This window comes from Lissotriton vulgaris, chromosome 2_1 (assembly GCF_964263255.1).
Source record: "Lissotriton vulgaris chromosome 2_1, aLisVul1.2, whole genome shotgun sequence".
Lineage (NCBI taxonomy): Eukaryota > Metazoa > Chordata > Amphibia > Caudata > Salamandridae > Lissotriton > Lissotriton vulgaris.
The window spans coordinates 1,474,763,905-1,474,835,993 of record NC_141687.1 but is presented as its reverse complement, the minus strand read 5'-3'; the positions used below and the strand labels follow the sequence as shown (position 1 = coordinate 1,474,835,993).

General features: G+C 45.0%; 1 protein-coding gene across 1 annotated transcript; it reads right to left on the bottom strand.

Moving 5' to 3' along the window:
- Nucleotides 1-40,891: 40,891 nt before the first annotated feature.
- EN1 (engrailed homeobox 1) lies at nt 40,892-47,307 on the bottom strand. The gene is made up of 2 exons (XM_086958862.1): nt 46,415-47,307; nt 40,892-41,519 (listed from the first exon to the last, which is right to left on the bottom strand). Exons 1-2 carry the CDS (start codon nt 46,974-46,976, stop codon nt 41,203-41,205), a joined length of 879 nt encoding a protein of 292 aa, XP_086814988.1. The 5' UTR covers nt 46,977-47,307; the 3' UTR covers nt 40,892-41,202.
- Nucleotides 47,308-72,089: the final 24,782 nt, after the last annotated feature.

Here is a 72,089-nt window from a genome sequence, read left to right as displayed (position 1 = left end):
TTTAATTACCACAAATGTTTACCAGCATTAGCTCAATTTTCCTAACCAAAGATTGTTTTGCGAAAGGTTGTGATCTGCGAATGTAGGCCACTTTTTATGGTTGCCGGGCATAATTGTTAAACAAATGTAAAGAATGATGTAGTGAAAATGCATATGAGATGAATTTCCTAAGTTAGATAGAAGTGTGTTTTACTAATGTTTGTTAGGCCACATTTTAGCACAAAATGCCATCTTGATCAAGATTAAAGTCCTATGGAAGTCCTCCCTGTCACTCATCTTGTCTTTTGCTTCCCCGGCACACATGCTGTAACTTCTAACATGTTGCAAAGTCTTCTAGATGTTCACTGAGACCTTCTCATTCACATAACATGCTATTGGTAATGTATCTTGATCTGTTCAAGCATCTCCAGATGACTCTAGCATAGAGAGCTGTCTCGCCTCGCCCTCAAAAATAATAATACCACTCCCACACGATGGCCCAAGCATGACGAAGCAGGATACATAAAACACAAAAACACCTAGAAAGGGGTTTCACTTTATAAAATTAAACACATCAAAGAGTCTTCTTTTAGAATAAGGCATGGGGTTTTATTTATGCAATGCTGTCTAACAAAGAGGATTTCCCAGATGTCAGATGAATAGCATTCAAATGTATATAGAGATATATATATATAAGAGATATATATTTATAAGCAAGCAATATTAACACACTTGACAAATGTAACAGTTAAATGCATGAATAATAATAATGAATAAACAAGCATAAAATAATACTGGACGTCCTCAAGAAATCAGAAAGATGTATACACTAAATACATCAAATAATTACTTTGGATGTGCACTCTGACTCACTCACACATCACAAAAAAAACACCTCAGCTGATTATAGCCACTGGCCACGCATCACAATGGCACAAAGCAAAAACAAATCACTTCACCTATTGCAAACACTAAATCTTAGCCCACGCCAGACTGGGGATTTACAGCCGAGGTTAAAAGCCTCAGCATCCAGGGTTCCGCTGTACCAAAGTAGACGAGTCCATCCCCATTTGGATTCTAAAATTACAGTTTCTAAGTCAACAACTCTCAGCTTTTAGTCTCAAAACACACTAGACGGTTCGAGAGTCTTTCATCCGCGCCAAATGAAACTTACTGGAATTTGCCACCTTCCATGCAAGCATTCCAGGGCAAAGGGAGTTCACACATTCCCTCTGCATTCTCACATGTCTCAGCCTTTATCTTAATGAACCTTACGAAAGCCTTTGGTGCATTAAACAATCTCTCCAAAAACAAAACAACCTTGAACGTAATTAACCCAAACAACTTTCAAACTCTCTGGGGGCCTGTCTGTGCACACAAAAGAGCTCAAGCAAGGCAGAGTCAGAATTCAGGATGACATGAGGCCATGTCAAAGCCAATAGTAAGAACTTCATAATACTTCCCAATGTACAACACAATGCACATTTGTGAACCACTGCCTATAGCATCACAAACTTAATCTCTCAATGTACAACACAATGCACATGTGTGCACCACTGCTCATAACACTGCACTTTGAGACTAAAAAGTACATTTCACATCTCTCTCTCTCATGCTTTAAAATGAACATCCCACACATTCTGTTCTTGACAATCTGTTCTACTCTATCAGTTCCCACTTTAAGACTGCAAGATTACATGAAACAAACCATCAAGGAAAAAAAGGCATATGCAGGATGTCGTACATGCATGCTAGGGTAAAGTAAAACACCAAAATACAATTAAAATGACGGTAGCCAAAGGTCATCACATGGTTTCAAACCATAAGAGTGCCTCTAGCACTACAAGGGCGCTGAATGGTTATTCATGTAGTGGGTTAATGCTAAAGAGTAAAGGTAACATGGTGCCCCCCATAGAGACTTAGAATATTTTCATATTCTTATATATTCTGTATAACTCTGCATTTCAGAGCCATTATGGCATTGACTCTGTACCCCTTAGTTTTTTAACTCTGAATTAAACCCCTTTAACTTTTTGTTGATCTAGAACTCAATTATTGAATGGGTCTAATTAATTAATTTACTGTATTTTTTTTATGTTGATGTTTTGGAACATGCCTTTATACTGGGACACATTGCCTCATGAAATTGAGGTTTCACACCATCTTTGATTTTTTTTTTTTTAAATATATTTTTATTGCAGGAATTAGTAAATCGTTACAGTATCGACCAGCTTTGTATCATAGGCAGTATCAACAGTATAAGATCCATTGGCCCCCCACCTTCAATCCCGAACACAGCCATCCGGCCCACAACCCTGGGGTCGGGCGGCGAAATACAGAGGGGGATCAGTAGGATGCTTGAGCTGGTCCGGATGATACACTGTCCGTCATCTGCTTTTCTAAACAAGCCTATAAACCCAAAAGAAAGAAAAGAAAACCCCCACCCACAAAGAACTACTAAGCAAAGAAACCCCACCCCACCCCACCACCAGCGCCAGGGAGTCACCTATACAGGATCTGCCTTGGGACCCACGGGGAAAGCAATAGGACCATCAGTACAAACGTTTACCGGGACTCGGGGCGAGTTGCTTCTTCACTTTCAGAGTCGCTGGGGGCACAATAATCCCTGAGGGCCTGAACCAACATTTCCCATTCCAACGCGGCCTCCTGCGCCTTCTCATTACGCTGCCTCCAAGCTAGTTGATATCTCAGCGCGCTCTCCCCCGCCGCCCATTTCAAAAGCTCACTGTGCCATCTGCTGCCTGTTGGACCAACCCGTGCCTTCCAGTTCCTGGTCACCTCTCGCTTAGCCAGGAGGAGCCCCAGGTCGATACATTTACTAGAAATTTTATTTCTGGGGGTATGGGGGAACCAGTGCAGGAGCCCCACCGCCGCATCGAATGATAAGGCTCTCCCCGTCACCTCCTCCAGGGTCGTCTCTACGTCCCTCCAGTAAGACGACAGACCTGGACAGGCCCATAACATATGTAGGAGGTCCGCTTCCGGAGCCGGACACCTAGGGCATGCCGCCGAATTCGTGGCAAAATATCGCCTGATCTTCACCGGGGTCAGGTACGCTCTATGGAGAACGTAATAGTGTACCAACTGGAAACGGGCGTTGCGTGTGCCCTTCCAGGCTCGTCTCACCAGCTGGGACCAAGTCGTCTCCGGGATCTCCCTACCAATGTCCTCCTCCCAACGGTTTCTGAGAGTGGTGAGAGGAGCTAACCCTTCGTTAATCAACCTGCCGTAGAGGCAAGTGACCGCCTTCACCGTGCCCGCCGACATCATCACGTACTGGCACACCTGAGATAAGGGGGGTTCCTCCTGCCCGTTTTTCCAGTGTGCCTGGATCGCTCTCACAATGGCCGAGTGTAGCAGAAAGTCACCACGGAGGATCTCGAAGCGGTCAATAAGATCCTGAAAGGACAAGAGCGCTCCGTCCTCGTACAGATCCCCAACCAGCTGTAAACCGGCATCCTCCCAGGCCGCCAAGCGTGACCAATCCCCTCCGTGGGGGACGGCCGTCAACATCCCCAACGGTATTTCAGGCGCGTATGGGATCCTCAGTTGGCCCCGGGCGTGAGCCCGGTTCCAACACAGGCGGATAGTCCGCTCCTCCATCGACAAGTCCCGAAGGGCCAATCGCTGTCGCAGCGCTATATAGGATAGAACATGCCTGGCCATGCCCGTTCCCCTCCCGTCCCCCGGGCCCCGAAATTCCTTGGCGACCTCCTGGGTGAAGGTCTGGAGCTGCGCCGCCAGATAATACTTTTCAAAGTCCGGCACCGCGAGCCCCCCCTCGTCTTTCGGTCTCACCAGGGTCTTGAGGGCCACCCGCCGGCGGCCCGATCCCCAGAGGAATCCGACCACCATGGAGCGTAACAGTCGAAATGTGGCCGGTGGGACCCAGATCGGTAGAGTCCGGAAATAGTACAATAGCCGGGGAAGCGCCACCATTTTAAGCAGGGCGATCCGTCCCGCCACCGAAAGCGGCAGCGTGGCCCAAAAGGCCATGCAGCCTCGGAGTGCCCGAATGCTGCGGGCAATGTTCCCATCTAGGAGGTCAGGTTGGTCGTGATAAACAAATACCCCGAGGTACTTAAAGCAGTCGGGTTCCCACCTAATCTCCCTACTCAGGGCAGGGGCAGGAGTGCCCCTGCGTACCGGAAAAAGACAGGTCTTGGGCCAATTCACACGGAGACCCGAGACCTCCCCGAACTCTGTAAGCGCCCCCGCCGCTCCACGTAAAGCGTCGATCGGGTCCTCCAGGAAGAGCAACAGGTCGTCCGCATATAGTGAAACATAATGCGGGCCCGCAGGCGTCCACAAGCCCGTATAATGGGCTCCCGATCGAAGGTGCAGCGCGAGTGGCTCCACCGCCAGCGCAAAGAGAAGTGGGGACAGTGAACACCCCTGCCGCGTGCCTCGTTCTACCGGATACCGCGAGGAGATCAGCGGTCCCGCCCGGACCCTGGCCGACGCGGAGGCATATAGAACCGTGGTCCACCTGATAAAGCCCTCCCCGAGGCCGAATCTCCGCAGTACCGTGCAGAGGTAGTCCCACTCCAGGCTATCAAAAGCCTTCTCTAAGTCCACCGACAGGACGACCGGGGACGGGGCATCCACGAATGGTTCCCCTAGCAAACGGAACAACCTGCGGATATTCATAGTCGTGTTCCGTCGTGGGATGAAACCAGCTTGGTCCACATGCACCAGGGAACTCATGTGTCCCAGCAGCCTCGAGGCCAAGATGCTGCTCAGTATTTTATAGTCCACCGTCAGCATCGATAGGGGACGGTAAGACGCCGGGTCAGACGAGTCGCGGCCTGGTTTAAGGAGAGGAACCACCAACGCCTCACACATCGAGCTCGGGAGTCGCCCCAGCCTCTTCGCCTCCCTGTAGACCACCAATAGTCGAGGGGCCAGGAGGTCAGCGTAAGCTGCATAAAACTCCACCGGCAGGCCATCTAGGCCAGGGGTCTTGTTTCTCGCCATCCGTTTGATGGCCCCACGGATCTCCCCCAGCTCAATGTCGGATCCCAGGGCTTTCGCCACCTCCTGCTCCACCGTGCGGAGCTCCAGTGGACGTAAATAATCCTCAAGTCGGTCAGGGTCTCGTGCGGAGCGACTACGGTATAAACATTCATAATAATGCCGGAAGCAGCTAAGAATCTCCGGTTGGGTGTGTACCTCGGTGCCGTCTGCCTGTCGCATACTTGTCGTCGATTGGGATTGGCGCGTTGGGTTCGCCAACCACGCTAACAACGCGCTCGATCTGTCCCCCTCTGCGATGAATCGGACCGTGTAGGCCTTATAGTCAAAACAGCGGAGCCGTTCGACCTCTGCCGCCACCTTTTCCCTCGCCTCCGCCGTTGGTACTTGCAATTCCGGGTGCCCGGGGCGCCGAAGTTCAAGCTCGCGGAGTGTCCGATCTGCTGCATCTAAGTCAGCTAGGATAACACGCCTCATGCCCACCTTCTTAGAGATACAGTAACCCCTCACCACTACCTTAAAAGCATCCCACTCCAACGCTCTGGTACTCGCGGTGCCGCCGTTGGACGCAAAAAATTCCACCACCTTGTCCCCCAGGTCCGCCCTGAAAACACTGTCCTCCAGGGTCTCGGGTTGCAGCTTCCAGGTGGGCACCGCCGGCCTCCCGGGGAACCAGCGAAGGTCCAGCAGGAGGGGGTTATGGTCCGATATGGTCCTGGATAGGTACTCGGATCGGACCGCCGCCGAGACCAATTCGGGCGACCCTAAAAAGCCATCTAGTCTGACATGTAACTCATGAAGGCTCGAGAAATATGAGTAATCCCGAGCCGCAGGGTGATGCGCTCTCCAGATGTCCGTCAAACACCAGCGAGTCTGCCAATCCTGACGACCCTTAGCTGTGCGACGAACCGGAGAATCGGGAAGCGGTGGATGCGAGCGATCAATGTCTACGTCCACTACGGAATTGAAGTCTCCGCCAAGCAGAAGGGGCCCGGAGAAGAAGTGGGCCAACGAGCCCGACAACCTGGAAAGGAAGGCAGTCTGGTCCATGTTAGGAGCATACACACAGCAAACGTTCAAGTCCCTCCCTCCCAGTGTTCCCGAGATAGCCACGTATCGCCCTTCCGGATCTACCACTGTTCTCGTGACCTGGAAGGGGACCCCCGCCCTGATCCATATTAGCGCCCCTCTGGCATAAGCGGAGTACGAGGTGGAAAAGACCTGCCCCCGCCATCTACGCTGTAGCTCCGCCCCTTCCGCCTTGTTCAGATGAGTTTCCTGCAGCAGCGCCATTTGCACTCCCCTACGCACTAAATAAGCGTGGACCTTGTGGCGCCGGGACATAGTATGGAGCCCCCTTACGTTCCAAGTGACACATTTCAAATTAGCAACATCAGCCATTGTCCCATAACGTTCTCGCACAATCTCCCCATTCGGGTCCCCACAAAAAAAAGACATCATTCCTCCCAGCACTGATGGCGGCCATTTCCCCCAACCAAAACCAAACCACCCAAGAACGAACCAAACCCTCACCCACCCACCCCAGAACAGGACCCAAACTATACCATCTAGATCCCATCCAAACCTCGCCTTCCATCAACCCAATAACCCCAACTAATCCCACGGTCGCCACTGTGAGAAGGCCTTAAGGGCCAGGTGCGGGCCGGGCGGAGGCGTTGGGCCCTCGACGCTTAGGCCACCAGGACCATTGCAAGCCCTAAGCAGTGTCGACAACCTCTCCCGGGGCAGAAACAGGGGCACCCCCCCACCCCCCTCGTTGTCAGCAGCTTATGGACGGCAACCGCCTCCCCCCTGCCGGGCCCCCACCCAAAATAAGGCAACACACCCCGTTACCCTTGTCCGTCCAAAAGGTCCTCCACCGATTTCGTTGTGATCACCGGTGTATGGGCACTATCAGTCACTGAGTCCTCTGAGTCCGATGGTGCCACTTCTTCACCAAGGTTTTCCTCCTCCTCGATGGCCTCGTCCCGTGCACCCGACAACTCCGACAACACTTCCAGAACTCCCCTCCGCTCCGACGACATCTCTGCAGTGGAGGGCCCTCCCGTGCGGCCGCGGCGATTCCTGATCCTCCTGGATCGCCGCCTCTGTTCCGGCTCATCTACCTGTTGGACGAGGAGCCGAAACCATCTTTCCCTGCCCTATAGAGCTCGAGCCAGGCACAGACATCCTCCGGGGTGTCGAAGAACTGAGTTTTGTCGTCGACTATGATGCGGAGCCTTGCAGGGTAGAGAAGCGAGTACTGGATGCCCTCGCTCCTGAGCTCGCGCTTGACCGCCAGGAAGGAGAAACGCTTGCGTTGAGTCTCGTAGGTGTAATCCGGAAAGATGTTCACCTGACTGTTCGCTACTTTGAATGGACCAGTACGCCTGGCGGCGTTGAGGATTAAATCCCTGTCCCTAAAGTGCAATAATCGCGCCACCACTGGCCTCGGGGGGCGTCCCTGTTGCGGCGGCCGCGCCGGGACTCTGTGGGCACGCTCCAAAGTGTAGAAGGAGGATAGCCAGGCCTCCAAGTATGTCACCATGTCGCCATCTTCGATTTTTTCCGGGAGGCCCACGACACGAATGTTGTTCTGCCTGTTGCGGCCTTCCGCATCCTCCGCCCTCTGCTCCAGGGACGCAATTCGGGACAGGGCATCCTTCATCGTCGCAGCCAAGGTTCGCTGCGCCGGCTCCAAGGTTTTCACCGAGCTCTCCACTTCTTTGACCCGGTCCGAAAGTTTGCCATGGTCCGCTCTGAGGAGACCTAGGCTCGTTGCCACCTGGGCAATGTCTTGTTGGAGGGCCGATCTCGTGGTCGTTATCGCCTCTAGGACGCGGTCGAACTGCCGTTGCATCGACGCGCCATCAGAACTCTTTAGGTCCCCAAGCTCCTCTTTGTCCTGGGCTTCCGAGTCCGAGGCGGTCGGGGTGGGCCCCTTGGCTCCTCTAGGTTTCCCCATGTCGCCGGGGGCACTCCGTGAAGGTCCCGGAGTAGGCGTCTCCGGGCGCAGGTGTCGACCACGACCCTCCCGGCTACTGGTCCTCAGATCGAGTACAGGAGACCTCCGTCTCCAGGGCCTGTGGAGACTTCTCCGCTTCGACTCACGCCACCGCCATGGCGTCCGAGGGCACCGATGAGGGGGCGGAGACAACCGTCGCCGTGCCAGGCAGGCCCGCACACCCGCTAGAGATCCAGGGTGAGGGTCTCCAACTCCACTGGACGATGTGTAGCGCCAAGGTGTCGCGCCTCCCATGGAAGTGGGCTGGCCGGGAAGACTTAGTTAGGTGCGGAGTCGCGAGACGGGCCACCGCCCGGATCACGGGGCGTCCGCTCCCGGGGACTCCTAAAACGTGGGCATCCGCCCGGCCACCCAACCGAGTGCAAACTCGTCGTGAGAGATCCGATCCAATAGACAGCCAGTGCACAAAGCAGTCGGGGATGGCAAAGTCGGGCGCAAGTCGCCGCTCGCGGCGCTCCTCCAAGTCAGTGGGTCCGGCCAGGGGGACAAAGAAGTCCGGGCGCCATGTTGGGTCGCACTCCGCGACTCCGCAAACTTCGGTTGCACTCCGGAGCAACCCTCGTCCGAGCCCCACCAAGGGCCCCGGCAGGTTTCCGTTGGTCCGCTCAGCCGAATGCGGGGTCTGGGGTGCCCCGCAGCCTCCGATTTACAGGATAAATCCGGGCTCAGTCCCGGAGCCGAGCTCTCAGGCGACCATCGCCATCGGCGCCCAAGCCACGCCCCCCTTTCACACCATCTTTGATCCTGTAATTTGTGGAGATTCCCATTAAGGGTAAGTTTTGGGTGTCTAAAGTTTGGAGAACCTTTCGTGCCCACAAATGTTGGTAGTAAGGGCGGTGGCTAGTTAAAGAGTGCCTCTTTTTGCTATAGGGGCCACCTCTTCTTGCCTAGTCTATAGAGATAATGGATTTTCCAGCGTGGATGATTATGTCAAGAAACCTGTCTTGCAGTGCTGTTCCTGAGTGGCTTCGATTGTAAGTGTTAATAGGATGGAATAATGCTGGTGATTTGTGGGTGAGTTTGATGTGTTTCTGATTCACAGCTGAGATTTTGAGTTTTGTGCTAAAAATGGATTGATCTGCTGCATGTGAAGGGTTTGGTTAAGCGATGTTGATTTTTGGTACAATTGATAGCTTGACCACTATTGATTTAAAGTGTTATTCTTATTTGTGATTCATATTGAAGTGTTTTTGTTTCATTACCGGTTAGTTTTGATTATTGGATTCATCTAAATCCATGATCTCGAGATGTTGTGGTTTTACCTGTTTGCATAAGGTAATGTGTTTTGCAAGGCACATCTTGTACACAGATAGGATTTTATGAATTAAGAAGCTTTTCTTTCCAGAAGATTACATGTCTAATTTGGGTTGGTGTATTTATTCCTAAGTGCACAGGAGTAGGTTCATCAATCAAGGTAGATTGCCACTGTCAGTCAGTCAATCAAAAGAATGTTTATTTAGACCATAGGTCCTTAAACATGTATAAACATATAAACATAAAATCTTGATTTAAAAAAAAATCTTAGGCAAAGAGCTTTACAATACATGTATAAAACACCTAATCCAATATAAGAATTTTCTTAATCATAAAAATATATTCTACATAACAATTTTTTAAAATCCAGATAGCATTTATAAAACTGGAATACAATTCATTAACACAATACCCGTAATAAAACATCCGTTCTACACGATTTTAAAAACTTGTTAACTACAAGCTTGAACTTCCCTACTACACATGCTACATCTAATGAGTGCATTTCAGTTAACATGTCTATTGCCTGAGTACAATTCTTAACCTCATATTTTCGGAAGATTGGTCGTAGCCTCAGTTTCTGTGCATCAAGAACATTTAGACAATCTAATAAGATATGCAGACTATCGCATTTTGTGCCAGGTTACAGGTACATTTCCCTTCCTAGTCAATCATGGCCCTTTTAATCCTATCATTCTCATAACATGGATTTATCCCATTCCCTATTTTTAGTAGTTCTCTCCTTCGCCAACGATTGGGAATTATATCCATGTATGGGAACTGTTGACCATTTTGCCAGGATTTTATCATAAAACATACAGACCTTTTCCCGTTCAAGTATTGCCTGTTCTGGTCCTGTGATATATATTTTCCTATTGTCCTAAGTTCCTTCTTACGTATGGTAGCATGAAGGTTCTGCTGGCCTGCATCAGCCCTCAAATCCCTAAACACCATAGCAACCATTTCACTGACCTCTTTTGCCCACTTCATTTCAATCTGTAGGATCTCAGGTTTACACCAAGAAGACACTTTTTGCTCCTCTTCACCGCCCAGGCATTGTCAAAATCTTAATAGTGCCATTCTAGCCATTTTCTCCCAAGAAATCATTCTGGTTTCTAGTCTTATTGCCTGGAACATTTGGTATCATGGGAAGGACAATAACTTTTTTTACACGTTTCCCTTCTTCCCCAACCCACTTCCTCTTACCTTTTAGGAATAGCAATTCAGCCCCATATAGTAACTGAGGTGGTACCATGGCCGTGTAAGCCTTCAGAACTGGTCTATCCATCATTTCGCTATATGTATTATTGAATTTCACAGGCCACTAACCGAGGATAGGGCCTGAGGTTATAATCCATCCAAATGTACTTTCCACCTCATAGATTTGTCAAACCAAATTATTTTATGGAGCCAAGGACCCAGTTGAAAATCTTCCTTTTTTTACCAAAGCACAAAATCTTTGTTTTTTCCAGGTTTCCTGTTAATCTCTTCTGACTACAGTACTCACCAAACACTTTAAGCTTTCTTTGCAGACCTATCTCAGTTTGGTCCACAAAGACCAAATTGTCTGCCTAAAGTAGGCATGCACATGTTTCCCATCTATTTTTGGACTGGCACCCCGCACCATTCTCAGAGATGCTGGCAGATCCGCTATAAATAAGGAATAAGTAAGGGGGCCAAGACACACTCTTGCCTTAACCCATTTTCAATCAGTTTCTTCTGTGAAAGTGTTCCCTCTGCATCCAAAGCAATCTGGACCCAATTCTGAGTATGTAACCTTTGCAATATAGACAGAAGACCCTGAGAAATAGCCAAGTCACCTAACAGTTCCCATAGTCTTTCTTGGTCTACCAGGTGAAATGCTGGCCAGAAGTCTACGAAACAGTAGAACAGATTACTCACCTGTTCCATCAACTTCCGACCCATTGCCCATAACACAAAGCAGTTGTGGTTTACACAATGTGGAGAAAGTACTACTATTGTTTCTATTGTTTATGAGCTTTGTCTAATTCTAACTTGCTGATTTCTACATATTTAAGTTGAGAAGACATGATTTACTTTGTTTTATTTAGTGTAAGTTCATTGAAAAAGGATTTCCAATTGCTTTTGTCATTCACGAAGAGATCATGCTGTGATTGGTTAGTCAGACGAGGAACCACACTGGGAGCAGTAAGACATCACCATAGCGCTGCCCTGTCATTGGATGGTTGCTGATAGGGGTGGGCGGAAATTGAGTAATCGCGTTATGCAAATCTCTGCGAAACGGTAAAAAATCTCCCCGAACAAGCAGAAAGTCCGCAAACACACAGAATTGCTTGTTTGCAATGCTTTTTTACTGTTTTGCAATCGCTGTTTGCGTGCTCGATGGGAAATATCTTGCGAACACGCATTTTGAGAATGTGAACAAGCAAAAATTTCACAAAGTCGCGGAACGCAGAATTTTGGGCAATTTCGTGTTTTCCGCAGAATGCGAAATTACGCAAATTACGCAGATTCCGCGAACGGAACGGAATTTACCGCCCAGGCCTAGTTGCCTATAGAGCCGTGCTGTGCAGGTTGACCTTTGACAGAGCTGTGCTGGGATTGGTTGTTGTCCGCTTGTCTGTTCTGTGGGATTCTTAGAAGATTTCTTAGCAAAAATAATGGGTGCTTTGTTGAAAAAGCCTAAACTTTCTGCCGAGGTATTATTTGCATACCAAATAATGATGGGCATTGGGTTTTATAAGTGTACCGGAATTTCTGAATGGCATGAATATAATGCTTCTGATAAAGACTTGTAGGAAGCTAGACTTTACTCCCTCTCTAGACCCACTCCTGTCTCCCTAAGTCTCCCCCAAGGATCCATCCTCTCTCCTGCCCTTTTCAACCTCTTTATGGAACCCCTTACCCATATACTTAAACAAGCTAAAATCAACTACTACTTGTACGCTGACGACACCCAACTGTACTATAAATTAAAATCCCATGTCATATCCCACACCTTAACACTGCACTAACCAAGATCCAAACCTGGTTCCAAAACAACCGTCTTAAACTTAACCATAACAAAACTGAGATCATCCTCTTCTCTCCTAAGAACAACTCTCTTCCCATTCAAACATGGATCGATGACCTTAATGCCCTAAACTGCTCTCTTTCCTTCGCCGAATCTGTGAATTCTCTTGGCATTACCATCAACAATAAACTCACACTCAACACCCATGTAAAAAACACAGCACAAAGTGTACTTTTCACACTCTGGCATCTCAAAAAAATCAAACCTTTTATCCCAGCTGAAAATTTCAAAATACTTATACAATCGCTGGTCCTTTCCAAAATCGACTACAGAAATGACCTTCTCTCTGGTACTCCCAAAATCCACCTTGACCCCATCCAATCCGTCCTCAACCTCGTAGCTAGGCTAACAACAAACTGTAAATGTTTTGACTGTATCTCCCCTGCCCTCAAGACCCTCAAATGGCTCCCCATCGAAGGCAGATCCTCCTATAAAATTGCATGTATTAAGCACAAAGCCCTCTATCAGAACACTCCAACCAACCTCACAACTAAACTAAAAAAAAGCGTGCTGCGTTCGAACACTGAGAAGCACCAACACTCTTCTTCTCATACCCCGTCTAAAAAAAAATGCCTCGAAATCCCGCTCCTTCTCTGGCAAGGCCCCAACCATCTGGAACGCCCTCCCCAAAGACCTTGGATGCAACCCCTCATATGACAGCCTAAAAAAAACCTTAAAATTCACTTTCCCTCCACATTTTGGGGCAATTAAACCCCTATTCTCCTCTCTGAATACACTCCCCCCTACTTTAGACAGCCCTGCCTACCCCTATCACCCTCTCACCCCACTCCCGACACCCTTCACACCCCTCCTCCCCCTCACCATAGCCTCCCTCTCACTACTATGTCCACAAAGTCCTCCTTGGCATACTGTAAAAATTTTATGTACAACTTGTTGGGTTCTTTCAGTAGGTTTCCTGTTTATCTTATATGCACTCTGTTCAATATGTTATCTTAATTATTCCTTTTATTTATGTATGAGCATTTGTTTAACTTGTTTCTTCTACTGCTGTTGTGGTTTTTCTTGTTCATTACTGCTGTTGATGTAAAGCGCTCTGATACTCACGGGTGGAGCTAGCGCTATATAAAACCCTTCAAATAAATAAATAAATAAATAAAGAAAAATAAATAAAAAAAGATAGACCTATACAGTTTGAGGCATTGAACAAATGGGATTGCAAGGCCACAGACAGGTGAAGAAAGACAATGTTGAAGCAGTTGAAGGGTTAATTTAAACAATGCTTTGAGAGCAAGTGAGATCGACTGCAAAGATCGTGGAGAGGAGATATGATAGAGGGAGTGAGAGTTTTCCCCGCAATAGTCCAAGAAATGACAGATAAAAAGAAAACTGATGAGGAAAAGAGAGAAAAACAAAATCAAGATTCAGATGATGAGGATACTTTCTTAAATGAAATTTCAATTCCAGACCTCCTCCATATATTGATGAGGTACAGAGAGAGGGACACTGGTCTGTAATAGATCCAGATATATGTGCAGCAGGAGATAGTACAGGTGTACAAGTATAGGGATCAACTGCATCTGTCGTTCTGAGCACAATAGCAAGTGTCCCATCTGAGATTGAAATGACAAGATTGCTAGCCACTAGTAGAGATACCGCAGCTGTTTCTCAAATTTAAATTGATCTACCTACCACTACAGCTGTTGTTGAAGAGATTCCTACGGAGAGAATTATTATTGTTGGTCTTTTAGAAATTGAATTTAGTGAAATTTTGCAGGGGATAATTGATCCGAATAGACTGTTGTGAAACAATGTTGACAAAATGCAATTTTTGATCAAGGAAGCTGTTAGATGTAGAAATAAGGCACACAACAAACTAGAGAAATTAGATGATGAGTGAGAAAAATTGCAAAATGGATTTGACTAATGATGAAGTAAAGGAATTGAGTTCAATTAATTTAACAGTTTATCTCTAAGATTTAGTTAAAAAGGTAAGAGAATGAAGTGGTCTAAAGAAATACAGAGAAAGATGGAAGAGAGGAACAACAAGTATTAAGAAAGCAACAGGGGTGAAAGGGTCCAGCATTGTTTCAGAAAAGACAGTTACAGAATTCCCATTAATGAAGGTATGTAAAGAGAATTATGTGCATATTCCCTGGTCAACACCTGATCTTTATGCTTTATGACAAATATTACAAATTTGCAAGAGGAACATGAAAAGTGGTACAAGGAAGTTCACAGTTTGGTCATCATTTCAAAAACACTTTGGACTGATTTGAATGTGTTATTTGAGAGTGTAATTCTTAGTGATCTATGGTCTGAGTGTAAAGTTGTTGTTGCTTGGCCAACTGAAAAAACAGCTAAGGTTGCTTCTTATAATACTCCTTCTGATAAAAAAAAGCCAACAAAAACAAGCAGATAATAGAGCATTTGAAAAAGAGTGGGCAAGGGAGAGATACTATTTGGGAAAAGATTGTGAGGACTTCAAAAGAGCCAAAAGAATCAGTGCATTCTTATTATGAGAGACTCATGCAGATTTTTAAGAAGCACAGTAGAGTTCAAGAAAGATGGTGTTAGTTGTTTCATCTATGCTTTTGCCATATGAGCTTAGTAGTCACATACAGCAAATTGATGGGTTAACAAACAAAAAGTCTAGATGACATTTTGAAACCTGCCAAATACAGAAGTGATTGATTTGATGTAACGCAGATTACCATTAAAGAGAGGCTGATAGTTGCCATACAAAGCAGTTTGAGAGGAGAGCTAGAATGGTTTGGCTTTGTGTTATGTTCAATATGCAAATACTGGAGATAATGGGATGCCCTCATTGAAGACGTGAAACTGGAAAATGGAACAATTTAAATGCAAGATCGTGGAAGAGGGATGGTGAATAATTCTGGAATGAATGCAAATATAGAAGTGTTGTAGAAGAACACTGCTTGTCATTTTTGTGGTAAAATTGGTTACTGGAAATGGGAATGTCAAATAAATCCACATCAAATTCAGAATTAATATGTTCCCCAAACGGAGAGAAACATGCAGTCAATGGACCCACTTCAACCAATTTCTGTGCAGGGTATGCATGATCAAAAACTGTTTCTCAGCATGAATATGCATACAGCTCCAGAGTTGCAGCAAACATTAAAAACAAGATGGCATATAATCCAGGGTATCAACGAAAACCATTGATTATGAGTAATAATTTGCCTCAGTTTTCTCTAGGAAACAATTCCCCATGACGGTGATTGAGAGGGGAGGAATATTGCCTCCTTGAAGCAGCCCTAAAGGTACATCAAAGTGGCCCATACATTGACAGTGAAGTCAATGGCCAGCCCATTTCTTTCTTAATAGATATGGGAGATGACAGTTCTACAGTTTGTTCTGTGGAAGTCCCAAACCTAACACACTCAGAAAGAGAAGTCCAAGTTGAAGGAATCAGAAACAAACAAATTGTTAATCATGGCACTGCTGATGTCCCAGTTAAAATAGGAAGCACAATAAGATGATTGACAGAGTGCATTTTCAAATGCTCACCTCCAGTCACAATTCTGGGTTGAATCCACCATTGTTCTTCTGCTTACTAAGCCACTCCAGTTTGGACCCAGCCATATGCAAATCAGTCTTGACACTGCTCCTCATGGGAACAGTCCAGCCCCAACTACCAGGCCAGATCCTCCCTGGACCAGAAAAAAGCATCCTGGGATAGGTTTTAAGGTAGCACCCCTCATACGCCAGGCTAGCTTGAATCCAGTGGCAAAGTGAGCAACTGACCCACATCTGGGCATACCGTGGCCACTTAGGGCGAAAATAGCAAACACAATAAGATGATGAATGGAGTGCTGAAACTTTTAAGATGCTCTTCCCCAGTCACAGATCTGGGTTCAATCCATCATTGTTCTTCTTCTCACTAAGCCACCCCAGTTGAGATCCAGCCATATGCCAATCAATCGTGGCCCTGCTCCTCATGTGAACAGTCCATCCTTAACTGCCAGGCCAGGTCCTTCCTCCCAGTCAAAGTAAGTCCAATGGAGAATAATCATCAGTTCATTTGATGTGATTTGGTCCTGTAAATGTATTGGGTAGAAACTTGCTGTGCAGGATTAACTATGTGATGTATTGCACCCCAAATGGTTTGCAATTAAAACCCAAAATGAAGACTCAGTATTTAAAATTAAATCACAGGACTAAAGAGTTAAATTTTTCCGAGCCCTAACTAAAGATAATTTACCTCTGGATTAAGGACATGCTGTCATTGAAGTGGTGTAAGATTTCTCTGGCAACTTGTAAATATTCATTTAAACTCAAATGCTGTCTTTACCAGAAGTAAACAATATAGAATTTCAAGAGAAGCAGAAGAAGGAATGAAACCTGTAATTGAAAAAATTACTGAGCACAGTATTTTTCAGTAAGTGCTTGATAGTACTCTATCGTGATGTGAATTAAGATACTGAGTGGTAAATGGAAAATAGTGCAGGATTTAAGAAAAATAAATAAAATATTGATCCCATGCTGTCTAGTGGTACTGAATCCAGCAGTAATCGTGTTCCAAATTCCATCAGATGCAGAATGGTATAGAGTCATTGACTTATGCCAAGTGTTCTTCTCCATATCTCTCCATGAGGTGAGTCAATTTTAATTTCCATTTAAATTTCAAGATAAAGCTCTCATTTGGTGTACCACCTGGGTATACTGAAAGTCTTTTCATTTTTAGGCTCATCCTGGAAAGATTAAGATTGCCCTGAAACTCAGTCTTGGTGCAGTAATTCATGACCCACTGGTTGCGCCCAAGACCAAAGAATATTGTAAACTAGCCCCAATTCTGAAAACATAATCTCCCTACCACCCAGAGGGAGGTGAGGATATTCTTAGGATATGATGGTTACTGTCATCAGCAGATTCCAAACTTTTCCTTGATTGCAAAACCTTTAGATAGGTTGACATTTAGGGCCATATGTAGGTAAATGGCATTTACCGAATCGTAAATACCGAATTTTACCGATTCGGTATTTACAAATCGGTAAATGCCATGTAGGTAATTATTCGATATCAATTACCGAATCGTTATGATTCGGTAATTACCGAATCGGTATTTACCAATTCGGTAATTGCCATTGATTCCTATGGGCCTTGAGGCCCATAGGAATCAATGGCAATTACCGAATCGGTAAATACTGATTCGGTAATCTTACCGAATTGTCACGGGGGAAAGGGTGTCACTTTGACACCCTTTTGCATCCCTGATTCTGGCTTGTGTGCCATGTGACACACATACATGCCCTTAGGGCATGTATGTGTGCCACATGGCACAGGTGTACATGCACAGATGTGCATGTACACAGAAATTCGTTATTTACCATGCCATTGTATTTCATGGTAAATAACGAATTCCTAAGGGCCTGTGGCACTGTCTCCAGTGCCACCTACATCCCATATTACCGATTCTGTACATTTACTGATTCGGTAATTTACAGATTCGGTAAATTTTCCGATTCGGTAAATATACAGAATCAGTAATTTTCTGGCCCCCTACATCAGAAACTACAAATACCGGTCGGTAACGGCCGAAATCGGCCGTTACCGACCGGTATTTGGCCACCTACATATGGCCCATAGTGACATAAAAGATCCAGTACTGTTTGATGAAGAATATTAGAGAGGCCTTCTTGAGTGAACGTTTATGTAATGCACCCACCCTTGCAATGTCAGATTACAATTTAAACATTTGCCTTTATTATCATTAGAAAGGTGTGGGTGGGCTTTCAAAACTGAAACAAAAACATGGACTGATAATGAGACTTGTAGCCTTTCTTTCAGCTGTACTGGATCAACTAGCTGTAAGTCTTCCTTGTTGTTTGAAATTGGTTGCAGCTGTGTGCAATCAAATTGAAAAAAAGTGAAGGGATTGTAATGGGGCATATTTTAATTGTGCTTGTTCCACATTCTGTTGAGATTTTGATAACACATACATGAAATCATCAAATGACAAACAGTCCCCTGACCAGTTATGAACAACTCATACTGGTTGATGAAAACATCTCGATCAGAAGGTGTAATTCATTATATCAGCAACATTGCTTCCTATTTCAAACGAATGTTGTGAAGACAAAGACAGAGATGATAATGATCGTGAAAATGAATCTAAGCATGACTGCATCAGTGTTACAGAAGTATGTACCAATCCAAGACCACAAATTAAAGAATTTCCTCTTGAAATGGCTGATCTGATGTTGTTTGTTGATGGCTCTTGTTTAAAAAAACTAATATGTGGAATTGAAGGCTGCCTATGCTGTATCCTCAGTATCTGAAATTGTTGAAGCACACGTCGGCAGAATGTAACTTTAGCACAAGTGGTAGAGTTGTTTGCATTAACAAGAGCTTGTTGCTTGTCAGAAAATGTAAATGTGACAGCTGTACAGACAGCCGGTATGATTTTGGAGTGCCCCAGGATTTTGTACAACTGTGGTCACATGAAGGATTTATGACACCCTCTGGACATCACATCAGGAGAAGTCTCAATATACATGACCCTCTGGAAGCAATACAGCAACCAAAAGAAATTGCTGTAGTCAACTGAGCTTCTCAAAAGGCTGGAAAAGATATGGTCACCCTTGGAAATAGATTTGCTGATCCGGTGGCCAGATACTCTGAATATGAGAGTGAAACAGTAATTAAAAAAATAAACAAAATGAGTTAAAAATTGATTCCATGCAAAATACAGAAAAATCAATTGTTTCTTGTCAAGTTCAATTCAAACTTATTTCAGTTGATTAAGAGATCTTCAAGAAAAAGCTACAGAAGATGATAAAACAAAACGGGGAAGATTGGGTTACAAAAAGAATAATAAGGATTTGTTTTGTTAAACCGGAACATAAAAATATTCTACCCAACTATGTGCTGTCTCCAATCATTCGGTATATGCCGAACCTGTTGCCCCCTAGGGACGGATGCAATGATCAAAAATTTTGGAAAATATAGGGAGAACAAAAGTTTTAAAAATGTTACAGAAGAATAGTGTACATGTTGTCTAGTATGCAAAAAGAAAAGTCAGGGAAAGAGAACCAATAGTGTGGTGAGTCACATTGGCAAATCAGAGAGCCCATTTTCAAGATTCCAGGCAGATTTTATTGAAATCTCTCTTTACAATAGCCTGAAGCTTATCCCACCCGGGGATCAGCTAGTCTGATAGTTGCCACATTTTTGTTTAGCGAATTAATACGTAGATTTGTCTTCCTAACATCTATTGATACAGATCATGCTTTTCATCATAAAATGAAACTTTACAATTGATTTGTATTGCTCTCCAAATTGATGAGAGGATCCATTGTAGCTATTGCCCTCAGTCTTCTGGAGTGGTTGAAAGAATGAATGAAACCCTCAAGTACAAAGTGGCAAGGTGTGAGCTTTTACTGGTATGAAATGACCAGGTGATCCTCCCCTTGTTTTGATGAGCATGGGATGTACTGCGGGCAAAGAAAATGATATTTCACCCAATGAGGTGCTGAAGGGTACAGGAATAAGATTGCCTTATACTCCTTCTGCAACACTTATTTCAATTACTGATGACATAGTTTTAGATTACTGCAAACGTATGGCTGATATAGTAAAATATCTTTCTTATTAGTTGAATTTGGTAACAGTAGAAACAAAAAAGTACAGTGCCACAACCTAAGCCGTGATGACTAGGTAGTTGTCAGAAGACACACCAACAGTATTTGTCTTGAGGAGAGGTGGAGAGGCCCTCACAGAGAAATATTATCAACAAACACTGCTGTAAATTCTGCCAGAATTCCTAAGTTGTTTTCTGGCATTCGTGCCATAAGAGTGATGGCAATGAATGAAGAAGTGGTGAAAACGGGCACTGATTCACAGAGTCAAGTTCATGTTCGCAGCATGGATGAAGGGAGGAGTGAACATGTTCTTAGTGAAACTGGTAAAGACAACTAAGTTATAGAAGTTCACATCGATGAAAGGAAAGAACCTGGTGAAGGTACCAGGTAAAGATTAGAGTGAAGAGCTGTTGCAATGTCAAAGTCAAAGGCGTGAGTGACAACAGGAAGATGTAGTCTCTGATCCAAACAACAAAAGAATCCAGATAGAAATTTAAGTAACAAGAACTCCCAGAGGAAGAAAGAAGTTCACAGTAAATCATGCTGCTGAAACCGATCAGTGATCAAGTCCATCAGTGGGTCAAGAATATTCAACAGTAGTTACTGATGCAGAAGAAAGGGCTGAAGAAAATAAGTCACTTAAAAAGAACCTGTAAATGGAAGCACTGGAAACAAAAAGAAAAACAATGACATAGGTGAAGTACTTGAATTGGATTCAGAAAACAGTGAGAGTGAATCACCAGTAGCTAAAAGACTAGCAAGAATAAAAACTACCAGGAGAAAGTATACATCGCCTGAAAGGGTATATCTAGCAACAGTAACTGAGGAAGAACAAGATTCAGAACCAGAGATCTAAAGTCCAGTAAACCATTGCCAATACACCTTTGAAAGTAAATCTGAAGAATGAGAGGAAAAGAAAAAACACCTTGAAAGTTTTGAAAAGATTGTTAACAACAAAACTAAATTGTGAAAATAGTCTACTAAAATGTCAATAAACAGAATTTTTTGGAGAGCATGAACTGAAGAAATAAAGAAGACTTTTGGAGTTTTCTTTTAATTATTGTTTTCAAAGAAAGAACAAGCAAAAGAAGAAGAGTCTATTATTGATTTAAACAATTGTTTGTTAATATTTAGAGATTCATGATAATTTTTGTTTTTAGTGTCAATAGAAAATGGCATACAATAAATGCTGTGGAATTATTAGTTTGATTGTCTTATTATTGATACTAATAACTTTTAATTAATCTGCTATTGTGCCTAAATTCTCTGGTAGGATATGTCTCCACAAAGGTGACATTAACCAGAGTAAATAATGAATTGAAACACAACACTCTGACATGTAGGGAAACTTTAATTAGAGGATTTCATGATAATATTTATGCTAAAATATTGAATGAATATATTGAGGTAATGATTGTTAAAACTTATTATGTGTCCACTTTTCTTCCCTCATCTGCAACTGAAGGTGCTACCTATTTACAGCTTCCGCTCTGATACAGTTTATCCTGTAATGTGTTTTTAGTATAAGAATACGTTCTTGTCTCATCTCTCAGATTTTAACATCTTGATGGAAGAGCTACCTAATTCTGAAGATATTAATAATGGTCCTAACATGGTAAGTTTCTGAGAATGATTGCACAAATTGAGCATTACATTAAATTTACTAACCTGGGTATATGTGTAGCTTGAGTAAACCAGAACATGAATTTGTTAAAGAATACAATGAAAGGAGAGTGAAGATTGAGTGTGGTTGGAGGGATGAAAGAAAGATAAGACAGCAGATTAAAGCTGAAGAATAATTTAGATTGTCAAATCTACATCCAAGATTGAGAATGGAACTTGACAAGAAGGGTAAGATGTGTATGATTCGTTATGAACCTATGAAAATTGAAGAAGTTTAATATGTGGGGAAAAGTGAGTATGAAAGAAGTTATATTATAAATGGTGAGTTTCTGATTGGTGAAGAACCAATTCTGAGAAGGACTTATTTTGTGTGGTAAGACGCTTATTTCAGTTTGCTGCAGAATTGGGTTGGGTCAGCTTATCTTGCTTTGGTGTTTCCTAGGGTCTGCCATAGTAAAGGAATGGATGCTGCAGTTAGAAAGTGCAATGCGAATTTGGGCAGGTAGTATTAGATATATTATGAGCTATTATTCCTCCTACTGGTGTGACTATAAATTATGTGAAAATTAGACATTTATCTACGCTTGTGGATAGGCTTGCTGCTAATACTGCTGGAGCTCTAGCTCAAATGTATTTTGAGTTAATCTCAATGCAGGCAATAGTTATGCAAAACCACTTAGCAACTGAAATAAATCTTGCAAAGGAAGGCAGTGTTTTTAATATTTAATTATTTATTTAGTTAACGTATTTATAAAGTGTACCAACATCCTCTAGGGCATAACAAAGCACTGGACAAAAACACCAACTATGCATACTCAATACCACTAAAGAAAAAATAATCAGTGCTTCTAAGGTTTCCAAAGCACGAGGAGGTCCACCGTGAGATGAATTTTCAGGGGTAAAAAATTCCAGTGGAGTATTTCTAGATGATTAAAGGAGCGCCACCCAGTCTGGTATTCTTAATTCATTTGCTGCAACCAAGGCTTGACTACAAGATCGAAGCACTCTTGTGGGTTTGTAAAAAGCCATTCTGCCACGCAATATGACTGTCCCTGAATCATGGAGTAACGTATGGACATAGCAAAGTAACTGAAACTTGCCTCTTTTCCACACTGAGAGGCAGTGCAACAAACTGAGGCAGGCCGAGCTTCTTCTGGAACTAATACAGATCAGTCTAGTTGACTTGTTCTGTTTGAGTTGCAGGCGATTAAACAAATAGTCAGCCATTCTTAAATACAAGACATTGCCGTAATCTAGTCTGCTCATAATCAATGACTGGAAGAGATTCCTAAACTATGCTGATAGGATCCAGTGATACAGCTTTCTCAGCATTCATAGGAGTCCATCATATCTCCCACATACCAAATTCACCTGGTCTCACATTGAGAGAGAGGAATCTAGCAGAAAACCCAAGTAAGTTTTTAGTCACTCTTTTTGGCATGAGAGTGGTACCTATGGAGGCTGGCCACCATGTGCCATTCCACACTTTATTATAAGCTCTAACCCGCATTTTTCAGTTATATCTGCATTCAATTTCAACCAGCGTGTCTGTGTCCAACTAGCCACATCCGCTAGACAGCCCAACAGGTTAAGAGATGACAAAATGGGTGTCTTCAGCATACAAGAGAATCTCGAAGCCCCAGGACATAACATGTTTGCCAGAGGGGCGACATGGATGTTAAACAGTGAAGGCATAAGAGGCGACCCTTGAGGAACCCCATAGTTGACCAAGCGGGTAGTGGATTTGAAAGGGGCCAGTTGAACAAAATGGGAACTATTAGACAAAAAGCTGCAAACTACTGCAGAGTGGTGGAATGCAGACCGACTTCATGCAAACTATGCATTAATTGAGAGTGAGAAACCATATTGGAAGCCTCAGACAGATCAAATAGGATTAAGGAGACTGCCTTACCTTGATCTGCCTCTGATCTGATTCTATCCACTGCCGCCAGCAGGGTACATTCCTTGCAATTGTTAACTCTAAATCCTGTTTTGGTGACATCCAAAGCATTATTATTCAACAGAAACTGAGAGAGTTGATCATTAGCTAACATTTCCAGCACTTTAGCCATGAATGGCAAAAGAGATAAGGGGTGATATTTAGAAAGGACATCAACATCCATTTCGGCTTTCTTTATCAAAGGCAGCACCAGGTCATATTTCCAAATAGATGGGTAATCTGCGTTTTCCAACAACAGGTTGAACAGCCAGGTGAATTCTGGACTTAAAAATGAGGCCGGCCATGAGAAAATAAAATGAGGGCAAGGGCCCAGTGGTAAGCTAGATTTTACCTCTTTCATAGGTCTTTCGACCATTTATGGTGTAAGATATTGAAGGTAAAAGAGTGCTACAACTTCATACTTGATAACAGCAGGGTCATTAGTGCACATATTAAACATGTTATTAATATCTCTTGTGAAATTCAAGCTTTAGAAGAACATGGCATTGTAGTTTTCTGGGTTAATGAGACAGGTAAGGGTTTTAACAAGGTTGGTGAATGGATTGATAGCTTGGGAGGGGGAACTGTAAAATTAATCCTAGTATCTGTAACAATTTTAGTCATATGTTCAATTGCATAGTTTCTTTTAAAAATCATTAAAACAAAAGAAAGAAAGGGAAATGGAAAATGTCAAAGATTGTGTTTATAACCAGCTAAAGATGATGGCGGAGAAAATTGGAAAGAAGCCTAGTGTGATTCAGACTGTGTTTTAATTCGGTGATTGATAAATTCTTATTCATTGTATTTTTGGTGATTAACTAACCAGAGTGGGCCTGTGTAACAAAGGCATATGAGAAATGCTACTAGTGGGCTTAGGCATTTATTGTGCTACTTACTAAAGTAGCACTGTGAAACATGTCTAAGGCCTGGCACTGCAGCCTATAGTGCCAATTCGACCTGGGGAAAAACACTTTTTGTCAGGCCTAAACCTTCCTTTTTAATTCTGATAAGTCATCCCTAAAGCAGGTTCTGAAGGCTCATAAGGCAGGGTGCAAGGTATTTAAAAATGAGGACGTGTTTTCTTAAATGATATTGGTCCGGACAGTGAAAATCTCTGTAAGTCGTTTTTCACTGTTGAAACATTTCCCATGCACTAACACTGGGCTACCTTATCACACTTAATAAGTGATATTTTTAGTTTAGTAGCGAATAAAGGAATATTTCTTCCACTCATTTGAATTGTAATTTAATATCTTCTTTGATTGTAAAGTTGGATTTTAAGAAACTATTCTGAAAACTCCACTTTTAGAAAATAGGCATTTTTGCTGCCTGAACCAAATGTTTCTTTCTGTCAATGTCCCGGGTCACATGACTCTAATAGCTCTCCTGTAGTGTGATGTGTATCCTTCCAGACAGGAGACAAAAGAAGGGGAAGGTTGTTCCTTTGCTATGCAGAATGGCCTGGAAGGCCAAAGTGCAGCCTGAAGGCTGTGCCCATCCCCTTTCTAACTTATGAAGCTGCCTTTCCTGTCACTAGCAAATGCAACTGACACCTGGGCCTGCCTGCCCTTTCTTACCCTAAACAGTTTACAGCAAAGCCCTTGGGAAGGGGCAGAACTGACTAGAGCCGCTTTAAGGGTAGAAAAAGAGAGGAACCCCACACACACATACTGGCACTGGAGATAATATTGACAAGCTCAGAACCTCTCATTAGAACACTCTGGACCTGTCGAAGAATCAGAAGAATGACTGCCCTGCTGTTTGAAGAAGGGCTGGACCTGCTTGCCTTGAACCAAGGAAATCAGAAATTACTCCAAGGTTCTACTGGATGATCTGTCTGGGCTACAAGGACATAACAAGCTTCTACATGCTTTCCCAGCAAATGATCAGCTGACCAGCACCAACTGAAGCTGCCTGAGTCATGCTGCTGGAGCACGTTCTGGCCCTCAAGAGGTGCCTCCCCAGGCCTTAGAACATTGGCTTGTGTCACAGTGTACTCTTCCTACTTCAAAACTGCACAAATTGGACTCCATGTGAAAATCCAGAAGATTGGAGCTCCTCGCAATTTTAAAAGAGTATCTGTGTCTCCCACATAATGCGAAGATCTGACAGTGACCTACTTTTTTGCATCAGCAACAACCACCTGCATTTCCTGCCAACAAGGAGCTAAAACGGTGGCCTGCTCTTTGCGCTGACAATGTTTTTCTCATGGCCCCTGTTAATGCAAAGCTCCAGTTGGGGCTCCTCACCTGAATCTGAACTTTGTAATAAGGTAAACACTCCCCTGACAAGAACCTGGCCCCTGTATCTGACCTGTGCTCCATTGCAGTCAGCCTGAACTTGTGACTTAGACCCGGTCCAGTATGACTATAACTGCAAGTGACGCTTTTGTGCTTCTTGATGCTATTATTAACTCAAACTAAACTGGGGCAGCATGGTGAGCAAAAGGATGATGGATTTAACCCAGATCTCTTGATTGGGGGTGAATATTTTGATTTGTTCTGCATTCCGTCCATCAATTGTGTGTCTTTTGCTTTTTCGCTCTAAGTGCACCAGGTATGCCCAGACATAGGTCCTCGACTAACTGTGCCACTAGAATAAAGCTATCCTGGCTGAAGAGGGGTGAAACCCCAAAACTGGTCCTAGGATACTTGTTTCCGGTCCAGGGAGGATATGGCTTGGCAGTACGGGCTGGACTGTTCCCCTGAGGCACAGGTTCAAGATTGATTTGCATATGGCCGGGTCTAAACTGGGATAACATGGTGAGCAAAACAATGTTGGATTTAACCTAGATCTCTTGACTGGGGCTGAATGTTTTGATTTGTTCAGCATTCCTTCCATCAATTGTGTGTCTTTTGCTTTCTGGCCCTAAGTGTGCCAGGCATGCCCAGACGTGGGTCCTGGGCTCACTGTGCCACTGGAATCAAGCTATCCTGGTTGAAGAGGGGTGAACCCCAAAGCCAGTCATAGGATGCTTGTTTCCGGTACAGGGAGGACCTGGCTTGGCAGTTCGAGCTGGACTGTTCCCACGAGGCACATGGTAAATCCTCATTTGCATATGGCCAGGTCCAAACTGGGGTAGCATGGTGAGCAAAAGAATAATGGATTTAAACCAGATCTCTTGACTGGGAGTGAATGTTTTGATTTGTTCTGCATTCCATCCATCAATTTGTGTCTTATGCGCTAGGATAAGCCTGACTGCTTTTGTGCCAAGCTACCAGAGGGTTAAGTTCAGGTTAATTCAGTTACTTTTCTGGTTCAACCTGACAAAGATTGTGTTTTTACTTGAGGGGGACTCTCAGTCTCACCCCTCTCAAGTAAGAACAAATTGTTTTAATCCTCATTTCACATTCCACAACACAAATCACTTCTATTTTTGATCTGCAATCAGCGGAGAGTGGCATTTAGTCCAGTTTTTATTTGGACTCAATTTTTCTAGGGCTTTCTACAAATATCTTAGTTGCCTGTGGTTTTGTCTTGTGTATGGGAATGACTAGTGGATACTGTTTTTTAAATGCTCCTTCGCAAATGGATTACTTCATTAAGGCATTGAATTTAAGCCCTGGTAATTTAGGCACAATGGACACTTACTAGGCTTGGATGTTACCAACATATACTCTGTGCTAAATAAGTTTACAATTGTTGCTGATGTAGTGCATGTTGATTCCCCAAAAATGTTGTGTTATGATGCTGGTCTGTAACATTAGTGGGTTTCGGACTGAAACATCAACATTTTTGTTGGTTTCAAGTTTTGATTAGATATATGAAACCGTAAAATCTATCATATTGTTTCTTTAATTAGTAGCTTTTATGACTAATAACTGGTATTCGTATTCCTTTACAAACACACCATTATAGAAATTAGTTTCGTGAACAATCTTGCTTCGAAATCTTTTTGGATTTTTCTTGTTTTTCACATAATTTATGTGCTATCAACTGTATTGGAATTATTTTTAAGGTAATTGCTTTTTTCGCTCAATTGTTTATTCTGCATAATTAATAAAATCAGTGTAATTGTACTCAAACAAAAAAGTTAGGCTAGGGTAATCCCTTGTGTATTTAAAAGAGCAGCTATAAAACCTTCCATGATCTAAGGTAAGTTTTTTTAGATAAGATAATGCTAAACAGTGATGGGTGGTCAAAAGATGTTACTGGCCTAAAAACAATGAGGGAACTGACCAATTTGAGTTAATCTAAAAAGTCATCTTTTCTTAATGTGGCATGTCACAGGTGACACCGGTCATACTTTGGAGTGGCTAACTCTGAGCGCGGGGTTCACGGTTCTATCCCCGGCGGCAGCTCAGCTCCGCATCCTGTGATTCTGGGCAATAACTCACTTAATCTCCCCAACCCCCTTGCCCCCAATCTACCCCCAACCCCCCCTCCTCCCCCCTCCAGCTTGGATAATCTTAGGGGTGATAAATTCAAGCTTTACAAATGTGAAATTATTATAATTATATATTGGCTGGGCCCGAAAAAAAAACACAAGAACAACATCACCATTATGCATGGTTGACTTCTTGGAATTTACTAAGGTGCATAAATGGTTGGTGTTAATCGCAGTAAACTCTAAACAAGATGTCTTGATTATGACAGAGGAGTACCTGGAGACTATGGCACTGATCTGGGATATGCTCCTATCCCTCTGTATATGTTTATAGGAGAAAGAGTGTGTGGTGAGTGTGATTGTGTGTATGTTAAAAAGCTCTCTTGACTTTGACAATGTGCATTGTGTTTAGAGTATGTGGTGGAAGGGAATCAATATGTGTTTGTGGTGAGTGTGTGGGTGTGAGAGAGAGTGAACGTGTGATCAGAAAATGTGCCTGTGAGCAAGGGCATAAAAAGATTTTGTGTGTTTGGTAGTGTGTGCCTGTCTAGAAGAGAGTTTCTGTTCATGAGTGTGAGGGACTCCACAAGTGGTTGTCTGCGAGGGTGTGTATGTCTATTTGCCTCTACGATGGTTATCTAGTAGATGGAACTCTGCTGGTAGTGATAAATGCGTATTTTGCCCAGAATTTATTGAAACCATCGATCATTTCCTATTTGTCTGCCCTGTGTACCATCAACCAAGGCGTACTTGCTTAAAACCTGTATGCTCGCTTATGGGAACAAGATCAGCGATGGTGGCAAGTAGAATATTGAAAACTGATACCTCCAACACAGTTTTAATCGGAGTAGCAAAGTTTTTGAGCTGGGCATGGGTTCTTCGGAATAAAAAAGGGGGGGTTTAATGGTCATCAATGACTCAAGCCGCGGCTATTGGAAGTACGGGCTGGTGTTGGGAACTACAATTGGATTGGCGAGTCATTATTTTAGCTTTTTATATTATAGAACTATTAAGTATATTGCTTGTTTACATATTTAATACTTTTTAGGATTGTTTTATATGTGAAATTAGGTGTATTTATTTAATGATGGATCTTAGAAACAGGTTTCAGAATTTTGAATATGACGAACTTTATTTGTATTGAATTTGTATTAACTAGTTCATACTGTCTTTTATGATGAAGAATCGCAATAAAGACTTAATGACTGACTGACTGTATGTCTATTTTTAATTTGTGTTGTGTGTTTGGGGATGTATGGTGAATGCGTGGTGTATTAATGAAAGGTAAGGGAATATTTTGCAGGTATGTGTGTGCATGTAAAAGGCCATAATAAAAGTGGCTGTATCGTTAACAAGCATGTGTGTGTGTTGAGAGAGTGCTTGGCCCTGAGTGGTGTGCATGAGAGGAGAGAGTATGGCTCAGGTTTGCTGAAGTCAGGCAGCACAGCTCCCTTTGTAAATCAGCAGTGCTGCTTTTTGAGATCAGTAAAAAAAATGTAAAACCTTTTTTACAAAGTGTCACACACACTGATTTTTGGGGAGCTTTGTATAACGCAAACTCTACCCGAAGGCATCAGAGCGCTTTACAAGAGCACCGGTTGCATTACAGAAGGACACATTCATTTTCGGTAGGCACGGGGAGATTAAGTGATCTACTCAGAATCACAGGATGTTGAGCGTCCTTGCCGAGACTCCAACCCGTTCCCCATCTTCGCAGTGGACCTTTCTAGCCATTAGGCCACATGATCTCATTAACAATTATTCCACAAGTAATGCCATTTTAGTGTGAAACTAAGCGTCATGCCAGAGATCAAATGTTGCTCAATGGGCTTTTGCATGACATTTGTAGCTGAGGTTCACCATCCTCTACAAATGTCTATATATGAGACCCGCTCAACAGGGTAAGGCCAGGGCTTTAAGTGGGCCGGGTCTCACTAGTGCTGAGCACCCGCAGTTTTTTAAAGGGGCCCTCGAAACGGGTCTCTATTGTGCTCTGTTTTGTGCCCTGGCACAGTTGGTCCGTTTTTTTCCGGACTGCAGTGACAGCAGGCACGTCGATGTGCGCTTGCTCACACTGCTCACTTCTCAATAGTGGAGAAGTTACGGGATGACGTCATACCAGGTAAGCTTTGTAGGGGAAGGGAAATCCTTTAAAGATAGTCATTTTATCTCTGGATTTCCCTTCTCTTTTTGAAACTCAGGAGCAGCAACATTGTCGTTGTGTCACCAGGGCTTTAACCCGTTTACCGTGGCACGAATTTCGTCGCAGTGCGGGTGAAATAAAGGGTGGGAGTGGTTCGGACGGCCCCCGGCCGTCCTCCTCACACGCCCACCGTGATGTCGGACGGCCAGGGGCAGTCCAACCGAAAGGGTTAAGTGGAAGCGTTTTCAACATTATAAACAAGCCATAGTTGCTGCTTATTTATCTTATGCAACTAACAGCCATTGACAAAGCCAATAGTCCTGACTTGTTGTAGGTATGATGCTACTTGTTGTATCATATATCTGGGTGCACTGACAGAAACAGCAAAATACAAGTCGGGCTGCACACTATGCTAAGCACAGATTTGTAGCTTATGTGTTTATAAGCCACGCCCTTAATTACATTACCCACGCCCCTTTGAGAGACCCCCCAGTTTTTTCATCACACTTAAAGCCCAAGGTAAGGCTCATAAAATATGTAATTCAAGAAATTCCTGATGTTACGCCTATGAATATCTTGTGATATCATGCTTGCCAGTTGTTTGCCTCCGGTTTCATTTGTGGCTAGGATTTAATGTATACACAGCCCAGGCTACTTAGTGCATTTGTGTTTGGGTGAAATCATAAGGATGTTGGCCCCATTCCCAGTCCATTGTACCGCCCTCGCATTCATTATTAGGGAGCTGGTGCTGTGCTGCACAAACCCATTGACTCCTCCCCCCGCCCCTGTCCATTTTCAAAACATTGATTTTGCACAGGAAGGTTGATAGACGCTTCGGTTTGCTCTGCCTTACGTCATCTAGAGCCGCATTGTGTCACACGTGCCCTCAAAAACGTACAGAAGATCTGGGCCTATGTGTTTACATGTTGGAGAGAATATCGTATGAATGTGTGTGCATGTGTGTTTGTAAGAAGGAACCATCATAGTGGCACTGAGTTTATGTGCGTGCGCGTGTGGCCGCGCGTGAGTTTCAATAGTGGGAACTTTTTTCATTTTCTATAGGGTCGGCTTGCCAAGGGTGGGATTGCCAAACTGGTCCAGGCAAACCTATAGACCTGAGGATATACCGATTACCGACCCTTGTAACGCTACGTTGTAATGTGGTTTAAGTATATCATATTGTGCGGTACACACGTTTTAGTGCTTAAACATTTTCTTTCATCCAAGGTGTGCTTTTGTGGTGATGCAAGTGGACATAGGGTCTAGAATACTAAATAATACACGTTTTATGGTAGTTAAATGTAAGCCCCCTGGTGGCAGATGACCTCAATATTCAATGTACACGTCAGCAGACTCTTTTCATTTGTTTATGTAATGTACTTACCATTCCACTATTTCCAGGTGTGTATAACATAACAGACCCTGTCAAAGAATGGTAGTAACAACGAATATCTAGGCACAGTTCGCATCAGTTCCCACTTCCGGTACACTGTTGAGTTCCAGTCATGTTGTTTCTGGGTGCTGAATGACCCTGTAATCGTTTTAAATTCTGTACTTCCCAAACTCTGGCAGTTTATTCGTCGCTCGAGCACGGCCTGACAGGCAGTGCTCCTTATACCTGCGCTGAGCTGTCAGGTTTACATTGCTTCAAGGATACTGGTGCCAACAGGCGCACCCGCCGACTGTACGTGTGCCCGTGGGCACGTCTGCTCCTGGTTTAGAGAGCGTCCCGTCCATGGTGTCCCCACCTGGACCACACAGTGTCCGCATGTGTGAAGGTATTCCCTGAGAGCTCTCTAGCCGTGATTTATACTAGAAAGGGTTAATCTCAGTGGAACCGGGCACACACCGACAGCAGTCCCAGAAGGCTTTCATGAAACAGCCGATCAACCGCGAAAACCATGCACCTCCAGTGTTACACCACAACATCACTTTGTCTTGTCTGGTTGGAGTTGCCAAACTCCCGGACATTGTTTAGTAAACGGTGAGTACACTAAATATATTTTTATTTGTGGGTATATTAAAAACATCTCACAATTTTTATTGTACATTCGTAATGTTGTTTGGGAAAAGAACGAAACTATGCAACGCGTATAAAACTGTGGTGTGTCTAAGTTTAGTTTATTAAAAACAGATGTTTATTTCTTTTAAGCTCCGGTTTAATTCAGTTTAGGTTTAATGTTTCGATGCACTTCTTTAATTAATTGAACACAAGCCAGATTGTATGTTAATTTCAAAGAACTTTTACACAATTCTGTTTATAAAAAACAATGGAAATGAATGTTCATTTCCCTTTTCTACCTTTATTCTGCTAATATCATGTCGTAAATTATCATGCATAATTGGGGATTGGGTGAAAAAGCCTCGGATACCACCCTACGACCGTGAAAGCTACGGCACAAGCACATCAGCGGAAATAACTCCCTGAAATCGAAAAAGGTGCATAAGACGTACCCTTTCGATTCGTAAATTCTGGCGTTGGAAGAAACAGCATAGATGTGAGAGAACAGCAACTCTAGTTTGCGACTGCAAACTTTCAAACCGCAGAGTTTGTTTGGTTTCAGTTTGTGGAATGACCATGACACCTGTTTCGCTTTTCTTTATCCTCCTGAGTTTTCCAGGTTTTCGTGAGCTGCCACCTCCTCTGCTGCTGAGCCGCCAGAGAACAGCCCCCGTGGGGCAAACACTAGGCCACAGTAATGCCCTCAGCAGCAGCGCGTAGCTCAAGGGAGACGAGCAGAAAGGGAGCTGCCCAGGCGGCCGAGGAAGGCTGGGCCTGTGCGTGAACCCTGACACTGATCACAGCCACATCGATGGAGAGAGAGAGAGAGAAAGGCACACAAAGAGAGACAAAATGAAAGGTAGAAAACGAGAGACTTACATATAGATCACCAGGTCCGATAGGCAAGCTAGATAGATAGGCAGGCAGGTAGGTGCGGATGGATAGATAGATAGATAGATAGATAGATAGATAGATAGATAGATAGATAGATAGATAGATAGATAGATAGATAGATAGATAGATAGATAGATAGATAACCCCGAACCAAGCACTTCGGCAACAGGTAAGCGCCTCCCAGCTGCAGGTGGCTTTATAGTAACTACAACAAACAAACAAACACGCCCTTATAATGTATATGCAAATACGTACAAATACATTCGTATGGCATCATCATCTTTCACCTGAGATATAATTCGACTCCTTTAATTAACTGGAGATTCGGCATGGGTGACGCGATCAGCTAAACCCAGCTGCCCTTGAACCGCGGCTGCTGGTGAGTCTGCTTGGGGACTTCTGTCCGGTCCTCCGCGAGCTGCTTTCCTTACACGAGCATCACACGGGCTTCCGGAGAGGACTCCGCCCATCAATTGGCCTAAATGTCTCCACCGTCTTATGTGGAATGTTCTAGAAAGGAGCCGGGCGGAATCACCCGGTCCAAGGCCCCAGTGGAATCTTACACGCTGAAAACACAACCATTTGTGCGCAGCAGACGTCTGTCTTTGCCGGGGATTGACGTTTTAATGTGATGGAGAAAACCGTATATCAATCCTCTCCTCTTTAATAGGACATGTCAGCTCGGGTACTGCTGTGGAAATAGACAACAGGAGCCGTTGGTTGCGCAAGAATTAACAAAGAGGCTTTCTACCTCTCCTCAGCCTCACACCCACCTGTGGCTGCAGCAGGCTTCCGGAAGACGGAAGACACACAGGGGGGGCGGTCACCTCTGCGAGGGGCTATAAAGACGCTGGGTACTGTTTGCACTTAAGGGTATAGCACTGCGAAGCCATAGTACAGTACAGGAAGCGCTCAGAGCCGAGCAAGGGCAGAAAAGCGCTATATAAATACTTATCTCAAACAGTACAGTGGCTCTATGTGGTGTGAGATAACTTCACAGTCCTGATTTTTTTGTAACCCTTAACTTCACAGTCCCGATTTTTTTGTAACCCTTAGTATATTGCAATCTGGGTCTTGTAGCTTTTTTGTGCACGATTGTAAAACTCAGCTCACAAAATCCCAAAGTGGAAAGTGCAATTGATTAAAGGCGCCCTTCATTAGAAGGAGCTACCTGGCAGCGAAACTAATGGCTGAGTGGACGTTGAACAAAATACTTCTACAATGACAACCACATTAATAGGGTACTATTTTCTTTCTCCACAGTTGGTTGGATTTTAGACTTTAATTACAATTCAGGCCAGTTTTACCCATGCAACTTATTTCAACATGGAGATGTTCGCATTTAAAAAAACATAATTCTTGCGATCTTTTCTGCTGAAATGATGCATTGGGTACTTGTAATCAGTGTACACCCCCTTTCCAATCTGTATCTTCTACTTATCCCTGTTACTTCATGTCAGGGTGGGAAGTACTGTGCTGAGCAGCCTCTGCTACTGGTTACTGATAGCAGTACAGCTAGTCAGAGGACTCTCTTGCTTTTTATGATAAAGAAATACCGTGATCGCACATATGAGGTTTAACTACCGGGTCAAAGGGGACTGCAATCTCTGACCTACTCTGAGGCCTACATGCGTTGGATTGGTGGTCCCAAGCACCTTTAATTGCAGACATTTCACCATATCACGTGAAGAATGTCACCACAACGTCCAGATAAGAGCAAAACAACTAGTGTGACTCCAGGCAGGGTCGGGCTGGGAGAGAAAATAGGAATATATGACGTTTCAACGAATTCCGTTGCAACGCATGCCTTTACCACGCATGCGTTACAACGGAATTCGTTTACCACGCATAACATTTACCACAATTACTAGCGTGGTGACGTCATAGTCGTTAAGAGAAAGCGGAAGTTTATTTTCCGTTTTCTCTTAAACGACGCCGATACCCGACGTGACTTCAGGTGAGTTTCTTTTTTGGGGGGGAGACCCCCCCAAGCCCCCCCTTTTTTAATGTTTACCTTTACCACATATACCTTTACTACAAACCTCGTAGTAAAGGTATGCGTGGTAAAGGCTTTCGTGTTAACCACGCATGCGTTGTACTGCATGCGTGGTTAACGATTTCGTTGTAAAGGCTTAGTTGTAATGGCCGTTTCCCGAAAATAGTAGCCAGTTCATGAGTGGAGTAGCCAACTGTTGGTGTGCCACTGGCAATGGTACGTATAAAGTACTGCAGAATCTTTCGTAATAGGCTTAAACAATTCAGAAAGGGACATTGCTTCTGCTTTTTGTACTGACCTGAGAAAAGTACAGTGTCAGCCACCCTAACTAAAGCAGAAAAAGTGAACTGCATAAAATGACTCCCACGTGTTAGAAAGGCAATCTTATTGTGTATTAAAGTGGGTCTCGAGCTTTAGGAGCAGGTTAAGAGGGCCCTTTCCTTTTGGTGAAGGCCTCTGCTAATGGAGGTGGCCTGGCCAATGGAAGGCGTTCTCCCTAACTTGTCTGGTCTTCTCACGTGGAGGTGGTTTTCCTATTGGACAAGGTTGTTTGATTGAAAGCAGCGCCTCTCGGTGGACGTGGTCTCTTCATCTCTCAGTTAAGCTGGTCTTCTTCACATTTCAGATGGTCGCTCCCTCTTTAGCTGATATTTTCACTGGAGATGACACCTCCTACTGCAAGAGGACTTTTCTACAAAAGATTGAGCAGGAAAGTAGAAACCATGGGAGGTTTGCTGCATGTAGTATAGCTCAAGCGTGGATGAATAGTTCAGAAATGGCCATTCCCACATTAACAATACTGAAAGCACATTCAAACATTAGTCGATAAAATCAAAGCCTGTTAAAATAATGCACAAGATAAAGTACCCCTTAATGGACAATTATAAAAATATAATAAGGCACCATGAGTTGTGAACTTATAGAGGAGAAAGGGTAATGCTCAATATCATTCATAAACTCATGCTACTCCAAGGTGGCTTGTACCATACAAATATCTTAGAGTAGGGGTTATTGTATTTCTTATAATCAGGACTACTAGAATTACGCAGCACTGGAGTGCCTAATGGCATAGTTGGCTGAAATATGTGGCAATGCAATGTAAATGGTGTGGCATAAAGTGGTGCGCTTTTTGCCATTATTATCTTGCTATTTTTAACATGCTAAATGTTGATAGAAATAGATACCAAGGATGTCACAAATGCAAAAGTTTTTTAGGAGAGTTAACTACATGTTCAACATATCCTCTTTGAAATGTTCTTCACCAACACATGCTGCTTTTGTTTGGCAGGGGCAAATAGAAATAACACTTTATATGCCTTTAATAACTCCCAAAGTAAAATAGTTTGAGTTAAACATCCATTGTTGCACTCTGCACAAAACCAGACTACATGTATATACTTCCTTTAAGACAAAGTTCTCCTCTTTAATTCTGTGCAACCAAATATGTTATAAAACTAGTCTTCAGTTTTGGTATATTCTGTGTCCATATATCAAGCTATAGCCTACTGGACTAAAGCCATCGGGGAACGTGGCATTAATGATTGCTCATTTAAAATATGTGTTTTGTTTTGTTTAAAGGCCTCTCAGTCACATCATCATTGTGGCATATTTTATCATCAACTCATCATCCATAAGCCGAACACATTCTCAACCTTAATTTAGGCCTCTTTTTTGCTGGTATTATGCCCATGAACCCTATTATGAAATGGCACACTTTCCCTGTTTGCGCCCGGCACACCTTAAAACAGGTGTGAAGGGCCAGAACAGGGAAAGTGTGTCCTATTAAATGGAATGTGTTGCCCCGTGGTACCCACAGACTTGGGCATTTCACTCCTGTGAAAAATGAAGTGGCTGCTCTGAAGCCACTCCGTGTTTTAACAGTGCAAGCAAAAACACTCCTTTACTTTTACAGGGGATTAGAGATCCCATTGCAGGCACGCATGCAAGGGGATGTCTGGGAGTCCATGGGACTCTCTTGCCTTCCTCCAGACGACTGCCATCAGGGGGCACACTAACAGTGCACCACCTTCAGCTTCTTTGCCTCTGCGCATAGGCAAATGGATTCCCTCATTTGCATGGAGAACGCCCCCATCCAAATAAGGGAACGGACCCTGAAGATATCACTGGCATTATATGTGCTCCAGTGCTATCTGCTGCCCCTTCTGCAATACCAAAGTGCCTCGGAGGTGTGCCAAGAGGGCGCAAGTGCCCATTGCGCCCTTGTGACACTTATGCAATACGGCCCCAGGAAATCTACAGAGAAACTTTGTTAAGATTACCTACAGGATGACCCCTTCTCATATTAATGTAATCTTGTAGGCTCATTGAGAGATTAAAAACCAAGATAATGCATTAATACTCCTGCATCAATGGGTCTGCATCTCATTGTTGACTTTCCTTGCCCATCTGGGTCATCCTTGGGACCACAGATACCTTGCCAATGCTTCGATCAGTGAAACCCTGCCTGTTGCTCTAGAAGAGAAGTCAGCTCCATCATACATGCATGCATTCACTCATGCATAGACTCATATATGCATATGTACAATCATACATGCATGCACACACTCATACAGGCATGCATATACTCATACATGCGTACACCCATACACTTATATACACATGCATAAACTCAGCCATGCATACGTACACTCAGCCATGCATGTGTACACTCATACATGCATGCGTACACTCATACATGCATGCGTACATGCATACATACACTCATACATGCATACATACACTCATACATGCATACATACACTCATACACTCAGACATGTATACGTACACTCATAAATGCATGCATACACTCCTACAGGCACACATACACTTATACATGCATACATACACTCAAAAGGGAGAATGCCAGGCCGATATGCTTGGGAAGGCTATTCCAAACCCATACAGAATAAAGTAGCTAAGACGACATTTTGAGGCAGATGATTGCATGAACGGTCGTTGGGTGGAGGACTAAAGCATCCCCTCCAGAAACAGTATGAGCACATGTACTAACAGGGCTTAAACTGCTAGGGTGTGCCTTGAAGACCACATCAACGAGGAGCTTTGTGCATCCATGGCACGTCTGTCATTGGTTCGAAATGATGAGACTGAAACGCTCAGGGGGGGCGTATATGACCGTGCAACATTTAACTATGGCTGCAGTCTTTTTTACCAACACACACGAGGCACGCGTGGCTTGCTGTTTGCTTCTAAGAGGACCGGGTTCCCCAGACATGCTGCGTTTCGTGCTAATGTGGTGCTTTGGTGTTGTGCATGATGTGGGAGTTTCTGTCTGCAAGTAACAACAATAGTATCGGTTAGAGTGACTGCCTGATAAATGTGTCTCTGGAACGGGAGAGGCTGCTGTTGTGCGGTGGACTCGAGCGTGTGCACATGTGGTTGTTGAATAGGAACAGTTTGCACTGCCACAGACTTTGAATGCTGCTCGTCGACGGGGCTGCACTCTTGAAATGTGTGGTACTCACACGTGTGTGCCTTGGTGGGTTTGTGTCTAGCAGAGGAGTGTGCGTTGACGGGCGTGTTTTTGCGCCACACGTGCTGCTATTGGCCGGCTGCACGACGTTTAAAAAACCACGGCATACATTACCCTACGTGGGGAAGCCCTTTACCCAAGGTGAGTGTGGCATCAGAGTGAGTGGGACTACGCGCCAGCAGCACTTTGAGTGGACGGGATGGCTTTGCTCATAACACCGTTAGTAGTTTTAAGTTAGGTTGAATCTCCGTGTTAAGGACTGACTGCCTCTGAGTGAAAGATGCCAGGAGAGGGAAAAGGGGAAATTAAGGACACAAAGGGAAACTGGCTTATAACGGTGCAGACGTAGCATTGCTGCACTCGTGAGGGTAGTAAGTCTGAAGAGATAACCGAGAGACACTCTCCCACCCCCCACTCCGTGACACACCAACTCCCTCACAATCCTCCCAAATACGGCAAGGTCGGGTGCGGCCCTGGGACGTACCAGCATAAAAACTACATTTTGGGGGAGGTGTAGTTCTCGTAATAACTGTATTTTACTTCAGCCGCCATGTCTCTCAGACCATTCTTATTCTGAAGGCCTCTGACCGTATAGTCAGTCAAAACGGCCCTGTAACAAAATCGGCCCCCAGGGGCCCAAAACCGGCCCCCACCCTGCGGCGCACCGGGGGATTTCCCGGTGCCCTACGGCCAGTCCGGGCCTGCTTTCTTTCCACAAGATACCATGATTACTAAGCCTTCCCCTTGCCCTATTTAGCAATTTCGTTCACCCTTAAAACACACAAATAAATTCCAAGGACATGACGCCTGTTTTCAGGGACTGCAGGGTGAAGGGCGGAGTCCTCGTGTCATGGCCGTGCGTCTATACGGGGTTCGTGGCGCGCACTCAATACTCCCGTGAGTCGTGTGGTCGGTGGTAGGCCCTCAGCGGCCAGGGTGCGGTGGGGCTGTGAGGACCTGCAGTGCTGCCCCCACCCCTCCACCGGGGAGGAGGCCGGGTTGTAGGCAGATGAGTAATGTGTCTGTGGTGAGGTATGTAATAATGAGCGCCCGTTCCATACACCGCATGATTACCAATAATGGGCACTTGTCACTGCCCCAAACACCCATTTACAAATGTGGGGTCCGGTGACCTGCATCATAGGGTTCAACCCCCGTGTCACCCTGCATCGAATTCCATTCTTTCTCATACTTTTAAGCGACCCCTCGCCCCATCTCCTCGTTCCTCACAACCTGCCGCATGTTATTAACCAGCCACAACGTTATATATTCCAAGAGGCATTTACAGGTCGGTTTCTTTTTTTTTTCTTTCTTTTTTTCTTTTACAGCTGATGACAGTTGAATCTCGCACTGCTATTGTTCATCTCGTATTTCATTCCTGTCTATAAAAGCCAAGAATTGCAAACATGTTAAAGACTTCCTGGGCCGCGAGGAACAGTTCAGCTGTGGGAACACGAGCATCCTCTTCGCGTTAGCACTAAAGCTGCGCTAAACGGGCCTCCGTAACTTGTGACCCCGTCCCTTTAAGACCGGGAACCCTTGTAAAATGGGCACAGGGTTCCTCTACACAGTACACCACTGGGTTGGTCTGTGCACCAAAGTATCTCTGTGTCCTCAGCTGCGGACAGCAATAGAAGCCCCTTTGGGGGGTTGCATGATTGTTCATCTTGTGCAAACCTGTCCCACACGCATGCAGAGCAGGCAGCACATGGGCACCCGCATTCACACACCATCAAACAGAAAGGATCCAGCAGATGCGCACATATACGCACACGGGACAGAGCACATGCGCGCACACACACACACGCAACGCAGCAGCCACAGACAGTGGTGGTCAGGAGTTATCGGCATGCAAGTTCCTGAAAATCAAAATACAACGAAAACCTGCAGCGCAACTCTCACCTGAAGCATATTTGGGTGTGCTTGTAAATCAACATATTCATGTAGTGATGACTCCTACATTTCGTTTTCACTAGGCCAAACCACTCCACCCCTCTCATGTGAGATGAAAATTCTTCTCCGAACAGCACCAATGGGGTGATCGTACAAAAGCGGATTCTCTGTCAGGTACTGGGGCAGCTCATGGAGAGGTGCGCATAGAAGCCCTGTGGAAGCACTACGCACTGTTGCACTGCGATCATCTGTCGTACGCGTTTCCCCCCTCCCTCCTCTCTTTCTCGTTGGCTTCTCCCGTTTCTTTCCATGTCTGTCTTTTACCCCGTTAAGCATTTCATCGTTCCTTCTTCTCCATCTCTTTGTCTCCCTCTGTGCCCCGCCTCTCTACAACAACTCACAAATACACAGCACACCCACTCATAGAAAGACAACAGAGCCGATGAGGACACAGGTACAGCCTGAACACAAATACGACACCAGATAAGGAGAAAATGATGGGTTGAGTCACCCGTGGAGAAGCAAGTATTGTTCTGCGGCCTCCTGTGACGCCTAAGAATTTCTGAAATCAGTTCCTCCCACCCTCCCCGACCCCCAGACAGAGTCAGGAAATGGTTATTGAAAAATAAACTGTATTTGTACATGCGGTACACTTGTCAATCTTAAATATATATAAAACCAATAACTTACAATTAGCCCGAATCCTGAACATAGCCTACACTTTATTTTGGACTACAGATTTCTGAACATAATAAAATCTTTGGCTTGGATCGACGGTTCAGTATTGCAGTCTGGTGAAGATTCGAACACGTTGGCGTCGGAGGGGCAAATCCACACAAAAGAGCTTCGGTCGGGCCAGACGGATACTAAAACATGAGAAACGACATCCAAAAAAGATAACATTCCCAGCTGATAGAGGCGGCCGGGCATCGGTCTTACCTGGAATTAAATATATACAAGGTCATATGAGGTTTGGCTACATGGGCGTGTCTGAGTCTGTGTCCACTGCCCCGCCCCGGGTCAGTCGCTGTCCTCCTTGTCCTGCACCGTGGTGGTGGAATGGTTGTACAGGCCCTGCGCCATGAGGTGCAGGGCCAGCCCGTTCTTCAGGCCCGTGGCCTTCTTGATCTTGGCCCGCTTGTTCTGGAACCAGATCTTGATCTGGGACTCGTTCAGGTTGAGTTCTTGGGCCAGGGTTTGCCGCCTCTGCTCTGTGATGTAGCGGTTGGCCTGAAACTCCCCCTTTAGTCTCTGCAGCTGCTCGGCTGTGAAGGCGGTCCGGGGTCTCTTGTCCTCTTTCTCGTTCTTCTTCTTTTTGAGTTTCCTGGTGCGTGGACCTTCGGTGAGAAAAGAATGGCAAATGTCAACCCTTTGAACTGACTGTGTGGAGAGTTTCACACAAAAACACTTCCGGTCTACAACCATCCAATGCATTAATTTAAAGTCTCAGAGGCCTAGACGTTCAGACACATCCATTGTAAAATAGTTCCTTCAATTTCCATTAATGTAACAGATCACAAACAAACATGCCAAACTTTACCATAGCTCGCTCAGTTAAACAATTAAAAATAAATCGGACTATTGAAAGGAACTTAGAATAATTAAAAGCTTATTATTTTGTTGGTGTGTTTACACTCAATACGTAGTCCTTGAAAAAAGCAAAAACACACTATGTTCCCAGGTTTGTTACATATCTGCTATTGACCGATTTCACTAAAATTATACAAGAGGAGCCCGAGAAAAATACATTAACGTTGAAAAGCAAAACAATAAATAAAACAGAGACAGAAGAATATGGCTGGAGCCCGGATACACAGCCTTGGTACACTTAAAAAAGCATGTGTACCCGTAGGATAGACCTAGACCTGGCGTAAAAACGTTAAAAGTGAATATTTACAAATATAAAAATGGAACTGATAAAATATCTGATTCAAAATGTATTCAGCATGTCAGTGCGATTATCAGTAGAACAGGTCATATGCCCGGTGTCTGGCTGTTTCAGACGATATTATCATTTTCATATGCCCGGTGTCTGGCTGTTTCAGACGATATTATCATTTTCAACAATTATTTTTAGTTATGCTGTTTTTTTTCCTGAGTACATGCTAACTAGATACCAGGAGGGGGTGAACCGCGCTGCTATTCTGGTCAGTGGCTGCATTTGAAAGGTGTTGTTACTGGAAGAGCTGTGCATTAGTGCATTATAGTATTAATGTGCGCGGTGTACATCCAGCACCTCGAGGCGCTAATGCCACAGGCCAGTCTACTGACAACACGAGGCCTGTCATTAAACACAGAGCCCATCGTTAACAGAAGAGGCGCATTTCGGAGGTTCAATTTGTCAAAGTAACTTAAACATTACCGAAACTCGACCATTTCTGGCGCCCTCAACTACATTTGGAAAAAAAAAGGCTCCGGTTTGCAGCAGTAAAAGGAAAACACTCATTTTCTTTATCATTTTAGGGGGCGCGTTTTAAAGCGTGAAATAAAGCGTGGTCAATAAAGAGGCTAGATAGATAGATAGATAGATAGATAGATAGATAGATAGATAGATAGATAGATAGATAGATAGATAGATAGATAGATAGATAGATAGATAGATCACAATCGTACTTTTTGTTGTCATGCTTTCTAATCTCCTAAATGAAACACTTCCAAGCTTTACAGAGGGCTGCGGAGTTTCTTACTACACTTTGTGCCGTGTGTGCCGTCCACTAACCACCAGGCAGCGGCGCAGTCTGTGAAGAATAATAGGAGCGAGGCGATCGAGGCGAAAGTGAAACTAAAGGCTGCGTTGCATATTCAGACACGGGTCTGGAGCAGGACTTCCACAAGCACACCCCGTTCCAATGGAAGGAAGAGGCTCCCGCTGCTGAGCCTAGGCCGATAGTTTCTACATTTCTACAGTGGCGGTAATGAAACAAACTGTCTGCAGCCCGCGCTGGGTGTGCACACACACCTTCTGCTGTTGTACATTTCACATTGCCCTGCCTCCGAGTTTGGCACAAGGCGCTGAGTGCTTCGTTTTAAGCCTATAAAGCGCAGGATGGGAAGACATTTTGGGAGCTCGGGCCTTCCTGCATCCGATCGCGGTATGTGTGTTTGGCTGCCCCGCACAAAGCTACCCTGCATCTGCTTCTAGGCAGGAAAGGCTACCGAGTGGGGCTATGAGAATGCTAATAAAATCATTTTGCTGCTCGTCAGAAGGCCTCGAAAGTGACTTTTGTGGAGCGCGAGATTGACAGCTCAATCAGACAATCAATCAGTGTAGTCAATCAAAGGAGCTTTTCTTGACTTCGAGTAGCTGTAAGTGTCAATAACGGAGGTATCTGTGCGTCGTGGTCGGAGGGCAGGACGTGTATCACTTCCACTGAGGGGATAACAGAGCCCTTCACTGCGAGAGGGAAGGGGACAGGAGGGCGAGACCCTTCAGGACTGGCTTCTCACTGACACTTAGGACGAAATCAACTCATCTGAACAGGAACAATGAAACAAAAGGCAAAACAGAGCAGTCGATCACAGGTCTGAAGCAATTTGTCTAGAGCCAACTATTTTTTCTTCAATGAAGACAAGCTTACTTTCGCTGAAATGTGTCATTAAACTATATTTGTATATCCAAGTGAAAGGATAACGCTTTTAACGACTCCAAGAATTCACTTCATGTAAGATGTTTATATTCCACCCCACGTCTTTTCGAGTAACGTATTTCATCTATCGAAAAGGGCACGCATGTACCTAGTGTGTAATGAAAAAGAGGTTTAAACCATCTACACTGTCAACTGTTTACCCTAGGACCGTCCAGCAAGACGTGTTTAATGTCTTCACTTGTTGGCCCATGACTATTAATATAGTGCCTAGAAAACGGAACCAAGGTACATTTATTGTGCAACTATCAACCTGGTCCAATTTAACGTTTCACCCGTTCACGGATAATCACATCGTTTGTGAATTGTATATTGTGCAGCCGTCAGAAAGAAGGCCTCTTTTTCAAAAACACGACAAACTCTCTTTTTATCTGGTATTTTGAGAATAAGGCACGGATCTTACAACTCTTCATTAACGTAGACCTGCAAACTACACAGAGAAGGCTTTTTATTGGACCGAGCAAAACCTTCATGGCTCTATTATAGGAAATGTAAACGTGCATTAGTCATTAGTGTGGCTTCCTGTACATCTTCCATCCCTGTTGGCGCTGCCCATGGAGCTGGGGAACCTCTGGGGAAAGGGAGCGGTTTCCCCACGACCAAGCATTACCCTAGGCTAATTAATATTCATCTTGTTTTGAATAAATCGTCATAGCGCGAAAGACAGTTACACACGGATAAACGTACTTTTAAAAAAATAGATACACTATGCTGTTCAGAGTGAAGTCTACCACAGCTACGTTTTAGTTTTTGTATGCTTTTCTTTCAAAAGTATACACAAAAGGGTGAGTTTCGAGGCTCCATATATTCTCAAGTTTGGGAATGCTAGGCCGTGGAATTACTTTTTTTCCTTCTAGGAAACAAATGTCCATCCACCAACCTTCAGACAGAAATGGTAAAGGTCCCAAAGGTGCTTGCGATGTTAAGTGTCTATAGTGTCTTCGAGAGCGGGGCGTTTTTTTTCCCAGGATGAGTCGAAAACAATGTTGTCTCTTTTTGTGTAAACGATTTCATTTTAGCCACTTCTCCGACGAAGTTTATATTCCACTGCGTGTATTTTCGGCTAACTTATTTCATACCCCAAAAGATATTCCTGTGCAGAAGTGTAATGAAAAAGAGGATAAAGCCATCTACACTGTCAAGTGTTTCTCTTCCGAGGACAGTCCAACAATCTATAGTTACTAGAGGCACAAAGAGCTGAAGTGTTTAATGCACCGAAGTCGTGACTATTGATATAGTGCCTAGAAAACGGGAGCAAAGTACTTTTATTGTACAGCTATCAACCTGGTCCAATTTTATATTTCACCCGTTCACGGATAATCACATAATTTGTGAATTGTATATTGCGCAGTCATCAGAAAGAAGGCCTCGTTTTCGAAAACTAGACACACTCTCTTTTTATCAGGAATTTTGAGAATAAGGCACAGATCTTACAACTATTCTTTGACGTAGACTTGCAAACTACACAGAGAAGGCCTTTTAAAGCAATGCGCTAAAGATTCGGGATTCGGTTATAGGAAATTAAATGTGCACCATTTATTAGTGTGATTTACTGTACATCTCCTGGAATTTGATGCTACCACCTAGCCACCTTCAATAAGAATCCCGGGGAAACAAGCAATGGCAGACCCCTAGGTAAACAATAGAGAAAGGCAAGGGATTGTCCCACGGTCAAATACTGCGCTATTCTATTTGAGTTGTTTTGAATAAAACTTCTTAATTGCAGAACACGTCATAAAGCGAAAGGCAGAGCCAGTTACACACAGTTAAACTTGTATTAATTTTTTATAGACAAACTATGCCGGTTGGAGTTAAGCAACAGTTTTATTTCTCCTTTCTTGCGAAACATAAGCACAAAAGGTCTTCTATTGTGTTTCATGGCTCTCAATTTTCTGGTTTGGAAAATTAGGCCCGCGTTCAATTTTTTTTTCTTTTGCGGAGGAAATTTCCATCCAACTTGAGACAGGAACGGAAAAAGAGGCAAAGGCGCTCGCAATAATACGTTCCTGCAGTGTCTTGCGAATAGGGGCTGTTTTTTCCCTGAGAATGGGTTTAGTTATTCGGGACAGTTGAAACACCCAGCAGGGAGATATGAATGCATTTTAAACAAGAGTTTTAGCTGACATTTTACTTGGATTGGAGCAAGTATTATTGTGTGGGACATTAACAAAAAATAAGGCATGAAGATTTTGTTTTCTCTTGAAGGAACCTAGATCTGTATTATGGCAATTTCCTAAGTTTGTCGACTTCGGAAAAATGCATATTTCATTTTGTGGGCTGACCTGCAGTGCTTGTTCTTGTTCGTTTCCTAAACGTACATTCAGCATGAAATTATTAATTAAATTTTACCGAGGACTTGTCCTTAACAATTTAGAAAACAAACTCAACGCAATGTTAATCACCATGATGACTGCAAAATAAATATGGGTGTTATGTATGGATTGCAAGAACAACTCGTAAATATTGCAGGGAATAAAAAGGTGCAGTACAAGACGCTGGAAGAAAAAGAAGCTGTTTAATAAATAGTGCCCCTCGCTGCTGAGGGGCCATAATTGGATAGGATCTGGGAGCAGGTGAGCGTCACTTACCCGAGGATGGCCTGTCCGAGTAGCGGGTGCAGTAGACCCAGGCCGGCCAGACCAGGGGGTCGGACTTGGCCGCCCCCGCGGTCCCGCCGCCGGAGCCCATCAGCAGGATGGCCGAGCCGGGCGGGGGGCTGTCGCGGGCCTCCGACGGCTGCTTGGCCTGGTTGCCGGCTGGAGAGGCGGCCGACGAGGAGGACGAGCAGCAGCTGCTGCCGCCGCTGTCGCTGGCACAGTTCGAGAGTTCGAGGGCTGGCGGCGGCCGCGGGGTGCTGGGGCCCCGCGCGGGGGGCTGCAGCTGGAGGCTACGGTGGCCGGGAGGCGGCTCCTTCTTGCAGCCGAAGTCCGGTCGCAGGATGTTGTCGATGAAGAAGTTGGTGGTGCGGTGCGGCTGCGCTGGCGCGTGGTGCTGCGCGGTGCCCGGGTGGGGCGGCTGCTGCTGCGCGGCCACCACTACCACCAGCCCCGCGCGGGGCGAGGGCGCGCGCCGGACGCTCGGCGGCGGCGACGTGACCCTCTCGCCGTCACTGGCGTCGCGCGGACGCTGTTGCGCTCGAGCCTCGTCCATGGTCAAAGGCTGTGGGCGCGCGGCGGGCGCCTCTGAGCGCGAGCGGCCGCTTCACATCCAAAACGGGTCACTGCCGGGCACTCCTCATAATGAAAACAGTCATAAGTAGCGGGAGAGTCCTGAACACGCTGGCACTGCAGGCCAGCAGGAGGCTCGCGCGCCGACTATTTATTTCCTCTATCTGGGGCTTCCCCGGCTTCCTGCCACCATCCTCGGGATACCCCTGCCAGGGCTGAGTGCGCGGGGAGCGCTGCCGGCCTTTTTGTAATCTCTCTGACAACTCGGTGTCTCCGGATAGCTCGCTCCCTGTCCTCGCCTCGCTCAGCCCCCTTCCCCTCCCCTGTCACGCACTTTCTTTTCCTCTCCTCCTCGCCCCCTAAAAACACACACATACATTCCCAGACCGGATGCACGCGGGTGTGGGCGCACGTGCTGTGGGCCAATGGGAGCGCTGAATGAGGCCGGGCACCTGTGACGCCGCCCAATGGGAAGGCGAGGACGGTGCGCCAGGAAGAGGAGACGCGTGGATGAAAAGTCAGAGACAAGGAGGACCTGGCTGCGCGCCTCGAGTGGGATGGAAGGCGGCAGAGCTGCTCAGTAAACAGACTGGTCCTGGCGGGCGAGGTCTGCTCCTCCACCAGGCCCGAAGACCCTATTACTGCACTGTGCGGGGACCCTTGCCCATTTCTAAATCTCTTGCCACCTTTCTGAAAAATGCAGCAACACTTAAATCCTGTGTTAGTCTTATTTGTGCTCTGTGCACAGAAAAATGTGTATAAACAAGTGCAGTGAATGGAAATATGTTGATTGCGGTAACCTGACATCAAACAATGTGTGTAAATAAATATTGGAAAGAAATATTTTTAGAACCTAGGAAAAGGAGAAATATGAATTATCAAACTGATTTCGATGAAACGGATACAGTTTTTCAAGCTTTACCGATTGTACTGCAGGTGTATTATTGCCTAGGCCAGTGCAAGTTTGTCTAATATGCAAAAGAGAGCAAACATGGGCAGCGCAAGGGTGTGCACTCGAACAAGAGCGCACGCACAGACACACTTTCTCAGCCGTCTCCATACTCTCTCATATGTATACATCCATTCACACACATATGCACAACTCAACAGTCTCTCGCATCCACGCCAACACGGTATTTATCAAACCCCTCACTCGTGACTGGGTAGATGCCTAATAGTGTTAACGGTTCCTGCCCTGTATTTGGACTGACCAGTTAGACAATGTGGTGTTTCGTAGAGATGTAAAAATACACATGCTTGAAAAACAATCTGAACTGTGTGTTGGTCATTTTCATCCATGTCCTCGACAAAAAGACTTTCCTTCTCAAAAATCTTGTGCTGCACCAATGACCGATCAATTGTGATTTGAAAGGGCATACCTCATTGCAAATAATCTGTATTGACCCTCAGTTGCAAACCATTTACCGCCTGCAATTTTTTTTATTGTAAGCATAATCGAGTAACCCCATATTTTAAAAGGTTACATGCATATATATACTAACTTCCTGACTGATAGCATGTTCTGTGTTCCCTGAGGTCGCATTTATAACTTGACACAGATTCTTTCACCGAAATAAGTTCTATTTCCGTCTCCGGAACTCAGAAGACTTGCATTACCCTACCCTTTATTGTGGTAACATTTGAAACTACAATAATTTCTGTTGATATCTGAATGCTTTGTATTTCTGAGTTTTTCTTTTTTTGTGCTGATCTCTAATGTTTGTTGAGCGAAATGTGTTTAAAAGATGGCGCAGTTTGCAGCATCTAAGTGTAATTTTTCTTTCTCACTTCACAACCTCACACAAAGGCTTACTGTTCATTTCATGTTAAATTATGCTGGTTGCACACTTCCTTCATCTTTGTGCACGCCTGGTTGTATGTTTGTTTGTGTGTGTGTGTGTGTGTGCGCAAATGGACTCAGAAAACATTTTAAAACAGAGCAATTCTAGTGAGCGATGATTTTGAAGTGCACGCCTACTTTAAATGCTCCGTTAATGTAGCAAAGCTCACAATATAAATATGTGATTGGTTGCTATATAAAAATCGAGGTCGCTATAGGCGCCACTTTGGCCAAGCTATAAACGCACCTTCTTATGACGTCGAAAGATAACACAAGACTGCAAGCAGTAAAGCAATTCAAGTCTGTATTTTGTTTTTCTAACAAACAGGCATTGGACGAACTTCAGCCTTGCCTTTTTCTTTTTTATATTTATGCACCGTTTTTCAGTAATGCATCACCTGACCACTTACTGTACAGAGCTGGAATAAGTCACACAGGTATGAAGAGAGCTGAGACCGTTTTTTTAATACAAGCATTGTTGCCAGATAATTAAGACTCCGATATGTGAGTCAATGCCTATATTTTTCCAGGTGTCTGGTGTCTAGCAAACTAACTCAATTTAGCAAATGAGGTTTGATTGACAACGTTTTGGAATACTTACTTTTTCCTCTTCAGCAATACACATCTGTCTCCATTTTGTGAGTATATGGTACCCCCCACCCCCCGAATGAGCAAATAGCATCATCATATATTATAACAACACAAGTTGATCAAAGGCAATGTGGTTATTTTTCTCTGGCGCTATAAACAATGGGACAGTGTATTGTGCTTCAAGGCGCTAATTTACTATTCATTCTACGGGAATGCGCGCGCGCGCGCACGATACATAAATAGTATGTAGAATGTGACTGCGCTTCTTTACTGGGTCATATATTAGGCTTACACACTTGCGTGCGCAGGGCCATCCGCATGCATACATTTTTTCTTTTTTTTTTACTAGAAATAATTATTGGCATGATTAGCCACATAAAATATAAAGCCTTTCTCCTCAAAGAATTCACGGCGCATTCATAACATCACATCATTGGCCCGCTGCGAGATTAAGGGTTTTTATTTATATTTAAGTTCGCAAAATTGAAATCTTTATCCCAAAAGCGAGTTGTGGGTACTTAATTAAATTCTAATTAGGACACTATCGATCTCCCATTTAGCCACGTCGCCTTTGTGCGCCCGGGCCCCTTTCAGGCGCCTAAATGGGGGCCGGCCGCCTTATCTCGCCTGCAGGAGAAGGCCCGCGCGAGATAATTTATAGGTTTTAATTACTCTTCATTCCGCCTGATCAGCTTGGCGTTCATCACAGGACGGCGAATAAAACCCGGTCAAAAGCACTGTCACTACTCGCTGGCAGGCCGCTTAATCACGGCGAGCCGGGCCCTATTACACGCCGAGAGCGCCCGCTCGCAATTTCCAGGCTGCTGATAAAGCCGGCTGAATAATGCCGCAGCCTTTGGAGACACCATTTACAGAAATGGCTTTATTGACGGCTTAACGTCGGTAATTCATTTTAGCTCTCATGTACTGCGCCCGGGTCTCTTACAGTAATGGGATGATGAATGCGCTGGCCCTATAGCTTTTATTATTGAATGCAACGCACACGCCCATCCCCCTAAATGATCCGCAATGGATAGGAAGGTGCGTGCCTGCGTGCGTGTGGAGGGGGGAAGAGGGGGGGGGGGGGGGGGGATACAACTCTGCAACCATCTGATTTGCTCATGAAACATTAACTAATTATTTACATTGGGGGTTTCTGGAGTGTGTTTTCTGAAGTGCATTCGGCTGCATAAGCCCCGCGATAGGAGGGAATACTTTAAAGGAGGGGGGCAGAAGTGATTGATGTGAGGGCGGTGATAGGAGAGATCAGGTGTAGTGAAAAGCACAGGTGTGCTCAAGTGAAGGTAGGATGGAAACCCCTTCTGACATTTGGGGAGCCAGAGAGGGCCGAAGCGCAACACGGAAAAATAATGGGAGGTTGTTGATGGAACATTAAAAGTGGGGGTTTGGAGGGGGGGGTGGTGGAGAAAAGAGGCGACCAGCTGTCTCGAGGAAAGCAAAGAAAATAAGTTCGATTCAGACAAAGAAGAGAGGGAAGCAAGCAAGAAGCAGGAGAAGGGTGGCAGTGTGACGCCGAAGAGAATATTGTGATGACATTTCATCTGCATCCAAGGATGGGGTTGCTGGGTTCTGCTAAACTGCATAAGAGAGACAGGAGAGGTGACTCAAATGAGTGTGGATATAAGAGAGGCTGTGGGAGGGAACGGAGGTTGTGTCTGCACTGTGAATGTACCACAGCCGAGATCGTAGAAGAATCGGTGGCATTCGGAAGAATAAGGTCACGGAGACAAGCAAATGTTGTGACCAGGAACAAGAGCTTGCTTGAAAATGAAAACATCCAGCACCGGAGAAGAAGTAGCTCAAATGTACTGAAAAGCTGCTGGTGGCCGACATCAAGTGGAAATGCCTACAAACGCTTTCCTACGAGACTGGATATTTTGTTGTTTGTCGACCACAAAGTGCTGGCGACATTCTATGCACCGGTGGGCTAATGCCCTGCAGAATATACGATCGTTTACCCAGGAGTCCCCGACAGCGCTTCGTCAGGCGGCAGCGCGCTTGGCGCTGCGGCAGATGGGCTGCTGTGATAGTGCAGCACGCAGGAGTGCGTTCAGATGAACACTTCTTTCGCAGTCAGCGCTGCGACGTGGCAGACTGATAATAGGAGGCCCGGTGAGACCGAGGCCAGTTCAGTGCCAGAGAGCGGATTCGTGCAACTTTCAATGCGTCACTTCCGCTTTTCGTTTATATTGACACAATAATGTGGCCTCCACCATATATTCTGCCCTTGTATAAACAAAACAATGCTTTGTCCGCGGTGGGGGTGCACACTCTGAATTCCGGTGCAATTCAGCTCCTCTGTTCAGTATCACCTAAACGTTTCAAGTTAGATGCACATATTTTGCACAGCCTTCGTCAGATTCTGATAAAAAAGTAAGGCATATTCAAATCTCTATTCTCCCTGCCTGTATTGCATCTACCCGACAGAACACAGACCGAAGGCCACGACGTAACACGTAATAGCGTTTCTACTTAAAGTTCCTGATGATATTTAAAGGTAGCGCCTTGACACCTTCGATTTCAGCGCCTCAGACATTGGCAAGTTAGCGCTTGTTCTATGTCCAGAGGGCAGGATATAAACATTCTGACAAAGTGCATATGTGTGTGTCTCTGTGTGCAATCCTTACCCACCCGCCCATCCATGGGTAAACAGAGATGCACACAGGACGTGTTTACATACCGTCGTTCTCTCAGCGCACATTGATCACCCCAGGGCTCCCCCAGCGCGCGCCCCTTCCGTGGGGGCCCTCCTCGCACGCGCAGGCGGTATATGCATATGCTTAATGCACGCGGCGGTAATCCCATTTTTAGGGGGCCCCCTTTCCTCGGCGGACATAAATGAGCTGTCCCCATACAATAGCTCGCCCCTTCCTACAGGGACCGGCGGGCCGGCCGTTTTGTCAGCAGAGAATGGGGCCAGATTCCAGCGACAAGGCAGGCTTTATGATTATGAGCTGCAAGGTCAGGCTATACATCGCGGCCCCCCAAAGCCTATAGACCGCGGAGATGCCCTCACGTCACTCCACCTGACAGTCCCTTCAGCCGCTAATTCAATTACCGGCCGGGGACCCTGCAGGAATCTCCCGGCTGTAATAGCGCTGTGAGTGCGCGGTAATGGATCTGGGAGGCGCACGCCCGCGCCCGCTGTCCCTGCGAGCACCGCTGCACCCGGGCTCCGCACCGACCGGCGCCCCGCACCGGCAGGAGACCCGCTGCCCAGTGATTGGCATCAGTACTATGGAACAGGCAAAGTTACAGGACCCCGCCGCCCAGTGATCGACATCTGTGCTATATATTGTACAGGCAAAGGCACGTGACGGTGTCAGTGTCCTCACTTCTCCAAGGCCATTGTGCGTCTACAAGGGATTCCCAGGGCATTGCTGTGCAGACAGAGGTAAGTAGATGCCGGGGAAACGCGTGCACCTGAACAGATGTGTATTTATGGCGGTTTAGAAAGTTTGTCACCTTTTCATACGTATATTTGCTAGCATCGTGCGACCTGATCTACTAGGAGATTGGGATACCTAGATACATGTCTTTGTCTCTGTGTCTTTCTCTCGCTTTTTCTAGTGTGTGTGTACACACACACACACATATAGATATGTATTGAGAACGGGACATATATATGTATGTATCGAAGTACGAATACATGGATTGTTCTGTAATGTTCTTATTATAGCAACTTAACTTACTCCAAAAGCGGCGGTGAGGGACGCAAATGTGATATATATATGTGTATATATATATATATATATATATATATATATATATATATATATATATATATATATATATCAACACACACACATACACGCACGCACCCCACGATTAGTTAAGAATGTATTGGGACTAGTGCTATACATAAGTACGTCCATTTTCTTTTTATACTTATCTGTGCATTGCATTTCGCGTTTCTCCAATATATAGAACGTAAGCGCTTATGTGCATTCCTTTTTAACCCTTTTTGTGTTTTTTTACAAAAAGACACCAATTTCTAAAGGTGGAGTTATTTCTTTTTCTGTCCCGGTTGCTCCCTTTTGAGCGGGCAGGGCCGGCACGGTGCACCTGGCGAGGCCGGTTTCACGAGAAGGAGCCGTCCGATGGGGAGCTTCCTGCCCACGCCACCACACTCCCCAGGAAGGAACCTGTCCGAGGGGGCTTGGTGAGCACGACAGCCTGTCTGGAGGAGGCCGACCCTCGCCCCCACCCAACCACCGGACGCGCCACTACTTATCCGCCACGAACAAGTCACCACAAGTGCGACTGCATTTATGAATTTTTAAACGCAGGCTTTCACCGGTCGGGGGTGGGACTACGAAATTGTTGAAATACAGTTCCATTTAGGGACATTTTAACGATTATCCTGTCGTGTAAACACTTGTTTTAGAAATGGTAGTTTAATTGTTGCCTTCCTTTCGTCTCTGCTGTGTTCGACATTAATTTCCGTTTGCAGGTTTACACCGGATGGAACTTGTGGGACTCGGAACAGTCCAGCAGTCTGTTTTGTGCACAGTGTTCACTGTACAATGGCACACGTACACAGTATGCGAGGTTTTCCCCATGCGACACACCGCGAGATTCTCAACAGTCAGTTGCAGTCTTCCGCTGCTCCACAGAAAATGGGGACACACAACAACTAGGGGATGTGGGGGGAGGAGGGGACTGGGACATGCAAGGCATCTATTCACTGCTGACCTTACCTGAGACGCATCCCCCACCCCTGTCCCTAACACGCTCTTAACTGCAAACTCCTCAAACCAATTTCAGTAACGACACAAATGCTGAAATAGAAGTTTCACGCGCGACAAATTCAACCAACGCATTTTGTTTGTGTTTTGTTAACGCCCTTGGTGACTTAATGTGACAAATTCCGTTTTAATGCATGCTAGGATATTTTGGGTCCAATACGTGTATTACATACATTCGTTTTCAATGCAAACTTTGTTAAAATATCAATATGATTTTAAAATCGAAAATGCATTAATTAGTCTGAAAGTTTAATTGTATATTTTGCCACATGTGTGAAAGAGCGAGGTACATATACATAGCAACGCATTTGCGACACAAGGAAAACGCACTGTTAGCTTTTTTGTACTTCAATATCTATTCTGTATATGCAGGTTGCATGTAAAATACAAATCCTACTATTACAGGCAGAAAAACATCACAAGAAGACGGAGAGATTTTGTTGTCGTCATCTACGCAGGACGAAACCACGATTTTATGTTGACCTTTCGGAAAAAAATCACACAAATACAGAAATAAGGACAGACATTTTTTTGAGTTTAGTTTGTTATCAAGGTTTCAAAAAAGGCGGTTCTTTATAAACTATTTAATAATGCTGTCCGGGTAAATATTTAGCTTCTATGAAATCGAATTTTGGTCTTGGATGAGAAATAATTAGCTCTGCAACCCTGTATTTGTGGAATGAAGTGAAAACGAGGCATATACAGACTGGAGACAATATTCCGTGTTTTGAAGATCACAAATGACAATTCTGGAAAAGAAAGACACAAAGACACACTCCACACAGTTTTAACCTCTTACACATTTAGAGTTTCAATTCAATTCAATTCAAAGAAAACTTTATTCGGATTGTAACAAATCCATAAAAGTCACATAGGCATAAAAATACATTTTAAAAATAGTTATACACAATTAACATGTAGTATTTAAAAAGAAAGCAGCAATGGTCATGTAAACAGTTAAAATAATGTTAATAAAGTGCATTCCAGTGTACATGATAGATAGCCAAAGTGCTGTTGCATGGGAGACAGTCTTTTTGAGTGCGAGCATTTCAGGGAGATTCCATAGATTTCCGTGCATGGAATATGACTTTCAAAAATGAAGAAGCACGAAAGATCAGATCTGCATTATCTAAGTTTAAAAACATAAGATATGATTGATTTAGGGAGACTGGCCTTTGCTTTTTAAAATATGGAGCTAAAAACCATTTGATGTACTTCATAAAGAATTTACAATGAAAAAAGAAATGTAGTTCATTTTGTCTGCTCTGACCATCGCAGGGGCAAGGGCTTGGCTCGTGTCCAGAGTTCAATGTGCTGTAGCCCATGGGAAAGCAGAGTGAATATTTTGCGGATCCAGCTCTTAGACGAAATAACAGCGACCTCTCCCAGTTGGTCAGAGGGAGTCTGAGGTATAAAGGTAGTTGTTGAGGAGATAGATCGTTATTTATATTGGTCACATAAGTTTTTACAGTTTGTTTTTGTAGTTCTATCTCCAGCCTCTTTTCCCTAAAGAGGGCATAAAGTTCGATTTGTATGTCCTTCTTATCCGTTTTCTTAATCTGGGCAGGGTCGTTGAAAAGGTTGATTTTCCCAATACTGTCCAGGCTTTCCTTTGTGGCCCGAAGCCACGGAATACTCATGCCTTTATCACAGTTTAGGCATTCAGACACAATGTCCTGTGTTAAAGTGGCACGTTCATTAGCCCAGATCGATAGCCAAAATATTGCAGGTCGCGTGGCGATAAAGTCGGTTATGTAGGGCAGATTAAGCTCGGCGTGACAAATGTATCCAGAAGAGGCAATCGGAGCTCCTAAAACTTTTCTACACAACCGATTTTCTTCTATCTGCAGGCTAGATGGATTCGCTATCCCCCAAATTTCTGCTCCATAGGTTGCAACCGGGACACATTGCAATTTATAAATTTTCATAATTGCCCCGGTTGTTTCAGACCTTGTTGGTCGTGGCAAGGCTAAGATGGAATTTATGGCCTTTGAGAACTTGCCTGTGGCGTGGGCGAGATGCCCATTCCACAGGCCATTCGCAGCAAAGACCATGCCTAAATATGGGAATGATTTGGTGGAGTATAGCTTCTCTGATCCAATTGAGATGGAGTTCAATTGTTTAGCCCCTGGGCCGCAGGTCATAACAAATGATTTTTTAAAGTTCACCTTTAGGTCCAGTTTCTCCATAAAAAGGGAAAAGCTCTTGACCAGGGCGCGGAGAGCATTCGGTGTTAAGCCCATGATCACCGCATCATCGGCGTAGAGGAGTGCGGGTAGCAAGTTCCCTTGGATTTTCGGGACATCCGTCGTCGTCTCTTTCAGGGAGTCACTCAGGCCATTTATGTAGATAATGAATAGCAGGGGTGCTAAAACGCACCCCTGTCTAACGCCTCTTTCTACCTTTATTGCCCCCGAAGTTTCACCCTCCATTCCGATCCGTACCCGGGCTTTGGTGTCCGCATGTAAATAGGCTAAAAAGTATACCAGAGGTTCATCAAGCCCATAGGAAAGAAGTGTCGCCCACAATTTCGATCTATTCACAAGGTCGAATGCGGACGACAAATCCATAAAGGCTAGGTAAATGGGAGCAGCCTTGGCTATGGTATATTTGCCTATTATAAGATTGAGATTCAGGCATTGTTCTGTTGTCCCGACCCTGCTTCTGAAACCCATCTGACATCTATCTAGCACCCCTGTTTCTTCTGCCCAGTCATTCACTCTGTTGTATAACACCCGGCCCAAGATTTTCAGGGTGTTGTCTAAGAGTGAGATGGGCCTGTAATTAGCAGGGTCAGATCTTTCACCCTTTTTGTAAATGGGCACTATTGTGCTTGTAGACCAGGTAACAGGGATGGTGCCCAGCGGTACATTGTTGAAAACATTAGTCAGGATTGGCCCCCAAAATTCTGGTCTGTGTTTGATTAGATCAATTGGGAAGCCATCTGGACCGGGTGCCTTGTTCCCCAGGCTTTGATTGATGGCCAGTATGACCTCCCCCAGAGTTATGTCAAGTGGGCTCAGTTTATCAAATTTTAGATTTTCTACTGGAGCAGCGGGATTAGCATATATGTTGGAAAAGTGCTGCTCCCAGTTCTGACTTGAAATGGTGCAGCTCAATGGTGACAGTTGTTTCCCCATGTCCCGCATCTTTCTTACCGCTGGCCAAAAGGTTGCGCTGTTTCCCATGGTAGCAGAGACTGATAGTTCTTTCCACTGGTCCTCTACCATTGCAGCCTTCCTTTTCCCTATAGCTGTTTTGTATGCATGCCTGGCGGTCCGTACGTCAACAAGGTCTCTCGGTTTGGAATTTAATGCCTTGCGAAGTGCCTTGTTTGCAGCTGAGCAGCAACTGTCGAACCATCTGGGTTCGTCGTCATTTTTCCTGTAGGGGACTGTTAAGAGGGTTTTAATGACATGGCACAAGTTTTCAAAATCTTTAATTATCCTGTGGTGGTTCCCATCCATAAGTAGGCAGGAGGCGACTGTTGGTTGGTGGTTGTTTGTGATTATATCCATAATGGGTTCACAGTTCACCCCTTTCCATTTTAGCCTAAGGTTGTCTGTTGATGTTGTGATATCTCTTGCTCCCAGAATACGGGGAGGTTTTTGGGTCGGGCCCATTTTTAGTCTGAATTCAAGTGCATTGTGGTCACCAAAGGCTGTTTCTACTACTCCAGCTTGGGTGACTTTGTCTAGTAGTTCCACAGAGGTGAAGATGTAATCTACTGTGCTAGAAAAATCTCTCCCTCTGAAGGTTGGAATGTAAGCAGTATCACTATGTGTGAATGAATCCATTATATTTGATAGGGTGTGAGTGTTTATGAAATTTTCCAATTCATTCCCACGTTTAGTGGCCCTATCTTGTTGGTTTGTGCCTGCTTTAGTTCTTGATAATTTAGCATTAAAGTCTCCAGCTAGAATGATCCCGTTGCTTGCACAGTTCTTACTTGATTCAGTTATCCTTGTTATGGTCTCGAATAGCTCTATATAATTTTTATTGGGGGTCGAGTGGAAATCGTTATTATAGAAATTGATCAGATGTACCGGTGATCTGCAGGTGAACTCGATGATTTGAATATTTGGGCTCTTAGTTGGTATTGGCCTGATGGCCCCCCCTAGAGTTATTCTGAACCCGATCAGCAAGCCTCCCATGGGGCGGCCAAAGGCTGGCTTTTGAGCACAGATACTATAGCATTCAAAGCCCTCTATAGTTATTTCCGATGTAGCCCATGTCTCTTGGAACATTATAATGTCTTTATTAGATATGAATTTTAGCCATTCCTGGTCCATAACCCGTTGTTGGAGTCCAGCTACGTTCCAGCTAACAATCGTTAATACACTATCAGAGTTTTTATGAATATGTGGGTCTGGTGGGATAGTTGTTTTACATCCTATAGTGTTCTCCATTGGTTTGTCTTCCCTTACTGGAGGCAGTGTCGGGTGGTTTTTGACCAGTTGGGTGCCTAATGTTCCCTTATCGGCCGTCTCTGTGTTTTTATCCAACTCAACGGGGCAGCCCTGTTTTATTCCCTCCAGGTCAGTAGTCAGCAGCCCCGGTGAAGATGAAGGAAGTCAATCGACCATATCGAGACTGCTGAATCTATTAAAAACTGGTATACCCCAATAGGCATCCCTGCTTGGCATGTTCCTGTGGGGATGTCTATTGTTATTGTCTAATCCCCACTCACCCCAGTTGTTTCCCTCAACTTCTTGCCCCATATGGCACCAATTTCCCTCAAAGGCAGTATGATGGTGAATGGGTCTCCTAGATGGATAGAAAAACGAGAGATGTCTTGTTTCTATGCCTTCACTATACCCCTCGTTTCTCCAAGAACAAATATGTTCTACAGTGCGTGGATCATCAAAGTTAACAATCACACAGTCACCGTGAGTTTTCTGTATTTCTCGGCCCACCCATGGTACTCTTCTGACTGTTAGGATTTTACTCCTGCAGTGTACGGGCAGGGGTCTGTTGTTATTCAACCAGAAGCTAACTTTATTTAGTAGAGACCAGGGTGGCTCTTCGGTGTTGTCTGGTATCTCAGGGACACCCGTCATTACCACTACATATGGACTAGAACCTGGTGGCAGGTTGGCATGGAATCTTCTTTGATTACCTTTACTCCTGTCCTTAGAGTTGGTAGTGGTACCCCCCTTTGATTGTGTTGGGTTGGGTTGTTTCCCCTGTGTGAGTGTGTTTGGGGTGGGTATAGGCGTGCTTGGTTTATTTATGCCTCCCTGTGGGGGTAAATTTTGCTTATGTGTAATACTGGGGGCTGGGGCGGGTTTTTTCACAACTTGCCCCGAAGGAGGTTGATTGTTTGGTTTTGCTGCCACTAAGGTCGAAGTAACTTTGGGTAACGGGCATTTAACCAGGGTGCTTAATTCATTAAGCTGTTTTTCCATATTCCCTAGTCTCTTTTCGATGGTGGCAAGATGGGCAGAAATAATTTCCCCCACTTTTGTAATAAGTTGATTTGTTGTGGAGCAGTCTTTATATGACCCCTCCTTAGGGGAAGGATCTCCTTTGTTACTTAATCCTGCATTAGATTTTTTGCAAGCCTTTTTTTGGTTATTATTGGGTGGGTTTTTCCCCTGCTTTCTTTGGGGAAGAGGGCTTCTATTGGATGTAAGTGTATTTGGTCCTTGGGGTGGTTTCTGTTTCTGTACCGCTCCTTCCCTTAGCCCTCGCATTGCTCTTGAATTAGGGGTTGAGTCCACGAGTATATGTGTGGTAACTGAAGGTCGTGGAGGGGAAGAGTTAGTAGCCATGTGGTCGGGATCTATAAACAGAATGGGATCAGTAGCATGATCATTTGTGGTCTCAGTTAGTGAGGTGAGAAGTATTTGAGACTCTGCGGTAGGTATTGTGTCCGAGTTTTCAGGAAAACTTGTTGCAGGAATTGAATTTGTGACACGATCTAGTTCTGTATTAAAGTTATCAGTAACATCTAAGTTAGGTGATTTCTCCAGACTCCGTAAGGAGTCAGAAAGGAGTTGTGTTACTGATAGATCCACGATGTTAGGCATGGTGTGGATCTCTGCACTAGCACTAACTACAGAGACGCCATCGGCGAGATTATTCCTGTTAGGTGTATTTGCTGTGGCGAGTAGACCCAGGGAGGAACGTTTGGCTTGGGCCAGTTCCAAGGATACTCTACGCTCCAGTAATGAAATGCCGTGATCGATTGCTTCATTGGCTTTAAAGATGAAATTGTCAATTGGCCCGGTGACTTTCCCCGCTCCCGCAGCGGTCTTGCTGCGGCTGCCCCTTGTGGTCATTGTAGGGGAGTGATGATACACTCTCCGATGGGGACAGCGTGTGTAGAGGACTTACTTGGGGAATGATCTGCGTTGGTGGATGTCAGCGGGGTGGCCCGTCCCGTCCTCAGAGGGCCACAGAGGGCCCGCCCTTTGCCCGGGCTTAGCCCCGGGCGTCCCGCTCGCGTCCCGCGACGCTGAGGGCTCTCGCTCTTGTACTGCCCCTCCCGGCGCTTCAGCTGCGTCGGGGAACGCGCCGCCGCTGAGCCTGATGGGAAACGTAGTCCCTAGGCGGCGGCGCGACTGGTGGCGGGATTCTGGGTCTGCTGTGCGTTGTCCGGTCTGCGTGGCTCTCCTTGCTCACTCCCCACACAGGGACGCTCTGGTAAGGCTCCAAATACTCTCGTTGTGTCTGTATCTCCCACCCGCTCCACCGAGGGCTCTCGCTCTTGTACTGCCCCTCCCGGCGCTTCAGCTGCGTCGGGGAACGCGCCGCCGCTGAGCCTGATGGGAAACGTAGTCCCTAGGCGGCGGCGCGACTGGTGGCGGGATTCTGGGTCTGCTGTGCGTTGTCCGGTCTGCGTGGCTCTCCTTGCTCACTCCCCACACAGGGACGCTCTGGTAAGGCTCCAAATACTCTCGTTGTGTCTGTATCTCCCACCCGCTCCACCGAGGGCTCTCGCTCTTGTACTGCCCCTCCCGGCGCTTCAGCTGCGTCGGGGAACGCGCCGCCGCTGAGCCTGATGGGAAACGTAGTCCCTAGGCGGCGGCGCGACTGGTGGCGGGATTCTGGGTCTGCTGTGCGTTGTCCGGTCTGCGTGGCTCTCCTTGCTCACTCCCCACACAGGGACGCTCTGGTAAGGCTCCAAATACTCTCGTTGTGTCTGTATCTCCCACCCGCTCCACCGAGGGCTCTCGCTCTTGTACTGCCCCTCCCGGCGCTTCAGCTGCGTCGGGGAACGCGCCGCCGCTGAGCCTGATGGGAAACGTAGTCCCTAGGCGGCGGCGCGACTGGTGGCGGGATTCTGGGTCTGCTGTGCGTTGTCCGGTCTGCGTGGCTCTCCTTGCTCACTCCCCACACAGGGACGCTCTGGTAAGGCTCCAAATACTCTCGTTGTGTCTGTATCTCCCACCCGCTCCACCGAGGGCTCTCGCTCTTGTACTGCCCCTCCCGGCGCTTCAGCTGCGTCGGGGAACGCGCCGCCGCTGAGCCTGATGGGAAACGTAGTCCCTAGGCGGCGGCGCGACTGGTGGCGGGATTCTGGGTCTGCTGTGCGTTGTCCGGTCTGCGTGGCTCTCCTTGCTCACTCCCCACACAGGGACGCTCTGGTAAGGCTCCAAATACTCTCGTTGTGTCTGTATCTCCCACCCGCTCCACCGAGGGCTCTCGCTCTTGTACTGCCCCTCCCGGCGCTTCAGCTGCGTCGGGGAACGCGCCGCCGCTGAGCCTGATGGGAAACGTAGTCCCTAGGCGGCGGCGCGACTGGTGGCGGGATTCTGGGTCTGCTGTGCGTTGTCCGGTCTGCGTGGCTCTCCTTGCTCACTCCCCACACAGGGACGCTCTGGTAAGGCTCCAAATACTCTCGTTGTGTCTGTATCTCCCACCCGCTCCACCGAGGGCTCTCGCTCTTGTACTGCCCCTCCCGGCGCTTCAGCTGCGTCGGGGAACGCGCCGCCGCTGAGCCTGATGGGAAACGTAGTCCCTAGGCGGCGGCGCGACTGGTGGCGGGATTCTGGGTCTGCTGTGCGTTGTCCGGTCTGCGTGGCTCTCCTTGCTCACTCCCCACACAGGGACGCTCTGGTAAGGCTCCAAATACTCTCGTTGTGTCTGTATCTCCATTTAGAGTTTCGCAATATTAAAAAACGTGGGTTTGTTTAGTCGAATATTTTTTCAAATATATTTTTTGTATCACTTATCTGGTGAGCACACGCATAACTCGCTTTTACCTATGCTTAGAACTGTGACAGATGAAAATGGGATTTCATTTTGCGCTGCTCTTAATTGGATGAAGTAATCATGTACTGCCACCTCGTGGCTGAGCTAGGAATTGGGCCTCTTTAGAGACGAAGCAGAAGCAATTCAAGTCACAGCCACTTTCCATAACAAGCATTTACAATGCAATGGTCTCGGCATTTTTAAAGGTAGAGCTATTGGCATTGCTCATGACTTTTTTTTAAAAATCATAAATAAATGGCATTGTCATTTACATTACCAATAGCTTAATCACTCGCAAATGCATGACTGATTGCATTTACACCCACACAGAGCCACACATACAAAGCCACCCACACACACACACAGAGCCACACACACACACACAGCCACACAGAGCCCCCCCACACACACCCAGAGCCCCACACACACCCATAGCCACACACACACACCCAGAGCCACACACACACACCCAGACCCACACACACCCAGAGCCACACACACACACCCAGAGCCACACACACACACCAGAGCCACACACACACACACAGGAGAGCAAGCACAGCGAGGGGGCAGGAAACAACTCCGCTTCTCTGATCCATTTGTGACTCACCACCTTCACATCTCCTGCCACACAGCGCCTTGAGGCAGGACAGCGTTGTGCCATTGCATTCATGAAATCATGTCTCTCACAGCTCGGAGGCAAGGCTCGGAAGCGGTTTGTGGCCCTATGTTTTTCATAGCTCTCTCTCCCAAGTAGCAGACCGACCTGGGTGCTGGGTGTCTCTGTGTAAACATGCAGCGTCTCGTAGCCTCGGAGATTCTGTGTCCCTGGCCGTCATGTTGCGACGATGCCTCGTTTCCCTCACTCACCTGCCAATGTTCCCGCCTGTCAGTCGTGCTTCTGGCAGAGCAGGCAAGGTTTGCGGGGAGGGGGTGAAATCACGGGAAGGGGTAGGCTCGGGCAAGAGCAGGGAGTAGAGGGGCGCCCGGCTAAATTGGTACGAGAGTAGGGGGAGAGTTAAGGGGAGAGGTTATACCGGGGAGTGACGAGAGTGTTGCGGATGGGAGGTCGGGAGACAGCAGGAAGGAGTCCAGTCGCACTCTGATGGGGGTTTGTTGACAACAGTGTGACGAGAGTACAGGGGATCAGCAAGGGAAAATGCAAGAAAGGGGGTTGGGAGGACGCCCGGGCTCCACAGTGAACTTGGGGTGAAAAGAGAGAGGAGAGATAAAAGATTAGGATGAGATAGCGCACTCTCAGATTGTGACAGGGAGAGGAGAGACAAACAGAGAGAAACAGGAAAGACAGGGGACGAGCAGAAAGTGACGGTGTGCTGTCAAAGTGTGGTGGAAGTAAAGAGAGGGAGAGAGAAAGAAGAGGGGAAGAGCAGAGAGTGTGCATGGTGTCAAAGTGTGGGAGGAGCTGAAAGAAGTGAGGAAGATGAGATGAAAGGAGGGAGAACCGTTGCAGAGGGTGAGGGGAAGTCAAGGCAGAGGATAGCGGGGAGAGAGGCCGCGCTCACAACGTGTTACAAGAGGTTAGGAGAGGGGAGCGGGAGCTAAATTAAAAGCACAAGACGGGCTTTTAATGAAGAGTTAATGGGTGAAGAGGGACAGTGGGAGAGCAGGGGAGGGAAGGACGGAGATTAATCATGCTGCGATAGTGGGAGAGGAAAGTGAGGAGGGGGCCTGGGGAGCGCGTGGAGAGAGGGCGCTCTCTAAGTGTCAGTAATGAGGCCCAAAGTTTTGCACAGAAGCCACGGCCGAAGTCCACGGAGAGCGCCCCCATGCTCCGGACCCACTCAGGAGCTCCCAGGCCCACCCCTGCACAGTGACAGGGGTGGGGCAGGGGGTTTCTCCAACATTTATATACAACACCAAGGAGTATCTCGTATTTAGAAAATATTTTTTCAAAAGCCATATGTAGACAAAGTTCATTCAAAAGAAACTCTTTAAAGCAGGCTTGCTTCTCCTTTTCGTTTTTTATTTTTATTTTTCGCTTCAAATGTTATTTTTCAAAAATACTTCGAAACAATTGATGATCCAATACAGCCAGTTCAATTGATGATCAAATATATTCCCATACAGCCTACGCGTTTTGTCCTCACAGGGACATCATCAGGGCTGTAGAAAGTAAAAAGAAAAGAAAGAAAATCTATAACTGGCCGTTCATTGATACATTAGTCATTTTTACTCCAAATATTATTTCTCTACAATACTTCAAAAAAAGGTGTATTTTAATCAAATACAGCCAGTTCACTTGAAAAACAAATACTATCCAATACAGCATCACTTTTACATTCAGTAATTCATTTACTTAAGGTCCTCTTCATTCTGCCTATATAACAATATAAGGAAGTGCTAAAGCAATGCCTGCCTATATAACATGCTTATCAAAATGAAACCATTCCATTGAGAAACTTAGACAGAACAACTCCTCTTGGATGTGACAAATGTATACCTCCTTGAACCTTTCTCCCTGAGATTATTTCCCCCCAAAAGGAGGATTAATTCATTCCATTTCTATGCGCACCTATTTATTTACTATTATCCCCTGTTTGCAAACAATATAAAAAATTGCTCACCTAGATTAATCAAAATACGAGGAAAATCTTCCATTAGAATCAAGTGGTTTTCATGAAAGCGGTTGAGAAGTCTTCAGTTCTAAAAGCACGTAATCTCTTATAGTCCACTAATCTAAAAAGAGGAAAGTATATGTATTAAACCAGGAGGTGTTTATTTTAATCCTTTTAAGGATCCATGTTAGGAAATAAACAAGAATTATAATCCATCCCTATGTATTCACCTAGCTTTATGTAATAATAGCATGGTGTATCTATTTGAAAAATCCATAAACTGTTCTATCACAGATACAAGTTAAAACAACTCCTACCCTTAAATTCCCATCAACGCTGCCTGTTCAATCAGCTTGCCATAGATATTTTCCCCTTCGTTACAATATTTCTCAAGTAGACGTTCCTAAGACAAGAAAGACGTGGAGCAATACTAGATTAATTGTCCCCTTAAAATAGACCATATCACGTCTCCTTTGACAAAAATGTATACCTTCTAAAGTTAGAATCTACTATACGCCTACCTCTGTCAATAGTAATCGGCTTCTCCGCATTGTTTTGTTGTATCAGGTTTGTCCAACATGTTTAAAATGCCCAGGCTATTGTTGCATTTTACTTCCATTGGGTTCAAGGATAGCTCAGTCTCATTGTTTGAAGTGCTAGCCTTGCCGCCATTGGTTGACCTCTTAGGCCCCGCCCCCACCTCTCTAACTCGGGTCTAGTTGCGCCCCAGGTGGGGAGAAATGTAAAGACGCCTTTAATAGCTCAGTGCAGCCCAGTGCCAACAGGGCTGGTGGAAAAATTGTTAACCTAACACGTTACTATTTTCACTAGCCCTTCCCATCTTTCATGGACCTTTCCAGAGTTATTCCCATGTCCCTATCGCTGGTTTCCTAGTCTCCCCATCGCTATTGGCTGGTTCGGCGGTATCCCTCAACAAATTAAAGACCACAAAGCAGGAAGGGAGTACAATTGCAAGTATAGTAAGGATATCTTAAACCACAGTACTAGAAAGGAAAATTTCCCCTTGCCTACAATAGGGTGGTTTAAGACAGCCATAAAAAGTGAGCGGAGGGCCCCTATCACCCATGAGCCCCGGTACCGCTGCACCTGGGCACAGTGCCACACACCTGCCACATTTAGTTAGAATAATCTCAGTGCCCTCGGCGAGGAACCTCTCCCACTGGGCTTTGTTCTCCAGCGTCGCGGTGACCCGAGTCTGGGACTTGGAGACGGGCCGCAGGGGGCGCAGAGCCATCGAGGCGGGAGGCGGGTAGAAGCCCTGGGCTGGTGTGGGGTAGGGAACGGGGCAGCCAAGACACTCCTGAGCCGAGAACTGCCTGTGCAAGGAAGGACCTGCAAGAGAGGGTAGAGTGTGAGCGTCACAGGGAAGGAACGAGGGAGAGCGAGCAAGCACCACTACAAGAGATGAAAGATAGAGGGGCAAGAACTTCAAAGGGAGATAAGATTAGACATGTAGAGGAGTGAAGCAGAGGAGGGGAGAAAGAGAGAGGGGGCGCCTGAGAAATAGAGGGCAAAAATAATGAGAAAGGGAAGCTAACAAAGACATGAACGAATAGGGAGAGAAATGGGAACTGAGGGGCAAGCAGAGAGAGAAAGACAAACAAAGGACATGGCGAGGAGACAGCAGGGTGAGAAACATAGTTAGGGCCCGCACCGAGAAAGAGATAGAAGGGCAGAGGGAGAAGGAGAGACAGCAGAGAGGATAGGGAAGGAGAGAAAGGGCGGGTTGGGAACGGGAATACAGTCGGAGTGAGACATATAGTTAGAGCCCGGAAGCGAGAAAGAAAGGGAGGGGGAGAGACAAGAAAGAAGAAGAGGGAAGCAGGGAAGGGCAGGAGAAGACACCTGCAGCCAGACATACCGAAGAGCGCACCTCTCATCCAACTTACCCGCCGTCACACAAGTCATCGCCTTATGCAAATGGTCTCACTAAACTTTTGTATTGCAACTTGTGACCAGTAAGTCACGAATACCCGTATCTTGGCCGTTGGCACATTAACACACTAGCTAGGGAACACAACACGTTTATTTACAGTTTTCAAAGGGTGATCATGATACAGGGAGCAGGGAGGTGGCGGGACGCATGGCGTGCAGGGATGTGAAAGTTCTCACAGGGTTGGCGGTAGGCACGGTGCACATGGTGGACGGCAGGCCGGGGCGCACACGGGGGACGGCAGGCTACATGGCGCACACAGGGATTGGCGGGAGGCACTGGGCGCACACGGGTTGGATAGGGTTGCGGGAGGCACTGGGTGCACACGGTATCAGGGCGCACATGGGGGATGGTGGGAGGCACAGGGTGCAACATAGCACACATGGAGATGGCAGGACACATGGCGCACACGGGGATGGCGGGACACACTGCGCACACGGGGATGGCGGGATACACGGCGCACACAGGGATGGTAATGGCCTGGTGCTTCACCTTTGCTGTGTCCATGAAATGTTAAAGCCTCGTCACCACAAGGCCAGCTGCGCCGCACACCTCTGGCCTTTAAATTTACCCCGCTACCCTCCGCCACCTAGCCTCTGGCCGCATTTCAGTCGCCTCACCTCTTCATGCCATCTTTGGCCCCTTTGCTCTCGCCTTTGCCTTTGGACGCCATTTCCTGCCTGCTCCGTTTAGAGATTAGAAAGTAGAATGGAGGAATAAACGCGCGAGGCACAAAGAAGAAGCCGCTGCAATTCCTCGTGGCATAGGGGATTCACCGCAGGCTCTACTTTCCGATAGCAACGGCACTGGTCAAAAGAGGGGATGAGATTAAATAAATCTGCGCTGTTACCTTTCCTTCTCTTCCTCCTGGAGCTCTTTGTCAGCTTTGGAGTCAATCTTGCTGTTAGGGCAGATGGCAGAAGACACGCACAAGCACTAAAGAAAAGTGAACATGGAGCTCCCCCCCAAAAAAATGGCGGCCGCAAAGCGCTGAAGATTTTTGGATTTGGGGGCGTGTATTTGTTGTTTTGAGTGACGGATGACATCACTGGCGAAAGAACAGCAAAATGTACGCCCCCGAATCTGAAGGAGACGGAGCTTCTTTTGAGGGACGCCTCTCTCCTCCAATGGCTGGCCTCCGTTTAGGAAACTAGCCAATGGAGGAGAGACGAAAAGAGAGGCGGGATAAAGCAGCCACTCTAAGAAACAATAATTCTCCCGACTTCCGGCTTGGCCTACGGCCAAGCCTACGGTCCCTCGACCTAAAAATATGTCGACAGCGGAAAACGTAGGGGCGTATTATCAAGACAGGCAATAAAATTATCACGTTTTAGCGGCAGAAAACCGCCCCTAAAACAACGATAGTCGGCTTTATAGACTAAATAGACATCTAACATGGGCATCAATTGGAATTCCATAGAGCATATTATCAAGCTCATTATCGCCTTTATTAGCGGCAGTTTTCTGCCGCTAAAACAGCGATAATTTTATCGCCTGTCTTGATAATATGCCCCATATTCTTGACAATTATATCAGCGATTTTCAAAAAATATCATCTTCATCTTCCTCATTTTCTAAAAAGTATACTAAGAGAACGTCACCTGCATTTAATAGCCTAACATCAACTTAAGTTAATTAGCAAACATCCGGTTGCAATTGCCAATATAAAAAGCTAAATATACTCAAGCAAGAACATATACCAACCCACCCAGCATTAGACAGCCACATCATAGGTGCACACAACCACTCTTACATACCCACTGCCCTTATATACTGTAACACAACCAATAACTTATGTCAATGCGACTGCGCCCATTTATGACATTTAATCGTGTCATGAGCGATGCAATATGTGATGTCATAAGTAATTCATCTTGTGGATGCAAGTTGTAGTTAGCTGTAGTTAGTTCACTAAACTATAACTGACGTATATCAATGGTTTTACTTTTTTAAAACGTTGGCTTGTGTCTCTTTCTAACTCAAAACTATAGACCTATAGCGTTACTATACATATATATATTTTTATATAGTCACTGAAAAAAAGGTTAAAGTAACGTGTATATATATATATATTCACTGAAAAAACCATAGGTTTCACACCAGTTATAGTTAGGTGGAAATTGTACTCGCATAAAACCATTGAAATTCCCACGTTATAGTTAGTTGGACTCACTATAACTTGCGCGTGCAATGCACTGCTGATGACGTCACATATTACATCACTCATGACATGGTCAGTGACATCACTCATGACATGACTGATGACATCTCAAATGACATCACTGATGACAACATCCTTGTGACAAAGTGGCAGACCTCCTATCAGCATAAAATAACCTTTGACACACACATTCAAAAATAGAAACTAACATTTTCTTAAAAAAGGAGAAACCAATACCAATTACAACAACTTATTAGGTAATTCCAACATCTACATACACATCCACTCATTCACCAACAGGTCTATATAGTCACTCATGCATGTACTTACTCATCATAGGTACTCATACACCTATACATCCTGTTACACACTAATACTCATCCATATTGTTACTCACACACAAATTCACACATGCAAATAAAGTATCAAAAAACCATTTGCTTGATTATACTGCTATATGCACACCACTACACATACTTCTACAGAAACAGAAACATATTTACTCTCTTAAACAATCAATTATAAAAACACATACTTACTAACCATCCCATACACACAATCATCCACCCATACAGTCTTTAACACATGCTGTCTTCAAAATACATACAAATAGTGAGTCACTCATTCATGCATTTGTGCTCTAAGTAATATCCCCCACCGAACCATACAGACACTGATACTGATACTCAAAAAACAACTAATAACCCATATACACACTCATGTAGCTACTCACCAACCCATGCAGCCACTTATACACAAAGTGAGACACAGATACATATATTTAAATATTTAAACATTACTCGCTAATATATGTATTCATTAAGATACATTTAATAAGTCAGTTAACCTATCAATTTTACACAAAAAAATCTATTTAGACATTTATTTACCCATTTATTCTTCCATCAACCTTTAGATATACATATATAAAAAATATTTATTTTTCAGAAAGATACACATTCACTGGATGATGTAATCAGTGATGCCATTTGAGATGTCATCAGTGATGTCATGAGTGATGTCACTGACCATGTCATGAGTGATGTAATATGTGACGTCATCGGCAGTGCATTGCACGCGCACGTTATAGTGAGTCCAACTAACTATAACGTGGGAACTTCAATGGTTTTATGCGAGTAAAATTTCCACCTGACTATAACTGGTGTGAAACCTATGGTTTTTTCAGTGAATTTAATAGGTTTTTTAAATGCTAATTCCTAACTATAACTGGTGTGAAACCTACGGTTTTTCAGTGAAAAAAAATAAATAAAAAAATAAAAATAAAATATATATATATATATATATATATATATATATATATATATATATATATATATATATATATATATATATATATATATATATAGTAGGTATATATAGTTAGGATTTTTTCCCTATGGGATTTTTGAAAATTCTATGTCTAATAACTTTGGCGTTTGTGGACGGAATTGGCTGAAATTTTCAGGAAAATGGCACATTTTGTTTCTGAGCAGCCCCTGAAAATTTTGGGGGGGGTTCGTCAAGGGGGGGCCGAGAAAAAAGGGGGGTCCCAAAACACGTTTTTCCCATGTTAATTTCCATAGGGCGGTTGGCCTCACTTTTAGCTCGAACGGCTGAATGGATTTGTACGAAACTTTGCAAAATTGTAGGGACTGTTAGCCCGATGTGCCTTTGCTAGGTCTCAATATATGTGCTCCAGTGGATTTTGAGAAATTAACGTTCAAAAAAAGATATATATCTGTGACAGCGCTCCGGTTAGCGCTCCGGTTCGCGTACTTGACGCGAAACGGAACTTCGCGAAGCTGATTGGCTGTTTGGTGTCTGTCAACATTCTAAACAGTCCGGAGCGGCCGCCATCTTGTCTCTCGGTAGGATCGAGAGACAAGAGGAGGCCAAAACAAAGGGGGAAATTACCATAAGGGGGCATAGTAGATCCTCCTTGACCCCCTAGGTTTTATGTGGAGGTTTTAAAAGGGCCCCGCAGGGCAAAATATATTTTTTTTTTTTTTTTTTGCGTGGGAAGCTCCCGGTTCGCTAACCGGGAAGCGTTCTGGGGAGCGTACTATAAGGAAAAAAGAATGATAGACTTTTCAAATACTGTATGTTAATTGATTGTTGGTTTTGTTGATTATTTTTTAATTTCTTTATTTTTTAAGCAATTATTTATTATTGTGATTGTGTTTCATAATTTAATAAACTTTCTAACATTTCACTGTCTGAAATGTCATTATTTTCATTGAACATAGTTTGTAATTTCTGAGGGTGTAAAATGTCCTCATTTTGAAGGAGGTCATCTACTGCTTGCACACATTGCAGTAGTTCTTGGTCCCAAGTTTCATCCATAAATTCAATGTAATTTGGATCATTTATTTCTTGGCTGCTCTCTTGCAGGACAATTTGAAATTCAACTTTGTGTTCGCCTTCCATTTTGCCTGAAATTTGGATACAAAAAAATATATTAATAGAGATAGGGCACTGTTGGGATTAATTTTAGATAGGCAGTTTTTATCAGTGAATTTATCTTTGGGCAGTGTATAGTATCAGAGTGGAAGTAGGAATATAAAAAAGTGTATGTGATTTAACGTAAGTAAATTCATAATTATACAAGAGAAGCCTAACTCCATCCATAACTATAACAGAGAAGTCTATCTAAATCTATAACTACTACAGAGGGGTAGTATATAACTATCAGAAAAAGTTTACCATATTAATTTATAGTGCACAATATACTTCAGTTTTAAAAATAACAACTTACATTTACAAAGAAGTTGAAGTGTTTAGTGAAAATTCAATTGAAATGTACAACAAGAAGTAGTAGTCAAAATGGCCGTGTTTCCTTCTCTTCCTTTATATATATTCAGGTATATAACCAATCAAATGTCAGGTAATAAAAGTAGAAAATGAAAGTAACATTTTCATTGGTTGTCAATTCCAACACTTCAGATGTGTTTTGTGAAGTAATTTACCTCACGATTTTTAGAGAGGTCTACAGGCTAAATGGCTTAA

Bases quoted from the DNA above. Each gene is read 5' to 3' on its own strand.
- EN1 (XM_086958862.1), bottom strand. From the start codon at position 46,976: ATGGACGAGGCTCGAGCGCAACAGCGTCCGCGCGACGCCAGTGACGGC. The intron at 41,520-46,414 runs GTAAGTGACGCT...TTCTCACCGAAG, and splicing joins CTCGGACAGGCCATCCTCGG to GTCCACGCACCAGGAAACTC.